Below are 72,089 nucleotides of genomic sequence, written 5' to 3' on the forward strand. Positions count from 1 at the left end.
TTTGATGGAACCCCAATAATACCCTGGTGATTAATTTCAGTCCATCCGAGTGAAATTTACATATAATTCCTATGATCACCCGATCATGCTATTTTAATTGGGTAGGACTCTGACAATCCTCCAGTCATTATTTGATAAAACCTTGGTAGAACCCCTAATAAAACTCATAATAAAATCCTCTGCAAAACTCTTGATGAAACCCTTGATACAACTTCTAATGGAACCTCTGATGATAAAACCCTAATGAAACCCTTTGACAAATTCCTGATGGAACCCCTTGATTAATCCCTGATGATTAGTTTCCAAGTGATATTTGCCTATGATCCTCCGATCATGTCACCGGAGTCGAGTAGGACTTTAGTGATATCGCAATCACTTTGGATGAGACCCCTCTCGTGGTACTCTGGTGAAACCCCTTGATAAAGTTCTGGTAGACCCCCCTGATGGAAACTTTTGATGAAACTTCGAATAGAATCCCTAGATGAAACCCTTTATAAAACCCTTTTGATGAAATCCCTTTATGAAACCCCTTAATAGAAATCTGGTGAAATCCCTTGATAGAACCCCTTGATGAAACTTCTGATAGAACTCCTTGATAGAATCCTTTGATGAAACCCCTGATAAAATCCTTGGTGAAACCCACAGCGTAAACCTGGTGGAATCCTGGTGGAACCCTTTGATAAAACTATGATGAAACCTCTCTGATAAAAATCTGATGAAATCCTTGATGAAACCCTTAATGGAACCTTTGATGAAACTTATTAATGAAACCCTTTTTGATCAATCTTAACCCTTCTAGGTGAAACTTGCATATGATTCCCATGATTATCCGATCATTTTATGAGAATCGGGTAGTACTCTACTGATACCCCAATCACTCTAGATGAAACCCCTTGGTAAAATTCTGGAAGAACCCCTTTATGGAATCTTTCGATGACATTCCTGATAAACCCTTTTTGATAAAATCCCTTGACAAAACCCTTTTGATAAAATCCCTTGATAAAATTCTAGTGGAACCCTTTGATAGAAAATTCCGGTGAAACCCTTTGATAAATCCATGATGAAACCCCTTGATATTAACACTTTGTTGAAACTTCCTAGTAAAACCCTAGTGAACCCTCGGCGGATAATCTCTGATGAAAACCCCTTGATTGAACCCCTTTAATAAAACTCCTTTGATAAATCCCTTGGTAGAACCCATTGATGAAAATCCTTTATTCTTTTGAGGAAACCCCTTATGGAACTCCTGGTAATAACTCTTTGATGAAACCCTCGGTGGAACCCCTTGAAAATCCCGGTGTAAACCTTTGATAAAACCCTGGTGTATTTGATTGAACACATCCCTTGTGTGGGTTAGGTTAATAACCTGGATATGTGAGATGTGAAGACCCTCTAAATAGTTGATAATGATCATTCAGGATGACAAACTAATGGATATATTCCTTTGATGACTCACGGTCAGTGAGTTTGTTGGGAAAGTCCTTTACTGAAAAGGCTCTATGGAGATGGTTACTTATTGGGGAAACCCAATAAGCATTCTTGCTTGGGAATTGTACTTGTATAGCTGGGGATTGAGAATTCAGTCATCCTCGATATAAGAACCAATGCTAAATAGATTATCATTGTTGTAAAACCCCGAGAGTAGTGATAGTGGTATAAGAACTAAAAGAAGTAACAACGGTAGAAGAACCGTATACTGAAATGACAAACGGTATTAGAAACCGTACAAATGAATTGACAAACAATGTAACAACCAAAATGACGGGATGAAAACAACGTAAAACCCGCAATGAGTAAATGACAATGGTGTAAGAGCCGAAGTGACTGAGTGGCAATAATGTAAGAACCAAAGTGAACAGTGGTGTAAGAACCAAAGTGATAATGGTAATAGAACTTTTATTGAGGAGTTCTCTAAGAAGACGTGAATAAAAGGAGATTGGCAAAAGAACTCGATGTCCCTAATGGGGAAGACTGGTGTCACGTAAGATGACTGTCTACTAGGGAATATGCTTCCAGGAGAGGTTCCCTGAGGAGCGCGGGTGTTGGAGAAATCCCTAACAAATCCCTGCAAGGATCTGGTGAAGGAATTGTATACCATTAGGGCATACTAGGGACAATGCTGCTAAGTATTTTCTGCTTGGAGAATGAGTTCCAAGGATACTTGCGGGGGAATTGTCCTTAAGACTAACCCACTGGGTGTACAATGAAAAAGAGCTCGGGAGAAGCTTGGATAGAGATTTATCATCGACTTAGTTGGGGATTGACCCAGATTCTCACGACGAGTCCTAAGTCTCAACCTGTGTTATGTATCTATGTTATGTATACATGTTATGCTATGTCATTTATGCATGTTTAATGTTTGTATGGTATAATGATCCACATTAATGGATATGCTATGCGTGATATGATGTATTAATGTTATGATTGATGTACATGATGTATTAGTCTCGGGCTGCACCGCTGAAGATTGGGCCATTTGTAGGTATTGAGTGCCAATCAAGGTTGGGCTTTTGTGAGATGCCAATTAAAGTTGGGCTTTTAGGGTGAATTCCAAATGAGGTTGGGCTTATAGGTGCCAAGTAAGATTAGGCTTTTGTAGATGTTAGATTCATGATATGGGAATGTGCTATATGAATGAGATGATATGAATGGTTTGACGCTAGAGCGTAGCGACATGATTAATGCGTGACAATGATTTGAATGTTTCCACAAGTGCCCCTGTGGTGGGTCGTGGACTGTTAGGGATTAAAGAGGTTATTTGTGTAACCAAGTTATTTTGTCAAAAGGTGGTAGGGTGTTACGCTAGCATGGCTTCCCGATACCCGTTTGAAACTTGACGATTGTTGATCTATGATAGATCTTGTACATGCATCTTGAAAGTATTGAGAGGGATTGTCCCTGCAGTATCCCATAGTTGCCACTGTCTGTTAGGTCTTTGAAGAAATTCATGTCAATATGTATTTGAAGTGACTTAGCCATACCATGCACTTGAGACGTCATGCCATAATTTTAGCCTTGGAGAGATCCGTCCTTGACTAACCGACCCTTAGAATGATATTGCCTCAGAAGAATTATTCTTTTGAAGTGGTCTATTTTGATCAAGCCTTATAGCGGTCTGTCCCATATTGATAAAGGCTTGGAGGGTATTTCCTGAAAAGGAACTTGGGTCCCATCATGATGTAGTATGACTTTGATATGGATTTCCCCAGTATATGAATCTTGAAAAGTATGTCTCTGATTATTAGGGTCTGGAGGAGTATTCTGAGAAGGAACTTGGATTCTACAATGCTGTGATGTGACCTTTATATGGATTGCCCCAATATTTTAATCTTTGAAAAGTATGCCCCGAATTAGATGACTTTTTTGGAGTGATCGACCTCACTATGCCCTTGAGTTGGTATGCCCCAGTATGAGAGTCTTGACAGGTATGTCTATGATCATGAGGGTTATGGATGTTATTTGACATAGGTGTATCAAATATTGAAAGGTTTATCCTCTTAATCAATAGGATCTTCAGATGATGTGCCCCTATGATTATAAGGATTTTCCCTCTAACTGGAAGGATCCTTAGGTGACTTGCCCCTAGTCCATAATGTCTCGAAGTGGTGTGCCCCTGATCAGACCATTGTTGATATTTCCTTAGTGCTAAGTATTGATTTGTGAGAAAAATGTTCTCTTTGAAAAGTAATTCTAACATCATGCTCATGCGAGTTTTTGAAATCGAAAATTGTTATGGAAAATGGATATGGTGTATACAGATGATATCTGGCCACGAGGTTGGCACAAATGAAGATGTGAAAATGTGATGAAACAAGATAGTTATAAATGATTTAACAAACATTTGGAGTTAGTTTAACAATTTTGCCGAGTATGCTTTCATAGTGAACCTAGCTTCAATTAGGACTTTTAAATGTTATAACGTGGCCTGGTTCACGGTTTATGAAACAAAAGATATAAGGCTCAAATCTTAATTTTATCCCACCCCTTCTCCTTGATGATCTTCATTCCTAAATCCAATTAATTCAACAAATGCATTTAGTCTGCAAGAGAATTTTGATAGATAATGATGGATGTAATAATTCAAGCACTGATGAAATTCTTGAGGTGGCAGTCACTTACTTTCACTTACAAGCTTGTTTCCATTTTTTTTTATTTTTTGCTTTTTAATCCCTATTTTTGCATGGACCAATTCTTTTGAATTGTGGTCTATCGGGATGCCCTAACTTTTGCCTAAGTCAAATTTTTAGGTTTTCTTTTTGACTTAGAGGGCTTCTTTTTTGAAACAACTCTCGTGATATTTACTTTTGATTTTGAAGGTTGTGACTGCCATTGTTAGTTATTGCTAGCTTTGTCCTTATTGCTTCCTCGATGTTGAATGGTGTAAGGAAGATGTTGCTTGAACCTCTTACTGATGTGATTATGGAATAGTTCTCTTGAGACTAGAATGCATTATTGACTTAATTGAAACTACCCTGCCCCTGGTTAATATTAAGGGTTTTTATGAATAGAAAAAGAAACACCAACTTCTGGCTCGAGGGGGTTGACTACGGATTATCTCCTTATTTCTCCAGTGTTTGGGAAGTGAAGCAATGCCTTACATCGTCAGCCAGGTCTTACTATTAAAAGCATAGTCAGCAAAATTTAGTTATTTTATTTCATTCTCCTCATAAGTTTGTTAATAGGTGAGAAGTGAAAATAAAAGGTTTGATTGATTTTTATTTTTATTTTCATGATGGCATAAGAAAGAGAGTGTAAACGAATGGATTGATTTCAAAAACATGCATGCTCATTTTACTAAAATCATTTCCCAAAGAGTACAACTTTTAATACAAAAACCACTTAGCAAAAAAGAAATTACAACTGGAACTGATAGAGTCTTTTGATCCCAGGGATGAGCTTCATTGTTGATCCACTGTCTTTAGGGGATGCTTTTTAATGTTCTTGCACTTTGTTAAAGTAAGGGTGATCGTTCACCAATGGGACTCCTTCTTTGAAAGTCAATTGTAGGTCTTGTACTTTGTGCTCACATATGGCATTCTCGCAATGACCTTTAGGGTATAGACGAGGAGAGAGATCATTCGGTTGTAGTCCTACTAGGGCACCTCTAATTAAGTCATGAGACGTTAGTATAGGATCCAATTTCCTTCCAAGCTTCCTTTGTTGTGATTAATGAGGCGCATAGGGTTGTAGCCGAAGAAGATATTGTTGCAGACCTTGTTACGGTGACATCATCCAGGTCCGTTGTATTTAAAGCATTGGATAGGTCGGTGGCTTGCAAGGAAAAGGGTTACCTTCTCTCTTAAATGGTACTTTCTCTTCTTGAGACATGTGGCAAGTTCATTTGCGAGCATCGGGAGACTTGCTAGCTGGATAGGGGAGAAAGTGGAAAGGATATGCAAATGTATATGTATGTATGCAAATGCACGAAAATGCGTGGGTATGCAAAAATATTTTTTAATTTTTTAATTTGAAGGTATGCTAAAAGTTTTTTTTTTTTAAGATGCAATGCAACTATCCCATTAGGACAGTGACAGATAGGAGAACCCACACGGGTTTAGAGATTATGATGGATTTAAGGATAATGTCGAATATAAGGACACCTTGTTTAAAAAGGTTCCTTATTGATAGGGGTAATAATTGCCATGGTAAACCCAAACGATTTTGAGATATGTAAGATAATATGCAAGCATGACCTAGTTAAGGGTAGATTCCTTATGATATGTTAGATCTAGGCTTAGACTACCCAATCCCCTCACTTGTAGGATATAAAGTTTTTGTAGGATGATAGTCCTAGAGTCATGGATTATACCCTTGTTTTACCATGAGAAAGAGCAAGCCTTCCTACGGTAATCCTTCGGGATAAGTCTCGTCTAGGCGGGACCTTAGTAACGACCTTTGCAGGTTGATAACATAAGGTCACCCTAAGTTAAGAGGGTTCTAGAACAGGTCCCCAGAGTCATGGATCAAATTCAAAGTTTTATCACGAAGAAGTGCTGGCCTTCTCATGACAACCCTTTTGAATTGATCTATTCTGGGCGGAATCGTCATCAAAGACCCTACGGGATGAAAACCCCGGTGGCCGAGACAGGACGACCCCTTACTTAAGCTTATATTTTTTCTCAAGCCTGGGTTTTGGCTTCACACCTTTGAAAATCTCGATCAATATGACATGACAGGCATAATAATATAATAAAGAATAAAGTGAATAAATAAATAAATAAATATAAATAAAGTAAAGCAAATACACATAGAAACAAAGACAACCCTAAAACCCAAGGTTAGGATGGACTCTCTCTAGGGAAAGTATAAGAACTCCCCAGCAGAGTCGCCAGCTGTCGCGGCTGGAAAAATGACAGAGTCGCCACCATCCTTTATTCGTTCCTAAGGAACAGGGAAATAATGATAAAACCTAATGACTAAGGGTGAGAGACTAGGTTCGGGAGTCAGTTAAGTAAGGGGAAGGTGTTAGGCACCCCTTACCTCCATTGTACTCAATGGGATCCTTCTTTAGTTATAGGGTTAGTGTGTTTCTAAGGAACATTTGCTTTAATATTTATTAATTGTTTAAGTATTTATTTATTTATAAAAATGTTTTATTATTTTAAAAGAAAATTGATTAATTGAGAAAGGAAAACTTAAAAATGTTTTTGATTATTGTACTCGCTAGAGTTTACAACTCTATGCCTACGTACCTCTAAGTTCATTGAAGGATCAGAGTCCCGTAGTTCTGGTAAAAAAAAGTTGTTTGTTAATTGTTTTTATCCCTTGAAGATTCCCACGCATCGGGGACGGAGAAGTGATTTATTTTAAAAATGTCTCAATGCAATAAAGCGGAGGACTTATAGTTTGAGGTGAGTTTAGGTTGATTTTATCCCTTTTATCCCTTGCAAAAATGTTGTTTTAATTTATTTGAGAAAATAAATTAGGAGTCATAGTTATGTATTAGATGTAATCCTTTATCCCGATTTTATCCCCAATTTAACCCTTGAGAAGAAAAGAGTTATATCCCCCATTGTATCCCGCATTCTTATCCCATTAAGTTTAAAAATGTAATTTAATTTAATTGATAAAAATAAATTAATTTAGATATAAGAAGATATATCCTCTATCCCAATTTTAAATCCCTTAAAATCCTAGAAATTATCCCTAAATTTTATCTCATATTATCACTAAATTTTATCCCAAAATTTTATCCCATAATTTTATCCCTAAATTTTATCCCATATTATCCCTAAATTTTATCCCATATTATCCCATAATTTTATCCCATGATTTTAATTGTATTTTGAATTCGTAAAAATGTTAATTAGTTAATTGTTAAAAAAGGTTTTTATGTATAACATTGTAATTCTATTTACAAATGAATAGCTCTTTTTTAGTATCTTGATTTTAATTAAAATAATAGGATTAATCTAATTAAAAAAATTGTTTTTATTTTTATTTAAAGAAGGAGAAAGAGACGATTTTTGAAATAACAATGAAATATAATTTTTTTATTATGTTTTTATGTTTTAGTAAATTGATAGGATTGTCAAAGTAAAACTAAAATTAAAAGAAGTCTAAAGTAACTAAACCCTAAAATAGATTAATCTGATATAGCAAAATGAATTAACTAAAAAATACTCAACTTGAAACTTTAATAGTTTATTTTAATTTTTTTATTGTTTTTGATTATCCTAAAATCTAAGACTAAATAAAAACACAATTCTTTAAACCTAATTGATACCCAATAACACACATATAATCCGTAATATAAAATGAGAGTTTATAAAAAGCAAAATAAATTTAAAAGCTACTAAATACGTAATAAAATAAAATAATAAAAAACTTTAGAAGGTTTCAACACCTCTCCCTAATATTTATCTCCTCATACTGTTATTTCTTTTTATTTATTTATTTAAAAACATGGCCAATTATAAGGAGATACATGGCAAATAAGGAAAAAAAGCAAGGTAATGTAAATGTTTGATGCAGTAAAATATGACTTCTCCCTCTCTCATTTATACTCACAAGGAAAGAGAAGTAGAAAACATTAGAATTTGAAGCACTACTACATCTGTAACTGAGTCTCTCTCTTAAACTCTCAATTATTCTCAAACTCCTTTTTTAAAAACAACAAAGAAAAATAATCCCATTTTCTTCCTTAGAAACAACCCACATCAATTTCAGCATCATACAAATCCAATATCATGATCACAATCACCAAGAAACAACAAAATTAAAGGCCATAAAAGATATGAAATCAAAACAACAACCAATAAGAATCGAAAAAAATAAAAGGAGAAGATACCGAAATCAAGAAGCGGTGCAACACGATGGTGATTTCGTCGGCGTGGTCTTGGTCGGCGCGACTTCAAATCTTCGTTTGCAGCTCCACAAAGATGATGCAGGGTGGTTGCGAGTCTGAATGAGGATTTTGTGGTGGTTGACGGCGAGTCTGCGACGGAGCGACGTGGTTCATGGTCGACGGTTTATCTTGCTTCGATTTTGAATGATAGCGGTTGTTGTGCGTCGGAACTGTTGATGCGATGTTTCGGATTTCGTGGTACGCATAGTCGGATTTGTGAGAGGTAGTCAGTTTCTGGATTTCACGGCGGCGGTGGTTTCCGCGATTTGATTTTCCGGTGGCTTCCAAATTGTTCTTCCCTGCTATTTTATTGGTTTCAGACTGTACGTGTGATGGATTGGACTCTAGTCTCCTCCCTGAGGGTTAGGATTAGTTGGTCTTTTATATGAAATTCTGATTTGATTGGATTTAACATGTTATAATTTTTTTCCAAATTAATTTAGGAAATGCTTTAAAAATATCTGATTTGGAAAGATTTATTTTTGAATGGAATTGACGATGATGAACAATGTTTCCTTGTTTCACTTTGATCCATAAAAGCGTGTTATTTGATTTTGAGATATTTTTGATCCTAATAAATTATTTAACAATAAAACAATCATAATATCTATTTTCTCTATTAACTATAATTTAATAAAATAATTAATACAAGAAGATTGTTTTTTTAATGATATTAATAATAGTAAAAACTAGAATTAAACTAATAAAAAAATCAAAAGGGATAGAGAACAAAATCAAAATAAGGGAGATAGGATTTGAAATCATGCACTATCACTTCTAAGTTTTAGATTTGCTCCACCACTAAATGTGCCATAATGTTCATGGGATTGAATCCAAATAGTAACATGCTAATTAAACTTGATTTTCAATTTTGACCCTTCTTACAAATGATATTAATATTATATATATATATATATATATATATATATATATATATATATATATATATATATATATATATATATATATATTTATCTTGATTAAAATAAAAAAAGGAGCAAAGCTTAGATTTTTCTCAATTAAAAATATATTAAATCCACAAATTAAAATAAGAAAATATTTTTTTTATTTTTTAGATTAAAAATATACTATATTCGAATATTAAAATAAAAATGCAAATTTTACTTAAAATTAAATAAAATTTTAAAAATATAGATTTGATTGCAATTGAAGTTAAAACATAAAAAAAATTTCTAAAAGTGAGATTTGAACTCAAGACCTCTCCTTTGTAACTCCTAGACATGCTCTTCTACCAAATTGACCAATATATTTAGTTGAAATAAAATGGAAACAAAATACTAATATGTTAATGAGAGTTAATTATATTAATAATATTAAAACCTCTATAATTTCATCTATTTATACTTTTATTAAGTAAATACTACCCCTAATTGATCAACTTTTTTTTTATAAATAAGACATATTATTCTGATTATTAACCCTATCAATTTTTCCTGAAAATTAATAGTAATATCCTTTTTAGCATGCTCTTATAAAATATGTTTTTTTTTTCTAAATAATACCCTTGAACTAAAACTCACTCCTAAGAGGGACTAAAAAATCAAAGTGGTCTTCCTTTGACTTTTTAGGTCATTTGACCAGATGACTGGTATGCCCTGGATGTGTTAGTGTCGGATGAAAATAAAATAAAAATGAAAAGGTGGTCAAAATTTGGGGTACGACACCTAATATATCATACATCAGCTGAATTACGTTACTCAACTGAACAGTGAAAAACTGCACAACAACAGCTCAGGAAAATCACAATCCTGCCCATACGCGTATTGCCTATTCCCATACGCGTATGGCCCATTTCTACGCAAATCCCATACGCGTATCACCTGTCTCATACGCGTATGCTACGCGTACCACTTCCCCATACGCGTACCACTTCCCCATACGCGTACCAACAGAGACCAAACCACGTTCAAAACCTCATCTTCCTCATCCATACGCGTATTGCCTAGTGCCATACGCGTACCAGGCCATCTCATACGCGTATTGCCTAGTGCCATACGCGTATGACCAGAAACCAGAATTTCCAGATCTGCAATGGCTTTCTCTGCTACGAGATCTATCCAATTCAACCTTCCACAATCCAATTTTACACATTATTCGTTATATCATCTAACACGAATCATACTCTATTCGATTTCACAAATCCTAACACTATTACCTCTAATTCCTACGAATTTCCTTCGATTATGATCCAATTTTCGTTCATCCAATATCTTCACAAATTTTCATCATACATCATTCAAATCAGAGGTAAATCAATGGTTTCTCACTACCCATTACATATTATCCCATAATACCCATTACACGATGATAAACCCCCCTTACCTGAGTTAATCCGACGACTCTTTAAGCTTCAAGCTTTTCCTTCCTTCAACCTTCGTTCTCTGGCTCTTTGCCCTTTTCCCTTTTCCACTTTTCTGTCTCCTTTTTCCTTTTCACGTGAAAATAACTCTTTTTACCAAATGGAACCCTTTTTCCTGATTTCTACTTTTCTTCCAATAATAATAATAAAATAATCCAATAATAATAATCCCAATAATATTCCAATAATTATTATTCCAATAATAATAATAATTCCAATTATTTAAGTAAATTAATAAATATATTATTAACTCAATTTAAATAATTATCTTATTTTATCGGGGTGTTACAACACAAGCTTGAGAGACTCCCATGAGTTTATCTGATATAGTCTTTCTCTTTGTCTAAATTGTTATTTTGATCTTATTGTTATTATTTAATGTTTTCTCAATATACAACTCAGCTAATCTCTCTAACGGATAATCCATTCTGATCGGAATGAAATGAGCCGATTTCGTCAATCTATCAACAATCACCCAAATAGCTTCAAAATTCTTATTTGTCCTCGGCAAACCAGACACAAAATCCATACTGATACTATCCCATTTCCACTCTGGAATAGCCAACGGTTGCATTAGCCCGGACGGCTTCTGATGCTCGATCTTTGACTTCTGACAAGTCAAACAAGAATAAACAAAACTCGCAATTTCTCTTTTCATTCCCGGCCACCAAAATAACTTTTTCAAATCATGATACATCTTCGTAGCTCCAGGATGAATACTCAGGCCACTACGATGTCCTTCCTCCAGGATACTCTTCTTAAGCTCGGTAACATCCGGAATACACTCCCGATTACCAAATTTCAAAACACCATTCTCATCAACTCTGAACTCACCACCTTGACCTTGATTCACTAGAGTCAACTTATCAACCAAAAGCACATCGGATTTCTGACCTTCTCTAATCTCATCCAGAATACTACTCGTTAACTTCAACATTCCCAGTCTAACACTATTGTGAGTACTCTCACACACCAAACTCAAGTCTCTAAACTGCTCAATTAAATCCAATTCTTTAACCATTAACATAGACATATGTAATGATTTCCGACTCAATGCATCAGCCACTACGTTTGCTTTACCCGGATGGTAATTCAAACCAAAGTCATAATCCTTCAGAAACTCTAACCATCTCCTCTGTCTCATATTCAGCTCTTTCTGATCAAACAAATACTTTAAACTTTTATGGTCACTGAAAACCTCCAATCTTGATCCATACAAGTAATGCCTCCATAACTTCAGAACAAAAACCACAGCTGCCAACTCTAAATCGTGTGTCGGATAGTTCCTCTCATGAATCCTCAATTGTCTCGAAGCATAAGCTATAACCTGCTTATTCTGCATCAACACACCACCCAAACCCAACAATGAAGCATCACAGAAAACCTCAAATGCTTCCGACGAACTCGGTAATATCAGAATAGGAGCAGTAGTTAACCTTCTCTTTAACTCTTGGAAACCTTCTTCACATTTCGAATCCCAAACAAACACTTGCCCCTTTCTAGTTAACATCGTCTACGGTAACGCCAACTTAGAAAATCCCTCAATAAACTTCCTATAATAACCAGCCAAACCAAGGAAACTTCGAATCTCAGCAACAGACTTCGGAACTTCCCACTTAGATACCGCTTCTATCTTAGAAGGATCAACAGCAACACCACCTCTTGAAATCACATGACCAAGAAAACTAACCTCTTCTAACCAAAATTCACATTTAGACAGTTTAGCAAATAACTTCTTTTCTCTTAGAACTTCTAAAACCACTCTCAAATGTTCAGCATGCTCTTCTTCAGATTTCGAATACACCAAAATATCGTCAATAAACACCACAACAAACTTATCTAGATACGAATGGAAAATCCTATTCATATACTCCATAAATACTCCAGGCGCATTAGTCACACCAAAAGGCATTACAGAATACTCATAATGTCCATACCTTGTTCTGAAAGCAGTCTTCTGAATATCCTCAGCTTTCACACGTATCTGATGATACCCAGATCTCAAATCTATTTTGCTGAACACACTCGCACCAACCAACTGATCCATCAAATCATCAATCCTCGGCAAAGGATACCGATTCTTGATCGTTACTTTATTCAGTTGCCTGTAGTCCACACACAACCTCATAGTACCTTCTTTCTTCTTAACCAATAACACTGGTGCACCGCACGGTGACACACTCGGACGAATAAATTTCTTATCCAACAGATCTTCCAACTGACTCTTCAATTCAGTTAACTCAACAGCAGACATACGGTACGGAGCCATCGATATCGGCCTAGTACCCGGTACTAAATCAATCGAGAACTCAACTTCACGCTCTGGCGGCAATTCATTCACTTCTTCAGGAAACACATCAGGAAAATCACACACCACGGCTAGATTACCAATCACCAGTTTATCTTTAGCTTCCAAAGTCGCTAACAGCATAAACAACTCTGCCCCATCTGCTACTTCCTCATTCACCTGCCTTGCAGATAGAAACAAACTCTTTCCTTCCTCAATCTCAGGAAAAATCACAGTCTTATCAAAACAGTTGATATAGACTCGGTTAAACACCAACCAGTTCATACCCAGGATAACATCAACCTGTACTAGTGGAAGACACACAAGGTCCATCCCAAATTCTCTACCAAAAATACTCAAAGGACAATTTAAACAAACTGAAGTAGTAGTCACTGAACCCTTCGCGGGAGTATCAATCAACATACTACCACGCATCTCAGATATCTCTAACTTAAGTTTCACAGCACAATCCAAAGATATAAAGGAATGAGTAGCACCGGTGTCAATAATAGCTACAAGAGGAAAGCCATTAATATAACACGTACCTCGGATCAAACGATCATCTGCAGAAGTCTCAGAACCCGATAAAGCAAAGACCTTGCCTCCCGACTGATTCTCCTTCTTCGGCTTAGGACACTGAGGGCTAATATGACCCAGCTCTCCACAGTTGAAACAAGTCACAGTCTTCGACCGACACTCTGCAGCCAAATGACCACCTTTTCCACACTTGTAACACTTCTTCTCATTATTGGTACACTCATGGATACGATGTCCAGCCTGACCACATCTGTAACACTTAGCAGGGGCACTAGAGTCTCCCCCACTAGGCCTCTTCATCCCACTCTGTCTCTGAAAACCTTTGCCAGTTGCATACGGTTTTCCATGATCATTCTGATTCTTGCCTTTCCTATCAACCCTCTGCTGATAGCTCTCCGCTCTGGCCTTGGTATCCTGTTCAAAAATCCTGCAACAGTCAACCAAGTCAGAGAACACTCTGATCCGCTGATACCCAATAGCCTGCTTGATCTCGGGACGTAACCCGTTCTCAAACTTCACACACTTTGAAAATTCCCCAGTAGCCTCAGCATAGGGAGTGTAATACTTCGACAACTCTGTGAACTTAGCAGCATACTCAGTAACAGACCGGTTACCCTGCTTCAATTCCAAGAACTCTATCTCTTTCTTTCCTCGGACATCCTCTGGAAAGTACTTCCTCAGGAATCTCTCTCTGAACACAGCCCAAGTGATCTCAGCATTCCCAGCAGATTCCAACTCAGTGTGGTTAGCAACCCACCAATCATCTGCTTCCTCTGACAGCATATGCGTACCGAACCTGACCTTCTGGTTTTCGGCACACTCAGTCACTCGGAAGATCCTCTCAATCTCCTTCAACCACTTCTGAGCACCATCTGGATCGTATGCTCCCTTGAACATTGGAGGATTGTTCTTCTGGAACTCACTCAGTTGACGAGCAGCTCCCATTCCCACAACATTCGGATTCCCTCCAAGTACTCCAGCTAGCATACCCAGAGCCTCAGCAATCGCAACATCGTCTCTACCTCTTCCAGCCATCTCTATTCTGAAAACCCAACAAGCTAAACAATAAGTACCGATAGGGTTACACAACACCTATCCCGTACAGGGGAACAGAATAATTACGACTCGACTCGACCGACTATGCTCTGATACCACTAATGTAACACCCTTCTAAAATACCCCAAAATACTTAATTAAAACCACAAATATATATATATATATCAGAGTAATTATGCCCTTAAGGGTGTCACACAACATTTCATTCCATTTTCCAAAATATCCTGTCATGCTCATTTATTTCATCAAATAAAACATTTGCATAATACGCAGCGGATACAGATCAAATCGATCATTCAAAAACATGTAACTCATACATGTAAAATCATTCAACAACCAATAATAAAATAAGACAAAACATCCCGTCCTGATGTTACATCTATCAGAGCATGACCCACTAAGGAATTACACTAGACTCTGAACATTATCTTCTACTCAACTCACTGCTCGTTACCTGAAAAATAGTTGTAAGGGTGAGTTTCTCAATCGATATAATAAGCATTATAAAACATCAGGTAATGCTAAGTAATTTAACACATTAATCACCCTAATCAGATCACACATTCGGTAACAGTACATCAATTCAAATATCATACTCAATACCAATACAACTCATACTCATACTCAATATCAACACAAACACACGTATAATATTGGAATACATCCATTCATATTATACGCCATACACATATTATGCAATGAGACTCCATGCATGCGGTACCGACTATTTGTGAACATATAGTTCACCTCACCGTCCAAATCCAGGCACGGCTACCAAGCCCACTAGTCCCACTCATTTGAGACCTAGTGACTCACTCACTAATTCCTCACCATGGGAATTAGCTACCACCCCCAACGGGCCATGATATGCACGCTAATCACCTAGCATGCAAACATCAACAACAGTCCAAAATGACTAACTCACTAATTCCTCACCACGAGAATTAGCTACCACCATAAAGGCCACAATATGCATGCTAATCACCTAGCAAATGCTAAATCATCAACCACAATTCAAGAATAGACATATGCTCACACTCTAAGCCATAAAACAGTCTATTTACAAATGCACACATAACTGATACATTCACAGCATCGTGCATACCATCACACATCATCAATATTTTATCACATAAGCATATCAGATCATGCCAAAGAACAACCACAGTATTAGCACACTCTACTAATACCTATACTACTCAAAACAACGGGGAATGATCCCTAATATATCATACATCAGCTGAATTACGTTACTCAACTGAACAGTGAAAAACTGCACAACAACAGCTCAGGAAAATCACAATCCTGCCCATACGCGTATTGCCTATTCCCATACGCGTATGGCCCATTTCTACGCAAATCCCATACGCGTATCACCTGTCTCATACGCGTATGCTACGCGTACCACTTCCCCATACGCGTACCAACAGAGACCAAACCACGTTCAAAACCTCATCTTCCTCATCCATACGCGTATTGCCTAGTGCCATACGCGTACCAGGCCATCTCATACGCGTATTGCCTAGTGCCATACGCGTATGACCAGAAACCAGAATTTCCAGATCTGCAATGGCTTTCTCTGCTACGAGATCTATCCAATTCAACCTTCCACAGTCCAATTTTACACATTATTCGTTATATCATCTAACACGAATCATACTCTATTCGATTTCACAAATCCTAACACTATTACCTCTAATTCCTACGAATTTCCTTCGATTATGATCCAATTTTCGTTCATCCAATATCTTCACAAATTTTCATCATACATCATTCAAATCAGAGGTAAATCAATGGTTTCTCACTACCCATTACATATTATCCCATAATACCCATTACACGATGATAAACCCCCCTTACCTGAGTTAATCCGACGACTCTTTAAGCTTCAAGCTTTTCCTTCCTTCAACCTTCGTTCTCTGGCTCTTTGCCCTTTTCCCTTTTCCACTTTTCTGTCTCCTTTTTCCTTTTCACGTGAAAATAACTCTTTTTACCAAATGGAACCCTTTTTCCTGATTTCTACTTTTCTTCCAATAATAATAATAAAATAATCCAATAATAATAATCCCAATAATATTCCAATAATTATTATTCCAATAATAATAATAATTCCAATTATTTAAGTAAATTAATAAATATATTATTAACTCAATTTAAATAATTATCTTATTTTATCGGGGTGTTACAACACAAGCTTGAGAGACTCCCATGAGTTTATCTGATATAGTCTTTCTCTTTGTCTAAATTGTTATTTTGATCTTATTGTTATTATTTAATGTTTTCTCTTTGAGTATGTTTCAAGGGATTTTTCATCCGATACACATAAATGACATTGAATATTGCATGCTTTGGAGTGCTAACTTGGATGATTGATTATCTTTATTTGATACCATTGGGTTTCTTATTAATTGCTCGAATGATTATGACTTTGTTGTTTGCTTGACAATCCAAAGGAAATGAGTTTCTATCTGACACTACTGTCTTGTGAATACTTCCCATGGGTTAAATCTTTTAACTCAAAATTCTTAATCATGTCTAAGATAGCCTCTTCATCTACACCTCCTTCTTCTTTAATTTTAAAATCTCCTTCTCATTTTCAAAACTTCTTTGCTTATTGTTTTTCAACTTAGACTTGTTTTAATTATTAGAAACCTTGGTCTTATGCCATTGATTTTCAAACTATTTTCTTAATCAAACTTATAAGAAGACTTAATTATATTGACTTTATTTTCAAAAGGACCAAAAAGAACTAATAACCTCATCTAATCATTTTGACCACTTGGTGCCTTTTTACTTTTAAGCTTTTCAAAAATAAAGCATTTAGATTTGATTTATCCTTGGTTAAGATGTAATTCTCCCATTCCATGATATGTTGAGTGTAAGACTTTCCATTTACTAGGGGTTAGAGGCATACTTGTTGACTTAATCCGAGTTGGAGCCCTCCCTTTTAAATGTTTGTAAAGCCCTCATTATCGGTGGATGTTTGGTTGAGTATTCTCCCATTGATAACAAAATATCTTTAAGCTTTTGTTAAAATCAATTCACTAATATTTGAATTTTTTACCACGAACTACGAGGTTTTGATCCCTCATTTATGTTGGTACGTAGGTAATAAACCAAAAGTCTTATCAAACACAAAATGTAAATAATGAATTCTTTTCTCATACCCTCATTCTACTTTTGAAACAAACATCTTTTCAACCAAAACAAGTACACACAAAAAGGCTCCCTAGGAGTACCTAGGATACTTTGGATGCTAATACCTCCCCTCTGTGTAACCAACCCCCTTACCTGTAATCTTTGACATTCTATTAGTTTTGATTTGAAAACTTCTTATCTTTGGGTTTTGTTCGTACTTTCTCTCTTTTCCTTTAGAAATAATAAAAGCGCGGTGGCGACTCTGATTTTATTGACATTGAGTTAACCAATAACTCAGCGGTCATGAATTTACCGCTAAAACTGCCACTTGTGAGCCAATGTTCAAGTTGCTTCGTAAAGATCAAAACATTGTGTGGAATGAAGATTGTTAGAAGGATTTCAATAGTATCAAAGGTTACTTGCTTGAGCCTCCTATTTTGATCCCTCCAATGGAAGGTAAGCCTCTGATTATGTATTTAACAGTCATTGAAGGATCAATGGGTTGTGTCAGCGGGAAACAGGACGAGACCGACAGGAAAGAGCGTGTTATTTATTATCTGAGTAAGAAATTCATAGTTGCAAATCCCAATATTATTTGCTTGAGAAAACTTGTTGTTCCTTGGCATGGGATGCCAGACGTCTTCGGCAGTATATGTTGAACCATACTACTTGGTTGATATCCAAAATGGGTCTTATCACATATATTTTTTAGAAGCCTGTGCTGACAGGAAGAATCTCCCATTGGCAGATGTTTCTATTAGAATATGACATTAAATATCATACCTATAAAGCTATTAAATAAAGTGTGTTGGCAGATTATTTGGCTCGTCAACTGATTGAAGACTATCAGTCTATCCAGTTTGACTTTTCGGATGAGGATGTTATGGCCATTAGAGCTAAAGATTGTGATGAACCAGGGCCTGAAGAAAGACCAGAGCCTGGATCCCGATGAAGTTTGGTATTTGATGGAGCTTCTAATGCATATGGCCATGGAGTTAGAGTTATTATAATCACTCCTCGAGGTTCTCATATTCCTTTTACTGCAAGGATATATTTTGATTGTACATATAATATGGCATAATATGAAACATGTAGTCTTGGCCTCGCAGAAGCTGTTGATCTCAGGATTAAGATCCTCGATGTCTTCGGGGATTCAACATTAGTTATCAATTAGACCAAAGGTGAATGAGAAACTCGTCATTCGGGTTTGATTCCATTCAAAAATTACGCTAGGCGGTTGTTGCCTTTCTTTGATAAAGTTAACTTCCATCATGTACCTCGAGAGGAAAATCAAATGACATATGCTTTAGCCACCTTGTCCTCCATGTACCAGGTAAATTTCCATAATGAGACACCTTAAATAAGGATCAAACCTCTGGATAGACCTACTCAAGTGTTTACAGTAGAAGAGGAAGTAGACAATAAACCATGGTATCATGATATTAAGTGTACCCAACTGAGCATTCGATAAAGATAACAAAACCTTGAGAATATTGGCGTACAAATTCTTTCTCAATGAGGATATGTTATATAAAAGGAATTGTGACACGTTCTTGCTTATATGTGAGGATAGACACGAAGCAAACATGTTAATGCAGGAAGTTTATGAAGGTTCCTTCGATACTCATGCCAATGGACATCCTATGGCTAAAAAGATGCTTAGAGCCAATTAATATTAGTTGACAATGGAATCTGATTGTTGTCAATTTGTCAAGAAGTGTCATAAATGTCAGATTTATGCGGACAAGTTGTATATGCCTACGACTCTACTTAATGTTATTTTGTCTTAATGGACATTCTCTATGTGCGGAATTTACATGATTTGCATGATTGAGCCCAAAGATTCAAATGGACATCGTTTCATTTTGGTAGCTATTGATTACTTCACCAAATGGGTCGAAGTAGCATCATACACCAATGTGACTAGACAAGTGGTGGTCTGATTTATCAAGAATCAAATCATTTGTCGATACAGTATTCCAAACAAGATCATCATTGACAATGGTTCGAATTTGAACAACAAGATGATGAGAGAACTGTATGGAAACTTCAAGATTGAGCATCACAATTATTCACCTTTCAGACCCAAGATGAACGGGGTTATTGAAGCAGTGAATAAGAATATCAAGAAAACCATGTAGAAGATGGTCGTAACCAACAATGATTGGCATGAAATGCTTCCTTTTGCTTTGCATGGATACCAGACATCTGTCCGCACTTCAATAGGGGCAACCCCTTTCTCCTTAGTCTATGGAATGAAAGCAGTGCTCCCTATAGAAGTTGAGATCGTCTTGATGGAAGCTGAGTTGATAGAAGATGAATGGTGTCAAAACAGATATGACAAATTGAATTTAATTGAAGTAAAAAGCATGACATCCTTATGTCATGGTTAATTATACCAAAAGAGGATGAAAAACATGTTTTATAAGAAGGTTTGTCCTCTTCAACTCAGAGAAGGTGACCTCGTGCTAAAAAATATCTTGCTACCCCATAATGATTTCCGAGGCAAGTGAACTCCCAATTATGAAGGCTCATATGTTGTCAAGAAATCATTCTTTGGAGGTGCATTGGTTCTTACAACTATGGATGGTGAGGAGATCCACAGTCCAATGAATTCTGATGTAGTCAAGAAATACTTCACCTAAATAATCAAAATAATAGCTCACTAAGTTGAAAAATCGAAAGGGCGACTTTGGCAAAAGTGAGCCTCTCAGTGGACTAAAAACCCGAAAGGACGGTCCAGGAAAAAAATAGAGACATAAAGAAATAATTCATCCTGGTAGATTGAACACCCGAAAGGGAAATCTAGGCAAAAGTTAGGGATTTTATGGCAAGTAATTGCATCAGGAAAGGCTTGATCACTTTATGCATCATCATCATCGATTGGGAAGTCTCAGTTCAATCTCTCTCAACAGAAGCTTAATCACAAGAATTCAAAGGGTATGTTTGGATTGGTGGTATGCGATGGAATGGAATGGAGTGGAGTGGTTACTAATGAGATTCCATTGTTTGGATTTGCAAATAATGGATGGAATGGAACATGATGAAATCCATTCCATCCAATTCCATCAAAATCTCTATTTTTTGTTCCATCCGATTTGGGGTGTATGTGATGGAATGATACATTTTTAATAAAGTAACCAAACAATGGAGTGAGATCTATATTCCATTCCGCTCCGTTCCTTTTCGCTCCATCATGTTCCATTCTGCTCCGCTCTATTATGTTCCATCAATCCAAATATAGCCAAAGTTGTTAGGGAGAATAACTGTCATTGTATTTCAATGTAGCCTTTCCATTTACCATTTTCCAAATTTTATAATGATCCATGGAGTCACGCCTTTTGTGGACTACCATTCTATCAATAAAATCCTGTCTTTTGTCAATTAATTGCAATTCTTATATAATTGTTTCTTTTGCAAAATGTCATTTATTTTCGATAATAATTTTTGAAGCAAAAGTTTAATAATAAACATGCTTTTGAAAATTACAAAATATTTTCGTTTGATTTTTGAATAAACTAAAAGGAATGTCGACAGTTGTTCGAGATTGATCATGTCTTGATGTATGGATTTCAGATTCCCCAGTACAACACTTCTTATGGCTTATCCCCAACATGTCCTTGGTTTGATAGTCATACTTTCTCCAACAAATTTGTTATTAGATAGTGGTTTCCTCCAACCAGTTTAGATTGTTACAATGTTGATTTTGGGTTTCTCCCATTACAAAGCCAAAAAAAGTTTATACGTCCTCAGAGAGCTTTTGATTCCTTAAGATTTTTGTTTCAAGTTTCCCCAGTGGATCTTGTTTCCCCAGCGAATCTTTTTCCCCAACAGATGATCTTTTGTCCTAGAAGATGTGGCGGAAGACAAACTTTGTGGTAGAGTTTTCATCTAGTTGAGATTTGGCCGAGTATCCAATTTAGTTGATTACTTTGGGTCTCCCAGTTTATTCAGTGTGTGTTTTGTCAGTATAAGCATAACATTGCATGCATTTAGCATTCATAAATCATTGCCATGCATGGCCAAAGGCAGATTGTGCTCATTTGCGTGTCTTTATGGTCTCAACCTATTTTCTTAGTCGTACTTCCCCCCTAAAAGAGAGTTTATCTTCTATTTCCCCATTAAGTTTGTGCCTCGTGGGAAGAATTGCATTTCAGTTTTCCTCCCCGACTCATTTTTCTGGATGGAACAAATCCTCGGTCGAGTTCATTCCTCGTCGGGTAGAGTCATGTTTAACCGTTTCACTCTAGTTTGTGCCTGGATTGAACTTTGGTCCCCTGCAACACTTTTTGACTTCTTCAGGTTGGAAACATAGATGACGAAGAAAGCGTGTTTTACACCTTTTGGATCCTGTTTCCCTCGACAGAGAAGACTTGTTCAGCGAATGAATAATCGAATTCCTCAACAAGTATCGCTTCAGCAATCTCCCTGAGATTTTGTTCAACGACAAGTGACAATTTCTTTATTTGAGAAGTTTGTATGTTCCTGAAATATCAATCCTTATCTTCGCACCAAGTGGCAATTGCCGCATCTCAAAAAATACGATTCTTTGCGATGGTCGCGGAAAAATGATTCGAATAGAGTCGCCACCGAACTTTATTTATTCCAATGAGGAAATAGGAAAATATCGATAAAACCTTTAAAAAGAACGAAGATGCTCGTCGCAACCATATTCGAGTTCGGGAGTCGCTTACGTAAGGGAAAGGTATTAGTACCCCCCACGTTCGTTGTACTCAACGGAAACCTTTTAATCTAATTTGTGATTTGAATGTTAGCTAATGTTATTTGTTTTCTTTGAGTGAATAAAAGATTTAAAAGATAAGTGAACAGAAACCTCAGAAGGGGGGAAAGAGAGGTTTTTTTATTAGTGTACTCGCCAAGATCTCGCAATCTCATGCCTACGTATCCTCATAGTGCAATAAGGAAATCAGAGCATTTGTAGTTCGGGGAACTACGGTTTATTGGTGTCTTTTAATGAACGAGTGTTTAGATTACATTCTAAGAGTTAAACATTGGCTCGTTCGCTCGCGGTGGAGACTTAAGCGCTAGTTTGTATACGCATTAGAAAGGGCTAACCAATGTTCTAAGAGTTAAAAATTGGCTCGTTCGCTCAAGGAGGCATGATGTATCAAATAAGTCATCCTTAAGGGTCTCCTCACCTCTTTAACGGTTGCAGAAAAAGGTTATAGGAGAGTCAATATGTTCGATATAGATGTGCATGAGGATGAAGTTAGACCTATACCAAACAAAAACTTCGAAGTTGTTCAACTCGATGATAATCTCGCCCAGTTGATGAAGATATGGTATGTGCATCCTTCGGAAGTAAAGTACGCATTGGTCAAATGTCTTCAGGAGAACGTAGATTTTTCCGTTATTTCCCCATACAAGATGCCTGACATCAACCCCATGGTAGCCTACCATCAGTTAAATGTCAACCTTAACGCTCAAACGTCTCTTATCGAATAAGAAGGCAACCCCTAGAAATTGCCAATGATACTCCTAAAATTATGGAAGGTTGGTTAGACACTAATTTTATTTTTGAGAAAAAATACACATAGTGGCTTTCCAATGCCATGCTGGTTAAGAAATCCTCCAGAAAATGGAGGACGTATGTGGACTATTTTGATCTCAACAGAGCATGCACGAAAGACTCCTACTCGCTGCCGAATATTGACAAACTTGTAGAGAACTCGGTCGGATACAAGTTGTTATCATTTATGAACACTTACTCCTGGTACAAACAGATACCTATTTTTGGACTCTTAAGGAAGAAGACGACCTTCATGACCGAACAAGCTAATTACTAATACAATGTCATGCCCTTTGGATTGAAGAATACACGTGTCACATATTAAAGGATGATGAACAATGTCTTCTGGAAAGAAATAGGTGAGACGTTGGAGGTATACATGAACGACATGATCGTAAAATAAGATCAAGAAGAGTTCCATAATTAACACCTCTTAAGGGTGTTCAAAAGAGTCTGACAATACAACATGAATCAATCCAGAAAAGTGCACATTTTAAGTGAGAGACGAAAAATTATTAGGTTTCTACTTAACATATAGGAGAATTGAAGCTAACCCGGACAACTAAAAAGCGGCGGTTCATATGAGTTCCCCAGCCTCGTAGAAGGAGGTTCAAAAACTAAATGGTATGTTTACCTCCTTGAATATTCTCATCGCAAAATCAACCCAATATGCATTGCATTTCTCTAGGATGTTGAGGAAAGAATCGAATTTTGAATGGACATCTAAATGCGAAAGAGCATTTGAGTCACTAAAGACAAGGGTGTCTATTAATTTGGGGAAATCCGAACCAAACTGGAATCTAAACCAAACCATGGCGTTTGGGTTGAGCACTTTTTTAGTTCAGGAAAAACAGAATCAAACCAATGAAGTTCGATGTTAATTTGTTTCAACTTCAAGAAGAAGAAAAATGAAACTTCATTTGTGACATTCACAACTTATATGGAGAAAGGAAAAATTAGAGATTTTATATTATTATGGAAAATTAGTTTATGTAAATTAAATATTTTTTTAAAAATATTTTTGCACATTTATTAATAATGGATACGATCAATCCAACCCAAATCAACCCGTTGATTTTCAGTTTGGTTCGGTTTGGGGTTTATCACAAAAATGTGCAAATCCAAAGCAAACAAATCCATATGTTTTTGATCGGTTTGGGCATTGGATTCTCTTGAAATTGGACCACATCAGCCCACAAACACCTCTAACTGAAGAAATCCCTAGTCACACCACCAGTACTCACGCGACCACTCCCCGAAGAAGTCTTATACATGTACTTGGCAGTGGTGAAGGAAGCGGTAAATGTTGTCTTGATTAGAGAACCAGATTCTAACTAGAGTCTGGTATACTTCATATCAAAAGCTCTAGCGAGACCAGAGACACGCTACCAAAAGATAGAGAAAGTGGTTCTGCCATTGGTAACCATGTTGAGAAAGATATAGAGGTACTTCCTTGCATATTATATAATTGTTCGAATAGGCTTACCTCTGAAAGAGGTACTCCACCGACCAGATTTGTTCGAGAATTTGACAAAATAGTCTATTGAGTTATCAGAGTTCGAAGTATCTTTCGAAGTGAGAGCGTTGAAAGCCTATATATTCGTCAATTTCTTAGTTGAAATAACTCATATTCCCCTGGAAACGGCTAATACTTGGATAATATTCACTTATCGATCGTCTAATAGTTGTTAAAGTGGCGTCAGTGTGATTCAAGAAAACAGGATCGACCTCGTAGTTGAAGTTTCTTTGGACGCACTTAATACACAACAACCATCTTTGAAGCACGCCAAAGCTAAATATTAATAAACTTAGGGCTTCGGAATTGTAAATTACAGAGATTAAACTTCGGACGTGCCTAACACATCACACATATCCCAACCTCATGACCATAAAATTTAAAACTACTATGAATTCAAAATTCCAGATTTCTTACGAAGATTGGAATTTGGACGCTTATGCTTAAGTAAACTCACACATTTCTCTCTCCTTTCCAATTTTCATTTATGTTAAAGATCAAAATTAGAGAAACAAATAGCTTCTCCTTATTTACGTTTACAGAGCTTGTCACATCATTTTTCAAGCATCCTCAGAGCTTCTATCCTTTGCATTGAAGTTTATCACATCTCTACTCCACTACATTGCACGTATCTAAAGTTATACTCAATTACATTGGTAAGTTGCTCGTTACATTTTCTTTTTTGATTTCACATGCATGCATTACCTAAATAGTTTATAGGTATGATCATGGTTGTCAAACTCACGTGTATACTCGAACGTGTTTAGGAGTCTAGTAAGCAAAAATGAGTAGAATCACGCATATAATTGTTTTTTAATAGACTCGAGTAGACTCGCACAAAATTGTGTAGTCTATGTTGAGTTTAAGAGTCTAATGTTTTTCTAGAGAAAAAGTTTTGAAAAAACCCAAAAAAACGACTCAAGTTCCCCCAAAAGAATATGTTTAAAATTAGAAACACACATATCCTAGTCTCATCCTTCAACAACGACGATTTGACGACGTCTCAGAAGAGTCTCCTCCTTCATCGGTGTTTCTTCCTCCCTTCATCGACAGTGTTCGCGTTTGTCTGTTATTGTTTTTGCGTTTGTCTCTCATCCTTCCCGTTTGCATTTTGTTATCTTTTTCTGTTGTATTATCTTGCTATGTGTTTCGTAAAGCTAGTCATTGTTGCTATGTTGTGTTCGTTTCTTGCTATGTGTTTCGTAAAGTTGTTCTTTGTTACTCTGTTATGTTAATTTGTGATTATTTGTTTGTGATTATTTGTGTTGTTTCTCTGTCTGTCACATTTGTTGTCATAAATTAAGCATTATTTGTGTAAGTGTTCTCTTATCTGTTTGACTTGGATGCTTTTTTTTCAAGCATTTATTAGATTAAATGCAATAGGCATGATACTTTAGGCTTAAATGACTAGAGAACACTTAGATTATTGTTTCAAACTCGCTACTAATTATGATATCTCTTTCAATACTCGCTACTAATCAAGCATTTATTAGATTAAATGCAATAGGCATGATACTTTTTTTTTTCACATTGCTGGTATGTTCAGTGGCCATCTGAGAAGTGCCTTTTTTTTGTCATGTATTACCGATATATCCCTGCATTGTGAGTATTGAAAGAGATATCATAATTAGTAGCGAGTTTGAAAAAGGCACTTCTCAGATGGCCACTGAACATACCATTATAAATCATATACATTTAGCATATTCCACCATCATAAATATTACAAAAGTTATAATGGTACAATATGACAAAAAAAATATATTCAGTTATTATTAAGTGATTATATTTGATAAGTATTTGGCCTACATATCAGCAATGCACTATTGCCATGTAACAAAACTTGCATATCACCAATAAACTTGGCGGTGGATTCATAGGAAGACCGAAATTGAGGATTAAAAAATGAGACCAAAAGATTATATAGTGTGCACAAATTTAACTTCTACTAAAATTGAGAAATAAATGAACCTGCATGCAAACACCCTAATAAAATACATAACTTGAGTGACAAGGCAACCAATCAACGCCAGCTAGCAACTCCAAAGTCCAAACTATCATCCCTCATCTATGTATAGAAATATTAAACATGCATAATAATAATCACACTGCACAATGCGGCGGATCAGATGCGATCCTCAGCAGACATTTATAAAAACATATTCAACAAAACACCACAAATTTAATAGATACAAAAAAAATACAACACGGGGCATCAAACACCATTATCAATCCTTGTTGTTTGGAGCAGGTCTGTGGGCACCTGGGGGGGCCGTTGGCCTAGGGAAGTTGTAGTCAAATTGCATGCCTGCAAAGTGTGGGGCCTCCACATAGGGGCTCTACACTCATTTTTATCAAAATATTTCATCAATCTAGCAAGAAAGACTTAATTAATATGAAAAAATATAATGACATGATTATGGCAAGAAATGTTGCACCTGCGATGCAAATACAGCCTGAGTTGAAAAATCAGGACCTGACGATTTGGGTGATCTACTAGGAGAAAAAGCGCCATTGCTAGTTTCACTTCCATTCAATTTATGTACTTCATTGTTTGGCAAACTTTCGCTCTCGTTCCCATTAGCTGTCTTAACCCTCTACATTCAAATTGTGAGTTAAACATCATTTCATCATCAGGGTACACTTGCAGTATTGCTAACAATTACGTTTGGAGTAGGGAAGTAAATACCACCTGGAAGATTTTACCAAGAGTTTTCAACCCTTTTGCTCGTCCCCGTAGTTCTTCTTTCTTGACATTGCTGTCTTGGAGAACCTAAAGAGAAGCATGCTACTTAAATTTTAAAAAATAAAATAAAATAAAAAACTAGCACCAAAATCTACATTAAATCATCTAACGATGTGACAATGGATTAGCAAAAACAACCATTTGACACACACGGGAAAGAGTGGCCTCAATGTCAGCCACGTTAAGCTTCCACAGAGAGTCGATCATTAATTTCTTGTGGGATTGCATGTATTCTTCAAGCTCTTCTTCAGTGTAGTTCCCTTCTGAACTGAGTTGATTTTTCATATCCTCTTGCAATTGGATCAAAGCAATTGCCCCTTGAACCATAAAGAAAAGCCATTTATCAGCCTACAGTGCAAAAGTTTTATACAACAGCAATTCATGTTTGAATTTTCCCATGAACAGGAACCAGAATCCAACTCTATACCAACACTACACTACAAAGATTTACATTTTTCAATTGCACTCGAAAAGATACCAAAACATGTAGCAAAAGGTCATTTTAATCTATCCAACTATCAAGTTTTGAACATTCTTCACCTACCCATAAAGCCTTCCTCACAAGCCTAGACACTATAACAATACAACCTATCTATCTGAGGCATCTGACAAAAAATGGAAACAAGTCGTGGACATGGAAATGGAGGCACTGGATAAGAACAATACTTGAAAATCAGCTTCTCTACGAAATAGAAAGAAACTTATAGGGTGCAGATAGGTATCACACTATAAAATACAAAGTCGATGGATCTATTGAGAGGTACAAGATAAGAATGGTTGTCAAAGACCTCACTCAAACTTATGAAGTAGATTACTCATAGACAATTGCTTCAATTGCAAAAATAAATATTGTCAGGGTGATATTATCTTTGGCAGCTAATTACAATTAGAACTTACATCAATTTGATGTTTCAAAATGTCTTCCTTCATGGAGAACTTGAAGAAGACATCTACATAGATGTACCCCTGAATATCGTGAACTTAATGCCACCAACATTGTGTGCAAATTAAAAAAAGATTTTATATGGACTAAAGCAATCACCACGAGTATGGTTTGGAGGATTCACTAAAGTTATTATAGATTTGGGCTTCAAACAAAGTCAAGGAGACCATACTCTATTTATCAAACGTTCTGACACAGGGGGAGTAATGGTGCTATTGGTCTAGGTGGATGACTATGATGAAGAGGAGCAGCAAGTTTTAGGCAAGCACTTAACCAAGGAATTTGAGATTAAGATTTCGGACAAATTGGTACCTTTTGGGAATTGAAATTGCCCACTCATAGAAAGGAATCTTCATATCTCAACAAAAACACACTATTGATCTTTTGCAAGAGACTGACAAGACAATATGCAAGTCTACAAGTACACCAATTGATCCAAGTGTAAAATTGGAGACGCATAAGAAAATGTTGCAGATGATAAGGAAATGTATCATATCACATACTAGACCTGATGTTGCTTTTGCGGTAAGCTTAGTTAGCCAATTCATGCACCAACCAAAGGAGATTCATTTTCAAGTTGCGCTCTGAATTGTGCAATAATTGAAAGGAACTCCAGGTAGAGGAATTTTGTTTGAACAAAATGGAAGTGTGGGTCTTGAAGCATATACTTTTTTTAAGCATATACGGATGTTGACTATACAGGGTCAATTGTGGATGACTATGCAGGGAATTCTCGATAGGATATCAACTACAAGATATTGCACTTTCCTGGATGGGAATCTTGTGACTTGTAAGAGTGAAAAAACAAAGTGTAGTATCCAGATCTAGTGTTGAAGTACATTATAAGATATTTTCACATATTCTAACAGGTGTTATCCCAACTTTCTCACTTTTCTCAACCCTGGGCTGGGCCTACTTTCCTGATGACGCTTCAGTGTTCAGTATTTAATCCCAAATAACAATGCAGTCGTGACTAGCATAAATCTACCCCCATGAGATTGATAAATGAATAAAGCAATCTGCTCAAAGAAATTCAGAAAATGTAGAATACATGAACTCAAAAGAGGTGGTAAGGTCACTATTTTCTTGGTATGATAACTTATAAGAAAAAAGAGAAATACACGGCTATCAAAAGGATGTGATATATACTTGAAATTGAAAAGGCAAAGTGCACCACACAAAGCAAATATACCAAAGGTCAGTTCGAGCCACGAAAGCCTCAAGAACATGCAATGTGAAAAATTAAGAGTAAGAATTCTGTTATATAAGAAAGTTTGGTGGAAATTACAATAGAGAAACAACAGAACCAGAAAAGGCTTTCAAGTTTTCAATTACAAACTTTTGGTCCTGAATAGCTAAAGAGATTAGCTCTCAACTCAATATTATTTATATAATCAAAACTAATTGATCGACACAAGCCTCAATAAAATGCAATGTGTAAAATGAAAGGAATAAGATTTTTATATGGAAGTTAAATAAAGAAAACAGAACAGAACAAGGTAAGGCTTTCAAGTTTCCAAGTACAAAATTCAGTCACCTGTTGCCGCTGTAACTTGGGATTTGATGAAGTGTCCTTTGTTTCTAAACCACTCGGCAACAAAAGGCACACCCAAATAAATTGCTTTTTTCCCTAGTTCTTTTGCTGCCTGCCTTGCGTAAATGTAGCCAATGGTATTCAACATATCGACCCCATAAGCTGTACAAGGACAACTAATATACTCAGAAAAAGTGCCTTAGATACAATCGTAAGAGTTAACTATTCAAATACGTGAGATCAGGTAAAAGATTTTCCATGAAATGTAAAGGAAATCCTTTAACCATATCAGGATTTTTTTTACATGACAATTATTAATTCAACTAAAAGCATACAAATGTGCTGTAACCATACATTCTTGTAATGTAATTTTACAGCAAAAAAATATATTCACTCTGTATCCTGCATGTCTGGAATTATTCTTAGGGCATCCTACCTGCATTGGATAGTCGGGCTAGTTCAGCTTCTGCATGATTAACAAAGTCTTCTTTGTTTCCCTGGACATACTGGTTGAGTCTGTTTTTTAGTATTTCTGCAAGCCTTTCTTCTCTCTCTTTCTGAACAACCTGGCGGAAGAATAAATGTATTAAAAGATAAAAATTTGAACCTAAGATGGAACAAATATAAACTACCGTCAAGATGACAATGTCAAACGCTTATATTGAGATATTTCCTGATTTTGTTTCCTTTATTCCCATTATACAGATATTTTGTTAGCATCCCTTACGATACTAGCTCAGTCAAAATCAGGTATTGTCATCTCTTGGAGGAAGTATGCTCTTGACATTTTGGAGGAGACTGGGATGTTAGTTTGCAAACCCATTGATACACATAGGATCCAAATACCAAGGTTATACAAATCAGGGGGGTATTTTTCAGACCAATGTAGATATCAAAAATTGGTTGGAAATTGAACGACCTTACAATGACTAGACCTGACATATCCTTTGACGTAAGTGTTGTTAGTCAGTTCTTTAATTATCCTTTGTGACAGTCATTGGAATGCAGTGGTTCGTCTTTTGAGATATATAAAGGGGTCACCAGGAAGAGGAATAGTTTATGAGCATAGAATTCACAATAATGCTGTTGCGTAGACAGATGCAGGTTGGGCTGGATGTCCTAGTGATTGACATACAACATTAGGTTATTGTGTTCTTATAATAGAGAATCTTATTTCTTGGAAAAACAAAGTGTTGATGCAAGCTTGATGAAACAACTTGATGAGGTAAATGTGATAACCAAGACAGTTTTACATATTGCACCTAATCCAACCTTTCAAAGCACATAGAGATTGATTGTCACTTTCTTCGTGAGAACATTTTTTCTGGATAGTTTGAGACATTGCCCTGATTTAGTTTCCTTTATTCCTATTATGTAGATATTTTGTTTACAGGGTTGGGAGGCTCAACTGGCTTGAACCAGTTGAGCTAAGGGTTAAAAGGAGTTGGAGGTACAGGGTTAAAAGGAGACATTGCCCTGCTTTAGTTTCCTTTATTTCTGGATAGTTTGAGACATTGCCCTGATTTAGTAAATATATTACTAACGATTTGTCATTAAAAAAAATATATTTTATTTATAGATTTATGATATTAGCTCTTATATTTATCCCTATAATTTAGGTAACATTGTCATTTTTTCGTTTTAATGGATATAAAATTTATAATAATTTTTCATTGTTTTCATCATGACGGTGTTCTTTTTTTTTTCATTTTTTTATTATTGGTTTTGTTTTATTCACATTATCGTATCGCATCTTATTTATGGGTATTTTGTTCGTTTGACAAATATACAATTTTCTTTCCTCTCACTTTTCACCCAATCAAACAAGAAGAAAAAACTTCCACCTTTATTTCCCTTTACTTCCTATACATCCAAGTACCAAACAACTAAAAAATCTTCTCACTTTTCACTTTTTTTTCCTTTCCTTTTACATTCCTTCCTTGAACTTCGTGTTGAGAATCAAAAATTGAAAAAATAAATACCAACGGATTAGGTACAGTACAACTTAGATAAAGCTGATACTTCAATACAAATAGAATTTGATATTCATAGATATAGCATTTGCTGCTGCTTATCACCAAACCCAGTCTTAACTTGCAACAAAATTTCAATCTTCCTCCAAAAGTCTTGGATCTTGTACCATACTACTCCGGCCGGATTTATAAGCAAAAAGGACAAGTTTTACGCTTATTAAGAAATATACTTAAGTGCATTTAAGTTTCTTGATTTTATGTGAGAGAGACAACACAATTACTAGTATACCCTCAATTAAATTGTCTTCTAATAACAATAAAGTAATTAATGCAAGGATATTTTTGAAATAAAGACATTAAATGCACCTTGGTTTGTTGACATTTGCTTATATTTAAGGCCAAAAAAATTAGAAGACTTTTGCTTATAAATAAGGCCGGAGGGAGTATGATATAACGGTAGAAAATATGAAATTAAATATTAAAAAAACATAAGCTTCATTTTTTTGGCAATCAATCTCCTAAACGCCTATCCCTGGTTGCCATTACAAGTTTACAATTACACAGCCTAGTCCCCTCAATAAATCTGTTGACAGCACACTACAATCTACTTTTTGTTTTGTTTATATATGTATTTTTTAAAGATTTTTATTTGTCATGAATTTATAATAATATTTTTTATTTTGAATATTGTGATGTTTTAATAGATGTTAAGTCATTTTATCCTATCATGTGGTTTCTAACCTAGCCATCACATAGGATAAAATTTATGTTAAGAAAATGTGGTTGGACCTAACTCATCCCTATAAAACCGACTTGTAGGGTGAGGATTGTCCCCACTTATAAGGACATGTTCAGACAATATATTGTTCGATGTGGGACTCTTAACACACACCCTCACGCCCAATACTGGACATTTGGAGCGTGGAAATAAATGGTGAATGGCTCAATAGCGGAAACCCGATAGCAGGTGACCCACTGAATCTTAAACAAGGCTCTTGATACCATGTAAGTTGAAACACCGATCTTGAGTGTGCCCATTTTTTCTTACAATGAGTACAATAGACGTTACCTCTGCCCCTCCTACCACGTCCTCGACCACGGCCACGTGTACTACGTCTTCCACTACTAAAGTTAGAAACAAAAGCAGAGGACTTGGTAGCAAGACTCGAGAGAAGTATGAGTGTCATCGCTTGGTAAGGATGCCAGGACAAGGCGATCTATTAGTTCTTCTACCGTAAGGATTGTAGTATTTGTTAACGCCTGGTCTTTAACCGAACTATATTCTTTAGGGAGGCCATGAAGAACAAACACCATAAACATATTGTAAAGCTTGCCCAATACCTTTGTAATATCATCACTAACCAGCGTAAGTTTGATGCCATCAGTAGCGGACAGAGCACGTGTCAAATATTCAGATAAGTCTTGATCGTTCATCAGAAGAGTAGCCAAGTTGCAAACAGATTCATACAATCTTTGAATTTTGTTAGCATAAAGGTTTTTAGTCTTCTGCCAAACCTTATAGCATGTCCTATACCGACGAAAGTGTGTCATCAGCTTTGACTCAATAGAATTCCATAACAATGATACAAGTTAATAATCAACGGATTCCCAATCATCTTTTATTGTTGCATCAATTTCTAAAACCTTCTTAGTAAGATGGTTTGACAAACGTTGACCCAAAAACCATAATTCAACTGAAGGATACCAATTCAAATAGTTCTTATTACCATTCAATTTTTATGTGGTAATAACGGGGATTCCTTGAAATGCAATCGAAATTAGACTCTTTTTAGGAGGATTCTCCTTAACAACAACCTCCTTTGACCGGGAATTTTCAATCATGATGCTTCAGCAGAATAACAAATTTTCAACACCAAATAACAACAAACAAACACGTTGGAGGCAAAGAACCGGCCGAAACCCACCTTCAACGTGAGACTCGCACACTGAAATTCCAATGGAATCAGAACGAAAAACTGATCTTGTAGCAACAATCGCCGCCGAAACAGACGGCTAGAAGGCGGCGTGTGGCCTTCCCGCGCCGCCGCGTGGGCGAGAGTGGGACGCATGGGATTCTGATGGTGGGACGTGGCTGGTCAGTTGACGGCGCGGTTTTGTCAGGTGGTAGATCGATAACTTCTAGCCATTGTAGAAGGTTGCGTGACACGGTTACAAGCGAAAGAATATTAGAATAAAATAGACTCTTGAACAACCAAGAGAGAAAAATAGAAAAATTAGGGTTTTAAACCAAGATAAAAAAAAACAGAAAAAGTAGGGTTTTAAACCATGCGCAGCGGAAGCGTGATGGACCCATAACCCACGGGTCCCTGGATCGTAACCAGGTTTTGATACCATGTTAAGAAAAATATGGTTGGGCTAACTCATCCCTACAAAACCGACTTGTAGGGTGAGGATTGCCCCAACTTATAAGAACATGTCCAGGACATATATTATCCGATGTGAGACTCTTAACAATTTACACTAGAGACGAGATAGGATAGAATGAGGATTAACTTATCCTATCTTGTTGGCTCACCAAACCATGGATTAAGACATAATATGATAGTTTATCTTATCAGACCATGTGATAGTTTATCTTATCAGACCATCAAACTGGCCTTAAAAGGTTTGCATATCAGCGACATATGATCTGATTAGTGTCAACCCTCTCAATAACAGTTGTATATACAAAGGTTTTAACTTTAGAGAGAACATGTTCGGATATAGAATGAAGGGGGATTATAGTAGTTAGTTAGTTGAGTATTTGTATAAACAGGAGGATAAAGGGATAGAGGGAAGGGGGACATTTAGTATTTTATAAACAATTAGTAATAAAAAAGTGGAACTAGTGTAGAAGGGGGAACTTTTCGAGATCTCTATCTCTTACTACTTTCCAATCTTTTAATTAAAGAGTACTTCATTTTCAATTTGATTTATGGCTTCACAATAAATGGTCCAACCAGCTGGCTTTACAAGAGATGTAGTGTCCTGTTCAAGATGAAATGAAATTTATGGATATCTTGAAGGGAAACACAACAATGGGTTACAACTTCTTTCAAGGGAGAACTTGAAGGAGCTAAAAGAAATGATGAAATAGATTCTAAATATGCATAAACCTAGTTGATACAAACAAAGGTTAACAGCAGCAACTCCTATGATCAACATTCCAATGGGTCAAGTGATGGATAAACAGATGCAAGATTATGAGAATATGATGGATTCTTGAGAGAAAGAAGGCACGGGTGAATATGAATGGAGATTATGAGAATATGATGGATTCTTGAGAGAAAGAAGGCACGGGTGAATATGAATGGAGATCAAGAATCATCAGTTGATGGCAAAGAGTGAACAGACGCAAGACCAAGCAAAAGATGAGGGTTGCGATGGTGTTTTGGACCAAAGGGTAGTGCAGCCAACAGTAAACTCGTTCTAGGGCATAGGCGGTAGAGATACCTAGAAGAAATGGAGGTCACCCATTGGTTTGGGTGCTACAAAAACAAGAAATGAAGCAAGAATAGATTGGCTGTTGGAGAAGGCACCAGAAAATCAAGAAACAAAACAATAGAGGGTCTTAGATAGCCTGCATCAACGGCAAAATAAATTGGCCTAGTCCTAGGCACATCGGTCCCGATTCATGTGCTTTTTATCAGGTTTTCATAAGCCCCTTTATTTCCTGACCATATTGTTCTCCAGGTTGGCTGCCAGGTTGAACATGCCCCTTTAGTGTTCGGAAAATATTGCTCTTCATTACCCCCAAACTGGATCAATAAACAAGTACAGGCTCGCTCGCTTGGTTGCAAAAGGCTTTCACCAACAGCATGGCTTTGACTTCACATAACCAGTGGTCAAACCAGTCACTGTGCATGCAAGACTTACAATAGCTATTTCCACATTTTGCATATCACAATTAAAAGTGAATAATGCCTTCCTCAATGGCCTTCATGAGGAATAAATTTAAATGCAGCAGCCTCCAGGCCTTTAAGCAGCTGATAAACAATTAGTATGTAAACTTAACAAAAGCCATTTATGGCCTCAAATAGGCATCAAGGGCCTGGTTTGAAATATTGAACATGGCTCTCAAGAGCTTTGGTTTCATTCCTAGCAAGTGTGATCCTTCTCCATTCACACGTGCCAAATCTACATATTCGTTGTGATGTTAGCTTATGTGGACGACCTAATTGTCACAGGGAATTCAGCAACTCGCATTCAAGAGCTTATTGCAAAATGAATGATCGGTTTGCTCTCAAGCAGCTAGGGAACTTGGAATATTTCCTAGGCATTGAAGTCGGTCACCTAAAGAGTGGCAATCTCTTTTTCTCTCAAACAAAGTGTATAAGAGATTTACTTTTCAAAGCCAACAGCCAAAGGCATGCCTACTCATATGGTGTCCAACTTAAAACTCTCTAAACATGGCTCATATTATCTTGAAGATGCCACATTCTATAGGTCTATTGTAGGAAAATACAATATGCTACAACCACAAGACCGGAGATTGGCTATGCAGTCAACAACACTCGCTAATTTTTTGTCCCAACCTCTTGAGAGTCACTAAACTGCAGTCAAAAGAATTTTGCACTAGCTAAAAGGCTCCCGGCATCGTGGCTTGTTGCTGCAGCCTGCCTGTCTCCAAACGCCACTGTCAGTTACAGCCAAGGAAACAAATCCTAGTGGCCAGATCAAACACTGAGGCAGAATACAGGAGTTTTGCCAACACTGCTGCTAAAGTCCTGTGGATTCAATCCTTATTGACAGAACTGAAAGTTCTATTAACTACTCATACACTTCTGTGACAACTTGATTTGAGTACTGTTTCACTGTCAAATAACCCTGTTTTGCATGCCAAAGCAAAACACATGGAGTTGGATATCTTCTTTCTTCCCGAGAAAGTCATCAACAAGAGCTTAGTCAAGTTAGATGGCAAGCACATTCCCCTCTCTGACCCCTTACCTTATAATACATTATAATAAGGTACATGTTACAAAATCAAGACCAAACAAAAGACAACAAGGCCATGTTGCAAAATAAGAAAAAGGAGAATCAAGAATGGCTTAAACATGTTTGGATCTCACTCTCAAGGCTAACTCAAAGGGTGAGGACGGGGTTGCCCTCACATATTTATACACTCAACAGTCCGAGAACCTAAGCAATGTGGGACTTCAGACAAACTCCAACAACACAAATACTTATTCAACACTCACTCTCACGCGTAATGTGGGCATAGGTCAAATCCCCACATTGAAGGCATTAACCCGACTCTGATACCATGTTAAAACTTCTAAATAGTTTATATAGAGTGGCACTCCTCATCTTACAAGCCGATTTTGTAAGGATAAGTTAGGCCAAAACTCATCCACGTATCGAAAGTCTTCCTGACATGGTAGTGGTCGGACAGTGTGTCCCGTTGAAGTGTCCATGACGTGGTAAAGATATCAACAACGGTACAAGTGTATGTGGATGAAAGAATTTCCACTTGAGGGGGAGCATGGTGGATGGACTCAAACTTGAGGAGGAGATTGTTGAGATACAAGTGTAAATTTAAAGTCTCACATTGCTTGAAAAAATAGAGGTTGAGGCCTTTATAAGTGAAAGGACTCATATACTCAATGTCTTAAGATTTTGGGTGAATATGAAGCGTCTCATCTTGTAACTAACAGGTTCATTTCTAACAAACTCAATCAGAATATTCAACGTGAATGTTCTCTCATTCTTTTAGTTTTCCTCTTAGGTTCTAGTTTCTACTTGTGTCGTGCCGAACCCCAAAAATGCTATAGCCGATAGAGGGATAGCAGCTATTGTACCAAGCAAGAAGAATTTAAACAGCGAAGAATAAAATAAAAGATCAAAACTTAAAGTGCAAAGAAGAACATAATGAAATACAGAGCAAGAACAGAACGAAGTACAGATCAGAGAGATAAGAATGAATAAAATAAAAACGAAGCAAAAACAAAATAACAGAACAAAACGAAGCAAGAAAATAACAACACGAACTGTCGCTTCGCACAAGAATACGAGCGCTAGTGACTGAAAAATAGTAGATAGTTATACCCGCATTTTGTCTTGCAGCTTTTTAGTATCAAACTGTTCCCCTTCAGTAAAAATGTCCATTGAAGCCATTGAAGCCATGGCTAACTGGCCAATATATTCCTCAAAAAGCTCACTACCAAAAAGCATGGCAAATATTGCTGCAGGATCAATAATGGCTTCACTGTAAAGAATGGAAGGACAAAAAATATGAGCACAAAATTATGAGCCTTGATATTAAGAAGTGAAAAAATGAATAAAAAGAAACAAACGTTGAGATTCCTGATTTGCCATGTGCATCATAAGCTTGCCTTTGAGCTGGATCACTCAGAACTTGGTAAGCCTCACCTAAAACCTGAAACGCATGGGTAAAAACAAGAGAATCAAGGAACAATGGTTCTCCATGGCTTTCAATTTCATGACCTAGGACAGAATTGAATGAAGATAAATATTGTTGCCTGAAAATTTTGTGCGGCGAGAGGGTCGTTTGGGTTTTTATCGGGATGCACTTGGCGTGCCTGCGAGAGAATAAAACTTTAATAACAATAAAGGCAACAATTGGAAAGAAATAGGATCGATCTAGTAAGTATAAATAAAAAAGTAGAAAGAACCTTCATGTAATAAGCTTTCTTAATCTCAGATTCGGATGCAGTCGGAGTGACACCCAGCACGTCATAATATTCGGTCTCCTTCACCATCGATCTTCCCGGTGAATGATTGAGGTTTCAGCGATAAAAAAACAATTATTCAAAAATCAAATCACTCAGACGCGTATTTGACTGACTCGGCCGCGCAATGGTGGTACCAACCGAGAAAGGGCCTGCGTCAACTCAGAATCGATACTGCAGCTGCGAACTCCGACCACACTTTCTTTACTTTTTTTTTCTTTTTTCCTTTTTGTGAAAATCAAACCACATGTACCGAATTTTTTACCCAAATAATTCAATTTTTCAAGAAAATTCCCAAATTATTATTGGTTTAAAAAAAATTCCAAACTACCCCATTTTTAGGAGATGTTAATTCAATTGACGACTCCTCTTAAAAATTAAATGAAGGTGTCAATTGGATTGACTATACATGCCCTAATCAATCCAATTGGCACATATGTGTATTTTTATAGAGGAGACGCCAATTGGATTGACACTTCAGTGTAAAATGCAATTTTTTGGATTAAATGGTCTACGTGATATATAATTTTAAAATAAAACCAATTGATATTAATAAAAAATTTCGTTTACACAAAAAAGCTTAATGGTGATGACCGAGATCACCTAACCGACCTCCGGTCTCACATCCCCTAGCTACCCTAACCCGTGGCTCTAATCCACGTTGATGAGTCACTACTGGTGTTTGAGCATTTGAGGGGCCAGGAGCGTCACTACCAACTACAGGAGATGGCCTATTGAGGTAGTCAGACAAGTTGACCTATTCTTCAGTATGCATCGAGGGTGTACTGTAACAACCCATTTTTTTATAGTATTTATTTATTATATTATTATACTATTTTATTATATTTATTTGGGGTGTTAATTAATTATTTAGTTGATATGAGATATAATTGAATAATTGAATTAATTGACTGAGTGTGTATATTGTGTTGGTTTAATTTATTTGAACTAAGTAGAGATATTATAATACTATGTCTTATTGGGCCTAATAATTAAATTAGAGGTATCATTTCTTAAGCCCAGATATAATACTAGAATAGTAAGACTGAGGAGAGTGGGAAGTAGCACTCATTTGGTCATTTCCAAGGCAACAAAGAAAGAAAGAGGAAAAAATGAGGAGAAGAGGGGAAGAACAAGGAGAAGCTAGGATTTCCAGAAAATTGAAGAAGTAAGGGGGAGAATCCTTATTATTATGGGTTAGTATAATTGGGTCAATGGGTAGAAATATTTTTAGGTTGAAATCCCTAATTTTTATGATTTTGAAATTGTTAGGATTTGATGAGTAATCTTTGATTTGTGATGATTAATTTCGTTTGGAATGGAAATATGAGTGAAATTAAGGGATAGATTGAGAAGTCAATTAGTTTATTAAATTTCATTACAGTAATGGTAACGTTAAGAAAAAATTTTGTTTTCGTGTTAACCGGTTACCCCAAATGCGTTAACCGGTTACTTGCTAAAAACCCTACCCAGGAATTGAATTCTGTTTTCGTGTTAACCGGTTACCCCAAATGCGTTAACCGGTTACTTGCTAGAAAAATCTGCCCAGGAATTGAATTATGTTCGGGTTAACCGGTTACCCCAAAAGCGTTAATCGGTTACCACTGTTGAAAAAGGGAAAAATTGAGGACTTTTAAATGTTGTAACCATTTTGAAATAAAATCTAAGTGTGCGTATTTGATAATTAGCCTATATTTGTGAATGGTATATTGTTATGAATGTGTATACGTACCATTGGTGGATAATTCATAGAGTTGAATTATGGTTATATGTGGAATGTTAAGATGGTAGAGATGATCTTAATTGCATATATTGTTGGTATTTGTACATTCATTCATGGCATAGTCGGCTTTATGGTGAAGCGGTGAAACTGTGGGTTCATATGGTAATAGACATTGATCCTTGAATGGAAATAGGCGTAGAAGACGTTGATCCTTAATTGGAAATAGGCGTAGTGGCTTTGATCTTGTCCGGATCGGAAGCGTGGCTTGGATTCTAGATATTGAATCGGAAAGCGGTGAAACATTGGGTTCACATTGCGGTACCACATCCATAGAGTCACATGTCTTGCATTGAGTCACATTAGAGTTATGTGATAATTGAATTTATACATTGATGTGATTGTCATGTGTGTGTGAGATATGGTAATTGAATTTAGTGATGTTTGGATACATAACTGGGTAAAATATGTGATTGTGTGATAATTATAATTATGTGTATATTTGGGAATATAGCATTGGATTTTAATGTTATACTCCTTGAGTTTTGATGTATGCTTGAAACATGTGAAATAAATATTGGTTAGTATTGTTTACATGGTTATACAAGGTGTGATGAATTCCTTTACTTGTTGATTTAATCATTGTGCTTTATTATACTTCTTCATAATGATTCGAATTCTCACCCTTCTGTTTGAATGTTGCCTTACATGGGCATCGTGCAGATACTCAAGAGTAGTGTTGCTGAAGTAAGTGGAAGGTAGCTCACTCGAGAGTTAGCCGGAGAGTTTCAGTGTTTTGGCTTAGAGACTAGGTAGTGAGTCAATGCTCTGGTCATGTAACACTGGGTAGATTAGTATTATTGAACTCATATCTTATTTGGACATGTATTATGTTATTACTTGTGAACATGTTTATTTACAAATTGCTGTTTGAGAGGCCATAATGCCAAATAGTCTGGATATGGTTTTATTCTATCTTGAGGAGATTATTGAGAGATCATCATGGTATGGGACATGAATCATTTTATGAAATACATGAGTATTCACTATTTTCCGCTGCGAACGCATATTCTTGTATATTCATGATATTTGAAATGTGTTATTTTAAATGACCAGGTGTATTGTATACTGATGATGAATGATGTTGGTTTTTGAAAGCTTTTTTTTTAGTTTTTAAAAACCTCGATGTGACGCCCTTTTGTTTATATGCGTGCTTATTCACTCTGATTATATGTTAAGTATTTTGGGGTATAAAAAGGGGTGTTACATGTACCGTCGTCGCTGAGTTCATGACCCATGCTAGAGTAGTTGGGTTGTGTTTGACTCTTTGGTGGGCGACCGAGACGGTTGAAGGGAGACATGTGTGTGAATGATGCGTCGAGGAAAGGTTGGAAATGTTGTTGGGGTGTTTGGTAGAGATAGGGTTGTTGGAGGCTTTGGTTTTGTGAGGTTTGAGCTTCTTGACTATGATAGGAGGAGGGGCGGTTGGTGTTGAATTATTGTTGGGTGTTATGGCTAAGGCGGTTTTGGTAGAGTGATGTGTTAGATGCTAAGCGATGTTGGGTTTCAGGTTGATGGTCAATTTGTTGGTGGTGGTATGTGGTATTAGGGTTGGGTGTATGACATATTTTGATTGTATGTTTGTGTGTTGGTTGAACGGAACGTTTGACGGAAAATGGGTTGTGTGTATCTGGTATGACAATGTTGTTGGGCATTTGATGTTGAGGTGTCAGGTGTGTAAGTTTGTTGGCGTGGGTCGTACAGGTACACATCCTCAGCGATGAACTGAAAACAACTAATCTGTACCAAGCCATATAAGTACGACTTGATTTTTCTTCATTTGGCATGACTGCGCCAGTTAAGACATGGTCATAGCGGTGCTTCCATTTGAGACACTCCGATCTTGCGAAGCTTTGCCATGGATTGAAGTTCCATTGGTCGTTAACTTTGCGCAAATGCCATTTTCCTAGGCTTGTTGGGGGATCTGGGATGTTTTGGGGCATATCGAACTGCAACTTCACACGATCACTGTTGTGCATCTCCACAGTTGTGAATCGTATTATCAGTGTGCATGCAGTCTATACGGTCGCGTCTTCAGCGTTGACCTCATGGTCATGATCCAAATTAAGGTATGGACGTCAAATGAACTGAAATGTGAAAGAAAATAGGATTATAATCTAGGTAGAAGAAGTTAACAGATTATAACTAAATAATGAGGTTATTATCCTTATGTCTGTCGGTCGAAGGTGATCCAACAGATTGCGATACTGAGTAATACAATGTCTAAGACATCTGCTATAACTCATACCACATGCATACCATCTACACCAAAAAGGTAAAAATATTAGTTAAAGATAATAATCTTTAAAAAAGTAAGTAAATATATAGCAATTTAAACAACTTATTTTTATGCATACGGGAATGTGAAAGGGTTGTTGTTGACGGGTGCTAGGGATGGTAGTCTTGACCAACCCCATGCTTGGAGCAAAACAGCACATCCAGAAAATGTAGATGTGTCTTTGTGTGAGTTTTTGCACAAGGAGCTATAGAGATAGGCTAGACAAGCAGATCCCCAACTGTAACTTCCTACTCTATCTACATGTCTAAGTAAAGGTAAATACATAATATGCATACTAGAACCATTACCTTCTGGAAATAAAAAAGAACCAATTAAAAGCATAATGTAACACCTAGTTTTTATTATTCAAGCATCTTCGGTAGAATGTTCATCTAAGTATAAACTGTTATAGTATGACTTAAGGCGTGAAAGGAGTATACCTTGACCTCTTGAGTTATCATCTAAAAAATTAGTCTCCAAGAGATCCATGCAAATTGAATTTGCATAGTTGGTTTTGCCATTTACAGTCTTACCTTTAATGGGCAGTCCCAAAAGTATGTAGACGTCTTCTAACGTCATGGTACACTCACCGGTTGGGAACTAGAATGTGTGTGTCTTGGGACGCCATCTTTCGCATAAAGCAAAAATAAATTTGTTATCTATCGACCAAGACAAAATCTTGCTTATATGACCAAAATCGATGTGTTCAACATAAGGTTGAATCATCGGGTCCATATGGACATATTCGTGGACCCGAGTCCAGAACCTTGAAACATCCTATAAAAGAAAGAACAAAAAACTTTAATAAGTTGGTATGTTATTAAAAGGGACTCTATTAAAACAAATAACAAAGCAATAAAACGCTTACATAAGTTGTTATGTATGCAACCGTTCCTCTATGCGATTCGCCCATTGTGAGGATAGACATTTTATCGGGGATGAAAGCGGTTGGTGCAGATGAAACTACAAGAAGTTGTTGCAGATGGAACTATAGAAGAAGTATTATAGAAGAAGTAGTAAGTGATGGTGTGGAATAAGTGTTAATGGTATGAATGTATTTATAGGCAAATGAATTGGAGTATGAAAACTTATGTTTGCATGTGGTCTCCAATTGAATTGGCGCCCATGTGCATTTTGTACATGGTGTCGCCATTCAAATTGGCGCCTCCATAGGGACATGCATGACACACCTAGGTCGGATTGCTAGGTTTCGAGGTCTGCATGCATGCAAGACAAGGTGTCGTCAAATGGATTGGCGCCCATGTGCAAGGAATGAATGGGGCGCCAATTCAATTGGAGTGTGTGTCTGCATGTGTGACATGTGGTTGTCCTCTCTCTCGCATGCTGAACATGTCACTTCTGAGTAGCTTGCATGGTTGACACATCACTTCGAACTAGCTTGCATGTGAGACACATCACTCACCTATTTAAGTGTCTTACTAACAACATCCAAGACTCAACCCACATTCACCTGCAGCAAGAAAATAGTTTTCATCTGCACAATGTCATCTTCACAAAAATACAATGTCAACGTTCACTGCAACGGTGAAACATATGAGTCTGAGTTATACGGTTTTTGTTTTCGAAACGCCGATACCATTAGACTTACGATCAAGAGAAATGCAACCTTCCCGCATTTGAAAAAAAGAATACAATCTTGTATAGGATCAGGTATTGTGTCAAAGATCACGTATCAAAATCCAATTTTTTTTAGAACAGTTAATGCAAAATTTTCCCGCTTAAGGTACAGAACGATGAAGATGTTGAATACATGTTTGTTAGTCATGAACATTCAGGCTGCAACTGTATTGAGTTGTATATTACTCTTCAACCATGTATACCATCTCAACAGTCTCAAATAACCAGTCAGGATGAATTTGGTGAATTTGATCCATAATGGTCAGATGACGTCAACCGAAAAGCAGAAGCAGAAGTGAACGTCGTTGATGAAGAAGAAGAGGAGACCGAGATACAGGTTGATCACATGCTGAACAACGACATTGAAGTTGATGATCAACCACCGACAATACCTCCTAGTCATGTCTACAATCCGCCTCAACATATGACAAAGATGGATCTGCATGGCGATGAAACATCCAACAGTGTTTTCTATAACCCGTATCCACGATTAAAAGGCGAATTAAAGATGGGAGACATGTTTCGTACCAAAGAAGAATGTGTTCGAGCTATCAAAAAATTCCACATGAACAACTCTGTTGATTTTACAGTGAAACGCACTGATTCGAGAAGGTATGTTATCGAATATCGTAACATCCTTTGTAAGTTTCGGTTGGCTGTGTCTTACAAAAAGAAAAACGACTCTTGGGAGATCGCTTCAATAGACCCGCCTCACAGTTGCATTGCAACTAACGTTGAACAAGATCACCGTAAACTAAGCGCTGCATTGATATGTCAAGACATTCTACCGTTGGTTAATAAAGACCCATCAGTGAAGGTGAGTATAATTATATCCCATATCAGAATAACATATAATTATACTCCATCCTACAAGAAATCCTGAATTGCAAGGACAAAGGCTGTTGAACAAGTATTCGGCAACTGGGAGGATTCATACAAAGAATTGTCCCGATTTTTATGGGCACTAAAAACATATGTCCCAGGAACTGTGGCAATTATGGAGACATTGCCAGTAATGATGCCAGACGGAACTTGTTTTACAGGTAATAGAATCTTTCACCATCTCTTTTGGGCGTTTGACCCATGCATCAAAGGTTTCGCACTCTGCAAACCTATTATTCAAATTGATAGCACTTGGTTATACGGCAAATACAAGGGTACTTTGCTTATGGCGGTTGCACAAGATGGCAACAACAATGTCTTTCCCATTGCCTTTGCTCTGGTTGAAGGTGAAACAGCTGGTGGATGGGGTTTCTTTCTTCGACATCTCAAAATGCATGTGGCACCACAAGCCAATCTCTGTTTGATTTCTGATAGACATGCTGTCATTGAGAGTGCCTACAACAACCATGACAACGAATGGTATAATCCTCCTTCTACCCATGTCTATTGCATTAGACATATTGCACAAAACTTCATACGTGCAATAAAAGATAAGAATCTTCGCAAGAAGGTGGTGAATTCTGGGTATGCTCTAACTCAGCCGTCATTTCAATATTATCGTGATGAAATTAGACTGTTTAATGAAGACGCATGGAGATGGCTAAATAACATACCAATAGAGTAGTGGACAAGGGCATTTGATAGAGGTTGTTGATGGGACCACATGACAACAAACCTTGTGGAATGCATGAACGGGGTATTCAAAGGAATTAGAAATTTGCCAATAACCGCCTTGGTAAGATCGACCTATTATAGGTTGGCTTCTACGTTCCTAACCAGAGGTGAAAGATGGAGTGTGGTGTTAATGTCTGGGCAAGTATTCAGTGAGTGTTGCATGAAAGTCGTGAAAGAGGAGAGCATCAAAGCTAGCACACACACTATAACAGTCTTTGACCGTCATAGGCAAAATTTCAGCGTCCAGGAAATAATGGACCACAACGAGGGGAAACCAAATTTAGCCTATGTTGTTAGACTAAACAGAAGTTGGTGCGACTGTGGAAAATTCTAGGCCTTCCGCATTCCTTGCTCCCGTGTCATTACAGCATGCGCATATACTCGTCAAGACGCTTACAACCATTTATCTAATGTGTACAAGGTCGTCACCATCATGAATGTATATAATAAAAGCTTCTCGGTACTACCAATGGAGGAATACTGGCCTCCATATGAAGGTGATATAGTTTGGCAGGACGACGAGATGCGTAGGAAGAAAAAAGGAAGGCCAAACAACACACATATCAAGACAGAAATGGATTCGACAAATAAAATGATAAGATTATGTAGTATTTGTCATCAACTAGGACACAATAAGAACAATTTTCCTAATCGAGGAGCATCATCTGGGTCATAAGCTTTTTGTAACATTGTATTTCTGTAACCTTCAATCATTATATATCATAAAAAATTTGTTACAACGAGGTTTATAACAAACATCAGTACAAAATAAGCTAACTGAAAACAGAAATATTTCTAACTGATTACAACAATCAAATTGATGTCATCTCGATCGAATATCATTTCCCTAGCATCCTTATCAGTCTTCATTCGCACTCAACCAAAGATATTGTCGAGTCTCTCAATACTTCTATGTTTTCCCCTTCTGGTATTTTCCTATCTAACCAACGAACCAACTCCCTCTTCAGTTGCTTGAATGTAGTGATGTTCTTGAAGAGCATCAACATCTGAGGTTTGTCTCTCGCATAAATCATCTTTCCGTATAGGCGACGAACACCAAACATGATTGTCAAATGATTAAATGAGATGTGGAACAATGACTCACACAACACATCTATTTATAACAAAAAAAAATTATATTTTACACTGAGGCGCCAATCCAATTGGCGCCTCCTTTGTAAAAATACACATGGGCGCCAATTGGATTGGCTAGAGCATGTAGGAGAAGGGCGATCCAAAATGCAGCGGAATTTAAAATTTCTCCTTTAATGATCCTTACGAATGGGGATGATCAATGATAGAATTGTTACCTCTTGTGGCGATTATAACCTTTGATGCAGATCTACAGAGCGATCACGAACGTTGAACAATGACAACGCCTCTACTCAGTCCACACGAACGAATTCCTTCAATCTCAGTGCTAGTTGCTACGAATGAAGGCTTTGAGTGAGAGAGAGAGAGAGATAGAGAGAAACGAAATTGCAATTGTAACAATGCTTCTACACAAAGGTTCTATTTATAGAACCACTTGTGTGGGCTGCAAGCTAAAAATCCCACTCAAGTGTATATGGCCCATATCTTATAATATGCCAAAATCACTTAAGCGCGTGGTACCTTACCATATTTCGTATTATACTTAAGTACACCGTACCTTACGATGTTCTATAATTCACTTAAGGGCACCGTACATTACGGTATTCCTTAATTACTCTATCTCTCATCAATCCGTCCTTTGTGTGTGACCCTATAGGTTTTCGCGGCATTGACAATTATATTAAATCACGTATTTAACATAATAAACAGTGAGCGGTATCTAGCAACACATCACTGCTACCCAAGACACGAAAATGTCATGTGATCTGACAAATCCTTCTGTGATAATAATTATGTGTATAATTACCCTTTTGCCCTCATGTCTATATTGAACACAAGGCATAGACCGTGTCATCCTTGTCCAGTTCGATATTGGGCCCATAGACATTTATCCTGTTACGCAGGATGGGCAAATTTCATCTAGGTCACTCATGTCCCTTAGCATGCTTCGTGGAGTACCCATCAACTGTCTTTATGGTCATCCAATTACGGATAATGTTTGATCAGCAATAAGGCACTCGACTCTACATCTAGGGTCCATAGTGGTTTCAGGTCGAAGGGTGGTATACACTATTATCACCATGAGAATAACTTATGACACTTTGCATAACATTCTATATAGTATTCTCATAGCAGGTCAATCCAGTATAAATATTACTCTTAATATTCATACGCATGTTTAAGACTTGATAACTCTTTATCCATGATCCATGAGATGTGATCATCAGTCTATAAACATAATAGTCTTCATGCTTTAATGTTATCCCACTTCACAATAAAGCTTGACTACGGATACTTTAAGAATAGTGTCCTTATGTTTAATGTGATCTCATGATTAAGTCATACTTGATACGTTAAATGAACTAGCTATTCTAGGGACTTTATTAAACAAACATAATAAAGAAAAAGCCTTTTATTATTAATAAATAATTCGATACAAGTACCAAAAGTATTGGCCTCTAGGGCTTACACCAACAATCTCCCACTAGCACTAGAGCCAATCAGGCATACCCCTAATGCCCATAAATCTAGTATGGCCATCATGCTTCTGCTGCGCAAGAGGCTTTGTCAGTGGGTCAGCAATATTGTCAAGTGTAGGTACTCTGCATATTTTCACATCTCCTCTATCTATTATCTCTCGAATGAGGTGATAACGCCTAAGTATGTGTTTGGATCGTTGGTGAGATCTAGGCTCCTTAGCTTGTGCGATAGCACCATTGTTATCACAATAGAGACCAATGGGATCCACAATGCTAGGAACTATGCCAAGTTCACTAATGAACTTTTTGATCCAAACAGCTTCCTTTGCTGCACTTGAGGCAGCAATATACTCGGCCTCAGTTGTAAAATCAGCAACTGTATCTTGCTTTGAACTTTTCCAGCTCACAGCGCCACCGTTTAAGCAAAACACATAACCAGATTACGATCTAAAGTCATCCTTATATGTCTGGAAGCTAGCATCGGTGTATCCAATTACAGCCAACTCTTCCTGACCTCCATATATCAAGAATGAGTCCTTAGTCCTTCTCAAATACTTAAGGATATTATTGACAACTACCCAATGGGCATCACCAGGATCAGATTGGTACCTACTCGTTGCACTTAAAGCATACGAGACATCTGGTTGAGTACATAACATGGCATACATGATAGATCCTATTGCAGATGCATATGGAATCTTATTCATGTGATCCCTTTCTTCCTTAGTTGAAGGGGATTGTGTTTTTGATAGACACGGGCCATGTTGCATAGGTATGATTCCTTTCTTGGAATCATGCATATTAAAGCGTCTCAACACTTTGTCTATGTACGTACTCTGACTTAGGCCAAGCAGTTTTTGTGATCTATCTCTATAGATTCTGATTCCTAATATATAGGCTGCTTCACTTAGGTCCTTCATAGAAAAGCATTTCCCCAACCAAGACTTTACTTGTTGCAGGGTAGGGACATCGTTTCCAATAAGTAATATGTCATCTACATATAATACCAGGAAAACGATCATGCTCCCACTAACCTTCTTGTAGACACAAGGCTCATCTTTGTTCTTGATGAATCCATATTGTTTTACCGTTTCATCAAAACGAAGATTCCAGCTTCTGGAAGCTTGCTTCAATCCATAGATTGATCTTTGTAACTTACATATCTTTTGGGCTTCTTCTGGTATGTCAAATCCTTCAGGTTGTGTCATGTACACATCCTCAAGAAGATTCCCATTAAGGAAAGTAGTTTTGACATCCATCTGCCATATTTCATAATCATGATATGCAACGATAGCAAGTAAAATCCAAACAGATTTAAGCATTGCAACTGGTGAAAAGGTTTCATCATAGTCAACCCCATGAATTTGTTTATATCCTTTTGCAACCAGTCTTGCCTTATAGGTAATGTACCTTACCATCCATGTCAGTCTTCTTTTTGAAGACCCACTTGCATCCTATAGGGTTAACTCCTGCAGGAGGCTCTACCAAGGTCCAAACTTGGTTTGTGTACATGGAATCCATTTCAGATTCCATGGCTTCTAGCCACTTCTCAAACTCGGGACCAGTTATGGCCTCTCGGTAGGTCACAGGCTCATCTTGATCCATGAGTAATACATCACCTTGATCAGTTATGAGATATCCATATCTCTCAGGTATGTGACGTATCCTGCTTGACCTACGCTGGTCTTGTTCTACTTGAGCAGGTTTCTCTTCCACAACTACTTGTGTTTCCTGCTCTAATTCCTCCATAGGTGTATCGATGCTTTGTGATTCTTGAATTTCTTCAAGCTCTACTTTCCTCCCACTGATTCCTTTGGAAATAAAATCCTTTTCTAGGAAAACTCCAGTTCGAGCGACAAACACTTTGCCCTCAGAAGGATTGTAGAAGTAATACCCTTTTGTTTCTTTAGGATACCCCACAAATAAGCATTTGTCAGATTTGGGCTCAAGCTTAGTTGAAATTTGTCATTTCACATAAACTTCGTAACCCCAAATTTTCATGTAAGACATATGTGATTTCTTACCACTCCATATCTCATATGGTGTCTTCTCAACCTTTTTGGATGGAACATGGTTAAGTGTGTAAGTTGTTGTCAATAGTGCATGTCCCCAAAAGGAGTTTGGAAGATCGACGTGACTCATCATGGATCGGACCATGTCTAACAGGGTTCGATTTCTTCTCTCAGATACACCATTCCATTGGGGTGTTCCAAGAGGAGTAAGTTGGGATAGGATCCCACACTCTTTCAGATGGTCATCAAACTCTAGGCTTAAATACTCACCACCTCGATCTGATTGAAGAGTTTTAATATTCTTACCTAGTTGGTTTTGTACTTCATTCTTGAATTCCTTAAACTTTTCAAAGGACTCTGATTTGTGTTTCATTAAATACACATAACCATATCTACTGAAATCATCAGTAAATGTGATGAAGTACTGAAAACTTCCTCTGGCTGGTATGTTCAGTGGTCCACATACATCAGTATGTATGAGGGCCAAAAGATCATTAGCTCTTTCACCTTTTCCTGTGAATGGAGACTTTGTCATCTTTCCAATTAAACAAGACCTGCATGTCTCATATGATTCATAATCAAAAGAGTCCAATAATCAATCTTTATGGAGTTTGGAAATGCGTTTCTCATTTATGTGGCCTAATCGACAATGCCAAAGGTAAGTTGGATTTAACTCATTAGGTTTCATCCTTTTAGTATTAATGTTATAAATAGGCATTTCAAGATCAAGGACATATAGTCCATTGTTCATTTGTGCAGTAGCATATAATATATCATTCAAATAAATTGAGCAACAATTGTTCTTTATTATAAATGAAAAACCAAACTTGTCCAAACAAGAAACGAAAATAATATTCCTGCTAATTGCAGGTACATAATAACAGTTCTTTAATTGAATTATTAAACCACTAGGTAAAGTAAATACATAAGTTCCTACGGCTAAAGCAGCAACCTTTGCTCCATTGCCAACTCGTAGGTCGACTTCACCTTTTGCCAAATCTCTACTCCTTTTTAGTCCCTGCACATTGGTACAAATGTGAGAACCGCATCCAGTATCTAATACCCATGATGCAGAAGTAGATAAATTAATTTCAATAACAAAAATACCTGAAGTTGAAGTCTCTACTCCATTCTTCTTATCTTCCAAGTACTTTGGGCAGTTTCTCTTCCAGTGTCCGGTCTTACCGCAATGGAAGCAGGTGCATTCTTTTGCTATGCCTCCACTAGGCTTCAAAGCAACAACAATGGGTTTGGGTTTGGCAACTTCCTTGCCTTTCCCTTTATCACCCTGCTTGGTGGGCCTTTTGTTCTGTCTCTTTCCATTTTCGATCATCAGAATGGACTTCCCTTTTGACTTCAGATTCTGCTCAGCAGTTCTTAACATGGCTAGCAGTTCAGGAAGAGATTTGTCCATATCATTCATATTGAAATTTAGGACAAATTGACTGAATCTATCTGGCAACGATTGCAAGATTAAATCAGTCGCAAGTTCCTTTCCGAGGGGAAAACCCAACCTCTCAAGGTTTTCCACATACCCAATCATCTTGAGCACATGGGGACCTACAGGGGCTCCCTCAACTTAATTGCCTTGAAAAAGGGCTTTTGAAACTTCAAACCTTTCATGCCTTGCTTGCTCTTGATAGAGCATCTTGAGGTGTTCGATCATATCGAACGCTGTCATGTTCTCATGTTGCTTTTGCAACTCTGAGTTCATGGTAGCTAGCATGAGACAAGCAGTTTCATTGGCATCATCGACATGCTTCTTATAAGCATCTCTTTCTGCTTTAGGTGCAGAACTAGGAGGTTCCTCTTCAGGAACAAGTTTCTCTAAGACATACAACTTTCTATCATGTTTGAGGACAATCCTCAGATTTCAGTGTCAATCCAGAAAATTCGTCCCAGACAATTTTTCCTTGTCAAGGATTGATCGCAAAATGTTTTTAGAGGTGTTTGTTGTCATGGTAATCTACATGAAAATAATGAAAATATAAGTATCAATAACATATTTAATTAGTCCTTTAATTAAATATGTTCCCACTATTTTACTCAAAACAAATGACCCTCACCATTTGATTCAAAAAATCCCGTTGGAAGATTTTCTAGTGGGTCGAGATCCATATTTCACTTTGTTTTAAGTCTGCGTTGGCGGATTACACAAAACTAGGTTATTTAGGTAGGAACTCCTTCCAATTGTATCTTATACAACTCTCGAATATTTTAGTTGGGTGAATAACTCCTTATTCCAATCCATCACATGGATCATTTCCAACTCTTGCTTCTAAACATATATAATCTTATTATAATTTGTTTAGTTAAGTTTGACCCATTGTTTTAACAATTGGATATTACAATTATCCCATCGCACCTTACTAATATAGAACATGCACCTCGCGTAGGCGAAACCTATATTATCCGATACTAGTCTTGATGAGTGTTAAAGCTTGGAAAGCATAAATTTAATATTTAATTTGAGGGAATTTGCAATTATTTTGATCTCACCGGCTTATTTATCATATAAATTGTCTCTCACATGCATCAACACACATTCACATGCATCAACATACATACATAATGAAACAGTTATGGCCCCTAGGGCAATTGTTCTCCCAAGCCAATGAGAGAACCTAAGCTAACCTAATAACGATCTAAGCTTCTCCAAGCAAGATCTTCAAGGTTGTCCTCCTTTGATATTGAATTCTTCTCTGTCTTCATAACATTACATTACATAAAAGAAACTCGCTTTACATACGAGGGAGTGAGATGAGAAAATAAGTTACATTAAGAGATTAAAAGAGAGGCACGACACGCAGGTCGTATTTTAAAACCCAAAACAAAATAAAGGAAAACTAAGGCCATAACCGATCACCACAAGACAATAATAATAAACACATTATTATTATTATTAGTTTTAATTCTTTTAATTAATTAAAACCAAATTAAATTTCGGAGATCGATCACACTATGTAGAGTTAGCCGGGGGTCCGCTGCCCGGTCAGCGGACGGTGGTTCCGCTGACCGTTCAGCGGACGGGGGTCAAGGGGGCAGTGCCCCTTGCGGGGTTGAAAAGGGCAGCGCCCCTAGCCGAAATTTTTAATGAACAATTCATTTGAAATCGACGTCGTTTTTCGCATCAACACGTGATACTTTAAAGCACAACTCTTGCGCAGTCACAACCCTAATCGCATAACTCCTTGACAACACAACCCTTATGCCGTCATTAACCCTAATGCATAACTCTTTGACAACACAACCCTTGTGCCGTTACTAACCCTAATGCACCAATTCCAGACCGTCAAACACATCTCGATTGTTGATTCAGTATGATTGATCAACATGTCATTGCTTCACCATACTAATGTCGGATCAAGAAGCAAACAACCATTGATCTCTCAAAGGAAAATAACCATTAATTGTTTGAATGAATGAAACAGAAACAATATATCATATATACCGTATTTTGCATCAGGATTACTTATATCCTATATATAACTTGATCGATCTTAATTTAATTACTCGTTTATTCTTTGATTCATTATGTCTTTTAATCGTATTAATACAGAAAATACAGAAAATAAACAGCTATCAGATGCATGGTCTCGTAAGTGGCTCTGATACCACTGTAGGAGAAGGGCGATCCAAAACGCAGCGGAATTTAAAATTTCTCCTTTAATGATCCTTACGAATGGGCATGATCAATGATAGAATCGTTACCTCTTGTGGCGATTATAACCTTTGATGCAGATCTACGGAGCGATCACGAACATTGAACAATGACAACGCCTCTACTCAGTCCACACGAACAGATTCCTTCAACTTCAGTGCTAGCTGCTACGAATGAAGGCTTTGAGTGAGAGAGAGAGAGAGAAACGAAATTGCAACTGTAACAATGCTTCTACACAAGGGTTCTATTTATAGAACCACTTGTGTGGGCTGCAAGCTAAAAAGCCCACTCAAGTGTATATGACCTATATCTTATAATATGCCAAAATCACTTAAGCGCGTGGTACCTTACCATATTTCGTATTCTACTTAAGTACACCGTACCTTACGATGTTCTATAATTCACTTAAGGGCACCGTACATTACGGTATTCCTTAATTACTCTATCTCTCATCAATCCGTCCTTTGTGTGTGACCCTATAGGTTTTCGCGGCATTGGAAATTATATTAAATCACATATTTAACATAATAAACAGTGAGCGGTATCTAGCAACACGTCACTACTACCCAAGACACGAAAATGTCATGTGATCTGACAAATCCTTCTGTGATAATAATTATGTGTATAATTACCCTTTTGCCCTTATGTCTATATTGAACACAAGGCATATACCGTGTCTTCCTTGTCCAGTTCAATATTGGGCCCATAGACATTTATCCTATTACGCAGGATGGGCAAATTCCATCTAGGTCACTCATGTCCCTTAGCATGCTTCGTGGAGTACCCATCAACTGTCTTTATGGTCATCCAATTAAGGACAACGTTTGATCAACAATAAGGCACTCGACTCTACATCTAGGGTCCATAGTGGTTTCAGGTCGAAGGGTGGTATACACCATTATCACCATGAGAATAACTTATGACACTTTGCATAACATTCTATATAGTATTCTCATAGAGGGTCAATCCAGTATAAATATTACTCTTAATATTCATACGTATGTTTAAGACTTGATAACTCTTTATCCATGATCCATGAGATATGATCATCAGTCTATAAACATAATAGTCTTCATGCTTTAATGTTATCCCATTTCACAATAAAGCTTGACTACGGATACTTTAAGAATAGTGTCCTTATGTTTAATGTGATCTCATGATTAAGTCATACTTGATACATTAAACGGACTAGCTATTCTAGGGACTTTATTAAACAAACATAATAAAGAAAAAGCCTTTTATTATTAATAAATAATTCGATACAAGTACCAAAAGTATTGGCCTCTAGGACTTACACCAACAGAGCATGTGCCCTAGCCAATCCAATTGGCGCCTCCTTTATAAAAATACACATGGGCGCCAATTGGATTGGCTAAGGCATGTTCCGTAGCTAATTCAATTGGCGCCTCCATTCAATTTTTAAGAGGAGTCGCCAATTGAATTGGCGCCTCTTCCTAAAAGTGGGGTAGTTTGGGATTTTTTTGAAACCAGGGGTATTTTGAGAATTGAAACAAGGGGTATTTTTTTGCACCTCTTTTGTATGTAATAAATATTTTAGGGATGAAAATGATTGGAATTGAACAATTGAATGAAAATGAATTGACTTAATACATGAACATGGATTGGATTTTGGGTTTCTATGATCATGACAAATGGAAGTTATGAGACCAATGACTTGGGTTATGAAGACCAAGCACAGGGGACTGAGTGCATCACACAGAGTGAAAGATCACATGAGCTTAGGGTTTAGATAAATTCCAAATCCAAAAGTCAACCAAGCAAGGCACTTGAACACCCCTGATTAGAGTTTCAAACCAAGCACAAAGCTCCACCAATAATATCTCAAACCATGGGCACACACTTAGGGTTTAGAAGCTCAGTTCATGCACGGAGGCCGAGCAACAAGATTCCTCAAGACCAAGAATTAGGGTTGCCACCCACATGATGAGAAATATCAAAATTTCCAATCCAAACCTGCTTTGTTATCCTGAAACCTCGAATTTATGATGTTTATTAGTCAATGTTAACCATGAATGAACGATGATGAATATGCAAGGGACATGAATGAGGTTAGATGGGTCTCAAGTTATGGGTTAGATGAAAAGCAAAAGTGGGGAGGGCAAACTTTGAGGTACGACAGTAGGGTGATGTGTTGGGTGCATATCAGTGTTGGGTGTATTGATGATGATCTACTCGTTGGTGGTGGTATGGGGTATGTTCTTGGGATTATGGTTGAGTGTTCGGCATATTAGGGTTGTAGGTTTGTGTGTTTGTGGATCAATTTTTTTGATGGATATGGGGTTGTGAGTAACCGGTATGACAATGTTGGTAGGAGTTAGATGTTGAACCTTCTTGTGTGTAAGTTGTCTGGCGTGGGTGTAACACCCCGATAAAATATGATAATTATTTAAATTAAGTTAATAGTATATTTATTAATTTAATTAAATAATTGGATTATTATTGGAATATTATTTGGAATTATTATTATTGGAATAATAAGTTGGAATATAAAGTTGGAATATATATAAAGAGTTCCATTTGGTAAAGAAAGTTTTTTTCACGTGAAAAGGGAAAAGCGGCAGAAAAGTGAGAAAAGGGCAAAGAGGAAGAGCAGGAGAAGAAGGTTGAAGAAGGAAGAGCTTGAAGCTAAAGGATTTGCCGGATTAACTCAGGTAAGGGGGGTTTATCGTCGCTTAATGGGTATTATGGGTTAACATGTAATGGGTAGTAATAAGCCGTTGAATTGACCCTAATTGGGATGATGAGTGCTGAAAAATTGTGATGAATAAGTTATGTTAAAGCTGTAATTGAATCTATATTTGGGTGAGTTGTGATTTTCCGAACGTGTAGCTTTTTACGAAATTGGAATCGGAGGTCCGGAAGTCCTCCAACGGCGGAAAATGCGGAGAATTCTGCATTCTGCTTCGTGTTAGCGCAGGAACAGCTTTCTGTCTTGCGTTAACCGGTTAACCCAGGGTGTTAACCGGTTAACACTGTTATGAATTGAGAAATATTGCTGTCTGTCTTGCGTTAACCGGTTAACCCAGGGTGTTAACCGGTTAACACTGTTAAAATGTGCCAGGAAGCGTGTTCTGTTTGCGTTAACCGGTTAACCCAGGGCGTTAACCGGTTAACACTGTTTGAAAAGTAGAAAAATTGATATTTTAAATATTATGAACAATTGATGATTGGCCTATATTGGTGTATGATATAGGAGGGATCAATTTCCCGTTGTTTTGAGCAGTGTAGGTATTAGTAGAGTGTGCTAATACTGTGATTGATTATGTGGCATGACATAATATGATTCTGTGATAATTGTATTGATGATGTATGATGGTGTGCATAATGTTGTGAATATATCTATTATGTATGCTATTGTGAATGGACTGTTTATGGCTTAGAGTGTGAGCATATGTCCATTGTGGATTGTTGATGGTTGCATGCTAGGTGATTTAGTGTGCATAATGTGGCCTTTATGGTGGTAGCTAATTCCCATGGTGAGGAATTAGTGAGTGAATCATTGTGGATTTTTGTTGATGTTTGCATGCTAGGTGATTAGCGTGCATAGCATAGCCCTTGGGGTGGTAGCTAATTCCCATGGTGAGGAATTAGTGAGTGAGTCACTAGGTCTCAAATGAGTGGGACTAGTGAGCTTGGTAGCCGTATCTGGATTTGATCGGTGAGGTTGAACTATATGTTCACGAATAGTCGGTACCGCATGCATGGAGTCTCATTGCATAATGTATGTATGGCGTATGATATGAATGGATGTATTCCAATATTATACGTGTGTTTTGTGGTTGTGTTGAATATGATTGTGAATTATGAGTTGGTGTTGCCGTTACTGAATGTGTGATCTGATTAGGGTGATGAAATGTGTTAATTACTTAGCATTACATGATATTTTATAATGCTTATTATATCGATTGAGGAACTCACCCTTACAACTATGTTTTCAGGTAACGAGCAGTGATTGAGTAGAAGCTAGTGATTGAAGTCTAGCGTAGTTCATTAGTGAGTCATGCTCTGGTAGATGTAACATCGGGACGGGATGTTTTACGTTGTTTTCATTTTGGTTGTTGAACAACTATACATGTAATGTGTTACATGGTTTGCATGATTGATTAGATCTCTATCCGCTGCGGATTATGCAATGTTTTATTTTGTTTAATAAATGAGCATGACGAATTATTTTGATGAATGGTGTGAAGTGTCAAGTGTGACACCCTTAATTGCATATCTACTCTGATTTATATTTGTTGTTTTAATTATTATTGGGGTATTTTAGAAGGGTGTTACATTAGTGGTATCAGAGCATAGTCGGTCGAGTCGAGTCGTAATTATTCTGTTTCCCTGTATGTGATAGGTGTTGTGTAACCCTATCAGTACTTATTGTTTTAGCTTGTTGGGTTCTCAGAATAGAGATGGCTGGAAGAGGTAGAGACGATGCTGCGATTTCTGAGGCTCTGGGTATGCTAGCTGGAGTACTTGGAGGGAATCCGAATGTTGTGGGATTGGGAGCTGCTCGTCAACTGAGTGAGTTCCAGAAGAACAATCCTCCAATGTTCAAGGGAGCATACGATCCAGATGGTGCTCAGAAGTGGTTGAAGGAGATCGAGAGGATCTTCCGAGTGACTGAGTGTGCCGATAACCAGAAGGTCAGGTTCGGTACACATATGCTGTCAGAGGAAGCAGATGATTGGCGGGTTGCTGCCCGCACTGAGTTGGAAGCTGCTGGGAATGCTGAGATCACTTGGGCGGTGTTCAGAGAGAGATTCCTGAGGAAGTACTTTCCAGAGGATGTCAGAGGAAAGAAAGAGATAGAGTTCTTAGAATTGAAGCAGGGCAATCAGTCTGTTACTGAGTATGCTGCTAAGTTCACAGAGCTGTCGAAGTATTACACTCCCTATGATGAGGCAGTAGCAGATGGGGCAGAGTTGTTTATGCTGTTAGCGACTTTGGAGGCTAAAAATAAACTGGTGATTTGCGACCTAGCCGCGGTGTGTGATTTTCCTGATGTGTTTCCTGAAGAAGTGAATGAATTACCGCCAGAGCGTGAAGTTGAGTTCTCGATTGATTTGGTACCTGGTACTAGGCCGATATCGATGGCTCCGTACCGTATGTCTGCTGTTGAGTTAACTGAATTGAAGAGTCAGCTGGGAGATCTGTTGGATAAGAAATTTATTCGTCCGAGTGTGTCACCATGGGGCGCACCAGTGTTATTGGTTAAGAAGAAAGAAGGTACTATGAGGTTGTGTGTGGACTATAGGCAACTGAATAAAGTGACGATCAAGAATCGGTATCCTTTGCCGAGGATTGATGATTTGATGGATCAGTTGGTTGGTGCGAGTGTGTTCAGCAAAATAGATTTGAGATCGGGGTATCATCAGATACGTGTGAGAACTGAGGATATTCAGAAGACTGCTTTCAGAACAAGGTATGGACATTATGAGTATTCTGTAATGCGTTTTGGTGTGACTAATGCGCCTGGGGTATTTATGGAGTATATGAATAGGATTTTCCATCCGTACCTAGACAAGTTTGTTGTGGTGTTTATTGACGATATTTTGGTGTATTCGAAATCTGAAGAAGAGCATGCTGAACATTTGAGAATGGTTTTGGGAGTTCTACGAGAAAAGAAGTTATTTGCGAAACTGTCCAAGTGTGAATTTTGGTTAGAAGAGGTTAGTTTTCTTGGTCATGTGGTTTCAAGAGGTGGTGTTGCTGTTGATCCTTCTAAGATAGAAGCGGTATCTAAGTGGGAAGCTCCGAAGTCAGTTTTTGAAATAAGGAGTTTTCTTGGACTTGCAGGTTATTATAGGAAATTCATTGAGGGATTTTCTAAGTTGGCGTTACCGTTGACGATGTTGACTAGAAAGGGGCAAGCGTTTGTTTGGGACTCAAAATGTGAAGAAGGTTTCCAAGAGTTAAAGAGAAGGTTAACTACTGCTCCTATTCTGATACTACCAAGTCCATCGGAACCGTTTGAGGTTTACTGTGATGCTTCATTGTTGGGTTTGGGTGGTGTTTTGATGTAGAATAAGCAGGTTGTAGCTTATGCTTCGAGACAACTGAAGGTTCATGAGAGGAACTATCCGACACACGATTTAGAGTTGGCAGCTGTGGTATTTGTTCTGAAGTTATGGAGGCATTACTTGTACGGGTCAAGATTTGAGGTTTTCAGTGACCATAAAAGTTTAAAGTATTTGTTTGATCAGAAAGAACTGAATATGAGACAGAGGAGATGGTTAGAATTTCTGAAGGATTATGACTTTGGTTTGAATTACCATCCGGGTAAAGCAAACGTAGTGGCTGATGCATTGAGTCGGAAATCATTGCATATGTCTATGTTAATGGTTAAGGAATTGGATTTAATTGAGCAGTTCAGAGACTTGAGTTTGGTGTGTGAGAGTACTCACAATAGTGTTAAATTGGGAATGTTGAAGTTAACGAGTGGTATTCTGGATGAGATTAGAGAGGGTCAGAAATCCGATGTGCTTTTGGTTGATAAGTTAACTCTAGTGAATCAAGGTCAAGGTGGTGAATTCAGAGTTGATGAGAATGGTGTTTTGAAATTTGGTAATCGGGTGTGTATTCTGGATGTTACCGAACTTAAGAAGAGTATTCTTGAGGAAGGACATCGTAGTGGCCTGAGTATTCATCCTGGGGCTACGAAGATGTATCATGATTTGAAAAAGTTATTTTGGTGGCCGGGAATGAAAAGAGAAATTGCGAGTTTTGTTTATTCTTGTTTGACTTGTCAGAAGTCAAAGATTGAGCATCAGAAGCCGTCTGGGCTAATGCAACCGTTGGCTATTCCAGAGTGGAAGTGGGATAGTATCAGTATGGATTTTGTTTCTGGTTTACCGAGGACAATTAAGAATTTTGAAGCTATTTGGGTGATTGTTGACAGATTGACAAAATCGGCTCATTTCATTCCGATCAGAATGGATTATCCGTTAGAGAGATTAGCTGAGTTGTATATTGAGAAAATTGTAAGTTTGCATGGTATTCCGTCGAGTATTGTTTCGGACAGAGATCCTAGATTTACATCGAAGTTCTGGGAAGGTTTGCAGAGGGCTTTGGGAACTAAGCTGAGATTGAGTTCTGCATATCATCCGCAGACTGATGGTCAGACTGAGAGGACGATTCAGTCACTGGAGGATCTTTTGAGGGCTTGTGTTTTGGAAAAGGGAGGTGCTTGGGATTGTTATTTACCTTTGATTGAGTTTACCTACAACAATAGTTTTCATTCGAGCATTGGTATGGCACCGTTTGAAGCTTTGTATGGTAGGAGATGTCGGACACCTTTATGTTGGTATGAGTCCGGTGAAAGTGCTGTGGTTGGACCGGAGATTGTTCAACAAACTACGGAAAAGATTAAGATGATTCAGGAGAAGATGAGGATTGCTCAGAGTCGTCAGAAGAGTTATCACGACAAGAGGAGGAAGTCACTTGAGTTTCAAGAGGGAGATCATGTGTTTCTTCGTGTTACTCCGATAACTGGGGTTGGTCGAGCTTTGAAGTCGAAGAAGTTGACACCTCGATTTATTGGTCCTTATCAGATTTTGGAAAGGATAGGGGAGGTAGCCTATCGTATCGCTTTACCGCCGTCACTTGCGAATTTGCATGAGGTTTTTCATGTGTCTCAGTTGAGGAGGTACATTCCTGATCCGTCGCATGTAGTCCAAGTAGATGATGTACAGGTGAGAGATAACCTGACTGTTGAAACATCACCTATGAGGATAGAGGATCGAGAGTTGAAGCAGTTGCAGGGTAAAGAGATTGCTTTGGTGAAGGTAGCTTGGGGAGGACCAGCAGGTGGCAACGTGACTTGGGAACTTGAGAGTCAGATGAAGGAGTCTTATCCAGAGTTATTCGCTTGAGGTATGTTTTAGAGGACGAAAACTCTTTTAGTGGGGGAGAGTTGTAACACCCCGATAAAATATGATAATTATTTAAATTAAGTTAATAGTATATTTATTAATTTAATTAAATAATTGGATTATTATTGGAATATTATTTGGAATTATTATTATTGGAATAATAAGTTGGAATATAAAGTTGGAATATATATAAAGAGTTCCATTTGGTAAAGAAAGTTTTTTTCACGTGAAAAGGGAAAAGCGGCAGAAAAGTGAGAAAAGGGCAAAGAGGAAGAGCAGGAGAAGAAGGTTGAAGAAGGAAGAGCTTGAAGCTAAAGGATTTGCCGGATTAACTCAGGTAAGGGGGGTTTATCGTCGCTTAATGGGTATTATGGGTTAACATGTAATGGGTAGTAATAAGCCGTTGAATTGACCCTAATTGGGATGATGAGTGCTGAAAAATTGTGATGAATAAGTTATGTTAAAGCTGTAATTGAATCTATATTTGGGTGAGTTGTGATTTTCCGAACGTGTAGCTTTTTACGGAATTGGAATCGGAGGTCCGGAAGTCCTCCAACGGCGGAAAATGCGGAGAATTCTGCATTCTGCTTCGTGTTAGCGCAGGAACAGCTTTCTGTCTTGCGTTAACCGGTTAACCCAGGGTGTTAACCGGTTAACACTGTTATGAATTGAGAAATATTGCTGTCTGTCTTGCGTTAACCGGTTAACCCAGGGTGTTAACCGGTTAACACTGTTAAAATGTGCCAGGAAGCGTGTTCTGTTTGCGTTAACCGGTTAACCCAGGGCGTTAACCGGTTAACACTGTTTGAAAAGTAGAAAAACTGATATTTTAAATATTGTGAACAATTGATGATTGGCCTATATTGGTGTATGATATAGGAGGGATCAATTTCCCGTTGTTTTGAGCAGTGTAGGTATTAGTAGAGTGTGCTAATACTGTGATTGATTATGTGGCATGACATAATATGATTCTGTGATAATTGTATTGATGATGTATGATGGTGTGCATAATGTTGTGAATATATCTATTATGTATGCTATTGTGAATGGACTGTTTATGGCTTAGAGTGTGAGCATATGTCCATTGTGGATTGTTGATGGTTGCATGCTAGGTGATTTAGTGTGCATAATGTGGCCTTTATGGTGGTAGCTAATTCCCATGGTGAGGAATTAGTGAGTGAATCATTGTGGATTGTTGTTGATGTTTGCATGCTAGGTGATTAGAGTGCATAGCATAGCCCTTGGGGTGGTAGCTAATTCCCATGGTGAGGAATTAGTGAGTGAGTCACTAGGTCTCAAATGAGTGGGACTAGTGAGCTTGGTAGCCGTATCTGGATTTGATCGGTGAGGTTGAACTATATGTTCACGAATAGTCGGTACCGCATGCATGGAGTCTCATTGCATAATGTATGTATGGCGTATGATATGAATGGATGTATTCCAATATTATACGTGTGTTTTGTGGTTGTGTTGAATATGATTGTGAATTATGAGTTGGTGTTGCCGTTACTGAATGTGTGATCTGATTAGGGTGATGAAATGTGTTAATTACTTAGCATTACATGATATTTTATAATGCTTATTATATCGATTGAGGAACTCACCCTTACAACTATGTTTTCAGGTAACGAGCAGTGATTGAGTAGAAGCTAGTGATTGAAGTCTAGCGTAGTTCATTAGTGAGTCATGCTCTGGTAGATGTAACATCGGGACGGGATGTTTTACGTTGTTTTCATTTTGGTTGTTGAACAACTATACATGTAATGTGTTACATGGTTTGCATGATTGATTAGATCTCTATCCGCTGCGGATTATGCAATGTTTTATTTTGTTTAATAAATGAGCATGACGAATTATTTTGATGAATGGTGTGAAGTGTCAAGTGTGACACCCTTAATTGCATATCTACTCTGATTTATATTTGTTGTTTTAATTATTATTGGGGTATTTTAGAAGGGTGTTACATTAGTGGTATCAGAGCATAGTCGGTCGAGTCGAGTCGTAATTATTCTGTTTCCCTGTATGTGATAGGTGTTGTGTAACCCTATCAGTACTTATTGTTTTAGCTTGTTGGGTTCTCAGAATAGAGATGGCTGGAAGAGGTAGAGACGATGCTGCGATTTCTGAGGCTCTGGGTATGCTAGCTGGAGTACTTGGAGGGAATCCGAATGTTGTGGGATTGGGAGCTGCTCGTCAACTGAGTGAGTTCCAGAAGAACAATCCTCCAATGTTCAAGGGAGCATACGATCCAGATGGTGCTCAGAAGTGGTTGAAGGAGATCGAGAGGATCTTCCGAGTGACTGAGTGTGCCGATAACCAGAAGGTCAGGTTCGGTACACATATGCTGTCAGAGGAAGCAGATGATTGGTGGGTTGCTGCCCGCACTGAGTTGGAAGCTGCTGGGAATGCTGAGATCACTTGGACGGTGTTCAGAGAGAGATTCCTGAGAAAGTACTTTCCAGAGGATGTCAGAGGAAAGAAAGAGATAGAGTTCTTAGAATTGAAGCAGGGCAATCGGTCTGTTACTGAGTATGCTGCTAAGTTCACAGAGCTGTCGAAGTATTACACTCCCTATGATGAGGCAGTAGCAGATGGGGCAGAGTTGTTTATGCTGTTAGCGACTTTGGAGGCTAAAAATAAACTGGTGATTTGCGACCTAGCCGCGGTGTGTGATTTTCCTGATGTGTTTCCTGAAGAAGTGAATGAATTACCGCCAGAGCGTGAAGTTGAGTTCTCGATTGATTTGGTACCTGGTACTAGGCCGATATCGATGGCTCCGTACCGTATGTCTGCTGTTGAGTTAACTGAATTGAAGAGTCAGCTGGAAGATCTGTTGGATAAGAAATTTATTCGTCCGAGTGTGTCACCATGGGGCGCACCAGTGTTATTGGTTAAGAAGAAAGAAGGTACTATGAGGTTGTGTGTGGACTATAGGCAACTGAATAAAGTGACGATCAAGAATCGGTATCCTTTGCCGAGGATTGATGATTTGATGGATCAGTTGGTTGGTGCGAGTGTGTTCAGCAAAATAGATTTGAGATCGGGGTATCATCAGATACGTGTGAGAACTGAGGATATTCAGAAGACTGCTTTCAGAACAAGGTATGGACATTATGAGTATTCTGTAATGCGTTTTGGTGTGACTAATGCGCCTGGGGTATTTATGGAGTATATGAATAGGATTTTCCATCCGTACCTAGACAAGTTTGTTGTGGTGTTTATTGACGATATTTTGGTGTATTCGAAATCTGAAGAAGAGCATGCTGAACATTTGAGAATGGTTTTGGGAGTTCTACGAGAAAAGAAGTTATTTGCGAAACTGTCCAAGTGTGAATTTTGGTTAGAAGAGGTTAGTTTTCTTGGTCATGTGGTTTCAAGAGGTGGTGTTGCTGTTGATCCTTCTAAGATAGAAGCGGTATCTAAGTGGGAAGCTCCGAAGTCACACAATTCAATCAAATTTCATGGTTTTAACAATAACATTTTCACCATTCCCACAAATCAATCAAATTTCATAGGTTTAACATCAACATTTTCATCATTCCCAAAATTCAATTAAATTTCATGGGTTTAACAACAACATTTTCATCATTCACATAATTCATAAAACTTCATGGTTTTAACAACATTATTTTCATCATTCCAACAATTCAATCAAATTTCATGGGTTTAACAACAACATTTTCATCATTCACATAATTCAATCAAATTTCATGGTTTTAACAACAATATTTTCATTTATTCCCACAATTCAATCAAATTTCATGGGTTTAACATCATCATTTTCATCATTCCCACAATTCAATCAAATTTCATGGGTTTAACATCAACATTTCCTTAATCCCATAACTCAATCAAATTTCATGTGTGTAACATCATCATTTTCATCATTCCCACAATTCATTAAAATTTCATGGGTTTAACATCAACATTTTCATTATTCCAACAATTCAATCAAATTTCATGGGTTTAACATCATCATGTTCATCATTCCCACAATTCAATCAAATTTCATGGGTTTAACATCACACTTTTATCATTCCCACAATTCAATCAAATTTTATGGTTTTAACATCAACATTTTCATCATTCCAACGATTCAATCAAATTTCATGGGTTTAACATCATCATGTTCATCATTCCCACAATTCAATCAAATTTCATGGGTTTAACATCACATTTTTATCATTCCTACAATTCAATCAAATTTTATGGTTTTAACAATAACATTTTCATTATTCACACAATTCAATCAAATTTCATAGGTTTAACATCAACATTTTCATCATTCCCACAATTCAATCAAATTTTATAGTTTTAATAACAAAATTTTCATCATTCACATAATTCAATCATATTTCATGGTTTTAACAATAATATTTTCATTTATTCCCACAATTCTATCAAATTTCATGGGTTTAAGATCATCATTTTCATCATTCCCTCAATTCAATCAAATTTCTTGGGTTTAACATCAACAGTTTCCTCATTCCTATAATTCAATCAAATTTCATGGGTTTAACATCATCATTTTCATCATTCCCACAATTCAATCAAATTTTATGGGTTTAACATCAACATTTTCATCATTACCACAATTCAATCAAATTTCATGGGTTTAACATAATCATTTTCATCATTCCCACAATTCAATCAAATTTCATGGGTTTAACATCAACATTTCCATCATTCCTACAATTCAATCAAATTTCACGGGTTTATCATCAACATTTTCATCATTCCCACAATTCAGTCAAATTTCATGGGTTTAACAACAACATTTTCATCATTCCCACAATTCAATCAAATTTTATAGGTTTAACAACAAAATTTTCATCATTCACATAATTCAATCAAATTTCATGGTTTTAACAACAATATTTTCATTTATTCCCACAATTCAATCAAATTTCATGGGTTTAACATCATCATTTTCATCATTCCCTCAATTTAATCAAATTTCGTGGGTATAACATCAACATTTTCATCATTCCCACAATTCAATCAAATTTCATGGGTTTAACATCATCATTTTCATCATTCCCACAATTCAATCAAATTTCATGGGTTTAACATCACACTTTTATCATTCCCACAATTCAATCAAATTTTATGTATTTAACAATAACATTTTCATTATTCACATAATTCAATGAAATATCATGGGTTTAACATCAATATTTTCATCATTCCGAGAATTCAATCAAATTTCATAGGTTTAACAACAACATTTTCATCATTCACATAATTCAATCAAATTTCATGGTTTTAACAACAATATTTTCATTTATTCCCACAAATCAATCAAATTTCATGGGTTTAACATCATCATTTTGATCATTCCCACAATTCAATCAAATTTCAAGGGTTTAACATCAACATTTTTATCATTCCCACAATTCAATCAAATATCATGGGTTTAACATCATCATTTTCATCATTCCCACAATTCAATCAAATTTCATGGGTTTAACATCAACATTTCCTTAATCCCATAACTCAATCAAATTTCATGTGTGTAACATCATCATTTTCATCATTCCCACAATTCATTAAAATTTCATGGGTTTAACATCAACATTTTCATCATTCGCACAATTCAATCAAATTTCATGGGTTCAACATCATCATTTTCATCATTCCCACAATTCAATCAAATTTCATGTGTTTAACATCATCATTTTCATCATTCCCACAATTCAATCAAATTTCAGGGGTTGAACATCACACTTTTATTATTCCCACAATTCAATCAAATTTATGGTTTTAACAATAACATTTTCATTATTCACACAATTCAATCAAATTTCATGGGTTTAACATCAGCATTTTCATCATTCCCAGAATTCAATCAAATTTTATAGGTTTAACAACAAAATTTTCATCATTCACATAATTCAATCACATTTCAGGGTTTTAACAACAATATTTTCATTTATTCCCACAATTCAACCAAATTTCATGCGTTTAACATCATCATTTTCATCATTCCCACAATTCAATCAAATTTCATGGGTTTAACATCACACTTTTATCATTCCCACAATTAACTCAAATTTTATGTATTTAACAATAACATTTTCATTATTCACATAATTCAATGAAATATCCTGGGTTTTACATCAATATTTTCATCATTCCCACAATTCAATCAAATTTCATGGGTTTAACAACAACATTTTCATCATTCACATAATTCAATCAAATTTCATGGTTTTAACAACAATATTTTCATTTATTCCCACAATTCAATCAAATTTCATGGGTTTAACATCATCATTTTGATCATTCCCACAATTCAATCAAATTTCATGGGTTTAACATCAACATTTTCATCATTCCCACAATTCAATCAAATATCATGGGTTTAACATCATCATTTTCATCATTCCCACAATTCAATCAAATTTCATGGGTTTAACATCAACATTTCATTAATCCATAACTCAATCAAATTTCATGTGTGTACATCATCATTTTCATCATTCCCACAATTCATTAAAATTTCATGGGTTTAACATCAACATTTTCATCATTCCCACAATTCAATCAAATTTCATGGGTTTAACATCATCATTTTCATCATTCCCACAATTCAATCAAATTTCATGGGTTTAACATCATCATTTTCATCATTCCCACAATTCAATCAAATTTCATGGGTTTAACATCACACTTTTATCATTCCCACAATTCAATCAAATTTTATATATTTAACAATAACATTTTCTTAATTCATAAAATTCAATGAAATATCATGGGTTTAACATCAATATTTTCATCATTCCCACAATTCAATCAAATTTCATGGGTTTAACAACAACATTTTCATCATTCACATAATTCAATCAAATTTCATGGTTTTAACAACAATATTTTCATTTATTCCCACAATTCAATCAAATTTCATGGGTTTAACATCATCATTTTGATCATTCCCACAATTCAATCAAATTTCATGGGTTTAACATCAACATTTTCATCATTCCTACAATTCAATCAAATATCATGGGTTTAACATCATCATTTTCATCATTCCCACAATTCAATCAAATTTCATGGGTTTAACATCAACATTTCCTTAATCCCATAACTCAATCAAATTTCATGTGTGTAACATCATCATTTTCATCATTCCCACAATTCATTAAAATTTCATGGGTTTAACATCAACATTTTCATCGTTCCCACAATTCAATCAAATTTCATGGGTTTAACATCATCATTTTCATCATTCCCACAATTCAATCAAATTTCATGGGTTTAACATCATCATTTTCATCATTCCCACAATTCAATCAAATTTCATAGGTTAAAATCACACTTTTATCATTCGCACAATTCAATCAAATTTTATGGTTTTAACAATAACATTTTCATTATTCACACAATTCAATCAAATTTCATGGGTTTAACATCAGCATTTTCATCATTCCCACAATTCAATCAAATTTTATAGGTTTAACAACAAAATTTTCATCATTCACATAATTCAATCAAATTTCATGGTTTTAACAACAATATTTTCATTTATTCCCAATATTCAATCAAATTTCATGGGTTTAACATCATTATTTTCATCATTCCCTCAATTCAATCAAATTTCGTGGGTTTAACATTAACATTTTCATCATTCCCACAATTCAATCAAATTTCATGGGTTTAACATCATCATTTTCATCATTCCCACAATTCAATCAAATTTCATGGGTTTAACATCACACTTTTATCATTCCCACAATTCAATCAAATTTTATGTATTTAACAATAACATTTTCATTATTCACATAATTCAATGAAATATCATGGGTTTAACATCAATATTTTCAACATTCCCACAATTCAATCAAATTTCATGGGTTTAACAACAACATTTTCATCATTCACATAATTCAATCAAATTTCATGTTTTTAACAACAATATTTTCATTTATTCCCACAATTCAATCAAATTTCATGGTTTTACCATCATAATTTTGATCATTCCCACAATTCAATCAAATTTCAAGGGTTTAACATCAACCTTTTCATCATTCCCACAATTCTATCAAATATCATGGGTTTAACATCATCATTTTCATCATTCCCACAATTCTATCAAATTTCATGGGTTTAACATCACACTTTTATCATTCCCACAATTCAATCAAATTTTATGGTTTTAACAATAACATTTCCATTATTCACACAAGTCAATCAAATTTCATGGGTTTAACATCAGCATTTTCATCATTCCGACAATTCAATCAAATTTTATAAGTTTAACAACAAAATTTTCATCATTCACATAATTCAATCAAATTTCATGGTTTTAACAACAATATTTTCATTTATTCCCACAATTCAATCAAATTTCATGGGTTTAACATCATCATTTTCATCATTCCCTCAATTCAATCAAATTTCGTGGGTTTAACATCAACAGTTTCATCATTCCCACAAGTCAATCAAATTTAATGGGTTTAACATCATCATTTTCATCATTCCCTCAATTCAATCAAATTTGATGGGTTTAACATCATCATTTTTATCATTCCCACAATTCAATCAAATTTCATGGGTTTAACATCACACTTTTATCATTCCCAAAATTCAATAAAATTTTATGGTTTTAACAATAACATTTTCATTATTCACACAATTCAATCAGATTTCATGGGTTTAACATCAGCATTTTCATCATTCCCACAATTCAATCAAATTTTATAGGTTTAACAACAAATTTTTCATCATTCACATAATTCAATCAAATTTCATGGTTTTAACAACAATATTTTCATTTATTCCCAAAATTCAATCAAATTATGGGTTTAACATTATCATTTTCATCATTCCCTCAATTCAATCAAATTTCGTGGGTTTAACATCAACATTTTCATCATTCCCACAATTCAATCAAATTTCATGGGTTTAACATCATCTTTTTCATCATTCCCACAATTCAATCAAATTTTATGTATTTAGCAATAACATTTTCATTATTCACATAATTCAATGAAATATCATGGGTTTAACATCAATATTTTCATCATTCCCACAATTCAATCAAATTTCATGGGTTTAACAACAACATTTTCATCATTCACATAATTCAATCAAATTTCATGGTTTTAACAACAATATTTTCATTTATTCCCACAATTCAATCAAATTTCATGGGTTTAACATCATCATTTTGATCATTCCCACAATTCAATCAAATTTCATGGGTTTAACATCAACATTTTCATCATTCCCACAATTCAATCAAATATCATGGGTTTAACATCATCATTTTCATCATTCCCACAATTCAATCAAATTTCATGGGTTTAACATCAACATTTCCTTAATCCCATAACTCAATCAAATTTCATGGTTTTAACAACAATATTTTCATTTATTCCCACAATTCAATCAAATTTCATGGGTTTAACATCATCATTTTCATCATTCCCTCAATTCAATCAAATTTCGTGGGTTTAACATCAACATTTTCATCATTCCCACAATTCAATCAAATTTCATGGGTTTAACATCATCATTTTCATCATTCCCACAATTCAATCAAATTTTATGTATTTAGCAATAACATTTTCATTATTCACATAATTCAATGAAATATCATGGGTTTAACATCAATATTTTCATCATTCCCACAATTCAATCAAATTTCATGGGTTTAACAACAACATTTTCATCATTCACATAATTCAATCAAATTTCATGGTTTTAACAACAATATTTTCATTTATTCCCACAATTCAATCAAATTTCATGGGTTTAACATCATCATTTTGATCATTCCCACAATTCAATCAAATTTCTTGGGTTTAACATCAACATTTTCATCATTCCCACAATTCAATCAAATATCATGGGTTTAACATCATCATTTTCATCATTCCCACAATTCAATCAAATTTCATGGGTTTAACATCAACATTTCCTTAATCCCATAACTCAATCAAATTTCAAGGTTTTAACAACAATAT

At 36.6% G+C, this 72,089-nt stretch overlaps 1 protein-coding gene across 1 annotated transcript; it reads right to left on the reverse strand.

Moving 5' to 3' along the window:
* Nucleotides 1-26,715: 26,715 nt before the first annotated feature.
* LOC127076888 (chaperone protein dnaJ 10) lies at nucleotides 26,716-38,922 on the reverse strand. The gene is made up of 10 exons (XM_051018684.1): nucleotides 38,617-38,922; nucleotides 38,464-38,523; nucleotides 38,278-38,360; nucleotides 38,030-38,189; nucleotides 30,448-30,577; nucleotides 30,015-30,173; nucleotides 27,673-27,851; nucleotides 27,481-27,561; nucleotides 27,227-27,385; nucleotides 26,716-27,127 (listed from the first exon to the last, which is right to left on the reverse strand). Exons 1-10 carry the CDS (start codon nucleotides 38,701-38,703, stop codon nucleotides 27,017-27,019), a joined length of 1,209 nt encoding a protein of 402 aa, XP_050874641.1. The 5' UTR covers nucleotides 38,704-38,922; the 3' UTR covers nucleotides 26,716-27,016.
* Nucleotides 38,923-72,089: the final 33,167 nt, after the last annotated feature.

This window comes from Lathyrus oleraceus, chromosome 4 (genome assembly GCF_024323335.1).
Source record: "Lathyrus oleraceus cultivar Zhongwan6 chromosome 4, CAAS_Psat_ZW6_1.0, whole genome shotgun sequence".
NCBI classification, from domain to species: Eukaryota; Viridiplantae; Streptophyta; class Magnoliopsida; order Fabales; family Fabaceae; genus Lathyrus; species Lathyrus oleraceus.

What these genes read in the sequence shown, in the direction of transcription:
- LOC127076888 (XM_051018684.1), bottom strand. Translation starts at nt 38,703, where the DNA reads ATGGTGAAGGAGACCGAATATTATGACGTGCTGGGTGTCACTCCGACT. An exon ending in TCGCCGCACAAAATTTTCAG is followed by an intron (nt 38,361 to 38,463) that starts GCAACAATATTT and finishes CATGCGTTTCAG; the next exon opens with GTTTTAGGTGAGGCTTACCA. An exon ending in GGCAAATCAGGAATCTCAAC is followed by an intron (nt 38,190 to 38,277) that starts GTTTGTTTCTTT and finishes CATTCTTTACAG; the next exon opens with TGAAGCCATTATTGATCCTG.